At 35.1% G+C, this 59,020-nt stretch overlaps 2 protein-coding genes and 1 pseudogene across 5 annotated transcripts; all 3 read left to right on the forward strand.

The window, feature by feature from the left end:
* The first annotated feature begins 3,856 nt into the window (after positions 1-3,856).
* On the forward strand, positions 3,857-42,629 carry LOC144554078 (glucan endo-1,3-beta-glucosidase-like). Of its 4 annotated transcripts, XM_078302307.1 has the most exons (4): positions 3,857-4,066; positions 4,428-4,686; positions 4,902-5,013; positions 17,360-18,078. In XM_078302307.1, the coding sequence occupies exons 1-4, from the start codon at positions 3,988-3,990 to the stop codon at positions 17,912-17,914; spliced, it is 1,005 nt and encodes a 334-aa protein (XP_078158433.1). In that variant the 5' UTR covers positions 3,857-3,987; the 3' UTR covers positions 17,915-18,078. The 4 variants fall into 4 exon arrangements, with proteins under 4 accessions (XP_078158433.1, XP_078158432.1, XP_078158434.1 ...); XM_078302306.1 differs by lacking the exons at positions 3,857-4,066; positions 4,428-4,686; positions 4,902-5,013; positions 17,360-18,078 and adding exons at positions 15,890-16,055; positions 41,337-41,595; positions 41,814-42,629; XM_078302308.1 differs by lacking the exons at positions 3,857-4,066; positions 4,428-4,686; positions 4,902-5,013 and adding exons at positions 15,892-16,055; positions 16,418-16,673 and having other exon boundaries at positions 17,251-18,078.
* LOC144554520 (glucan endo-1,3-beta-glucosidase-like) lies at positions 33,532-35,572 on the forward strand (annotated as a pseudogene).
* Positions 42,630-48,063: 5,434 nt separating the features above from the next.
* Positions 48,064-50,233, forward strand: LOC144554280 (glucan endo-1,3-beta-glucosidase-like). The gene is made up of 3 exons (XM_078302609.1): positions 48,064-48,205; positions 48,576-48,831; positions 49,406-50,233. Exons 1-3 carry the CDS (start codon positions 48,127-48,129, stop codon positions 50,067-50,069), a joined length of 999 nt encoding a protein of 332 aa, XP_078158735.1. The 5' UTR covers positions 48,064-48,126; the 3' UTR covers positions 50,070-50,233.
* The last annotated feature ends 8,787 nt before the right edge of the window (positions 50,234-59,020 follow it).

Here is a 59,020-nt window from a genome sequence, read left to right on the forward strand (position 1 = left end):
GTGGTCAAAAACCGTCAAAAAATTTGAATTTTGACTCGATCGACGTAACAGACAAGTTTGTTTCTATGCATGGAATTCCTGCAATACAACGAGAAAATGTTAGAGAAGGGGTTTTACGTACCTTCTCACTATAAATGATCCACTATGGGTATAAAATAGACAACACTATAAGTGGTACACTACGGGTATTGAATAGACAAACCTAAGGTCAAGTACGAATTACAAAATAATTGTGGTCTAATCGTAATAGATGGGCTAGACTGGTAGTTGGGCCTTTTCATACACACGTTATATCGTGCAGATCAATTTTCTACACATTGGAAATGGGATGTAGAATTTTTGCTCACATTAATTGCATCTAAATTTGGAGCTGTACCACCTGTAATTAATGTGTAATTGTGTATGTATCTAGAGGTGCTACTTTTACCCGACTACTCGGATCTGATCCGTAACCGAACCGGATCCGATCCAAAACCGACCCGGATCCGGTGAATTTGGATAGGGTATGGTTTAGAAAATATAACCGGTTAAATTATGGGTACAGTTACAAAATTAATAATTCAATATCCGATCCGGATCCGAACCGGAACTGATATTGTAATCGATAGGATATGGGTTTGATTTGGTTATCCGACTCATAACCGAACCTGACCCGATACCCGTATAAATACCCAATAAAACATATATTAATAACTATGAAAATATAATTTTGCATATAATAAAATCAACAAAATGTCACGGCAATAATCATATTTTGCATATTAAATTTTTAAATAAAATTTATTGCTATGAATATATCCTTAAATATTTGTCTTGTATATTGTCGGCATAATTATGGAAATTTATTGTTCTCAACTTCTCATTGATATGCCCTTCGTAATAAATCTCATTGAAATCAAATATCTACCGCATATCTTTCTTGATCTCTTTGTCTACCATATCTGTCTTTTTACACAAATATTAAAATTTATTGCTCTATTCACTAATTGAAATAAATATTAATATTCTATTTATGAACAAGAATAATAGTATAATTTTTATTTTGTAGCAATTTTTAGTTTATATTATAATGATTTATTATGTGAGATGTTTAAGAAATTATAATTATATTTAAATATAAATGATTTCTCAAATGTTTGGGAGTTGTGACATATACCCGCTCCGGGTCCAGAACCGCTCCATATCTGAATCAGATCCGATAATCCACAAGCAAGTTATGGGTATCTATCTACCTGAAACTGAAAAATTGGACCCGAAATTTCAAAGGGTAGATAGGTATCCAGATCAGGACCTGATCCGATTTGAAACAAATAAGTATATGAAAATTCGGACCCTAACACTTTTAGAGTACGAGTTCAAATATAATAGTATCCGGATCCGGCCCGATCTGACCCGACCCGATAGCACCTCTAATCACCAATTAAATATTCCTCACAACATTGTATTGACAATATATATCACCAATTAATTATGCCGCTTCCTCTTGCAACATGCATGAAGTTTGTAATTCGATTTTTTTTTAGTCTAGGAATTGACCTGTGAGATGGAATTATTTTTACCATTCTCATGTGTATACCATCTCTAAAACATTTACTGCTAATAGGCACAAGAACAGATGTAAAAAATTTCTCTCCATCTCCCCTTTGATCAATTATAACCCTGGCAGCAATTCCAAGTTGAAGAAGCGCCATATATGACACTTTCTATTTTCCTTCTTCATTCCATGTCTCGGTGGCTTTGTTAGGAACAGTAAAAGTTAGGCAAAGGGATTGACCTTGCTTGTATATATGTAGGAGGTCGCCGTCTAGATTTTAATTAATTTTTGTATTTTCTGATAAATGTAACTGTGAGATACCAGGCAGACTGGTAGTTGTTCTTCTGTACTAGATCCTGTACGAGTATGACCCATAGTAGGCAAAATCGGCCGATACCGATCTGATACGACCGATCCGTATCGGCTGGCCCCGATCCGATCCTGAGCCGATCCTCACATAGCAAATCATAAAGAAAAAAAAAAAACCCGATTTTGAGCCGATCCTCCTCCGATCCCGTATCGGTATCGGCCGGGACTGATCCCGATACCGATACCGATTTTTCCTACTATGGTATGACCATTAACAAATTGTAATGTATACTATTTCCACATAAATATATGGAACATAACTTTTTTTTTTTGAGAAAAAATAGGAGTCATGCTCCCATTTCATTTCATTGATAAAAGGTTGTTACAGGGTGCCGTAACAGCAAAATGGAAAAACAATGTAGCTCATAATGATGAGCTTAAGCTAAAAAAAAGAAAAAATAAGTGCAGTAAAGAAAGTAAAACAGAAAGGGTCAAAATGGAAAAAGAAACAAGTAAAGAAAAAAAAAAAATTGAAACATAATTGCAGTGTGCACCCCCTTGTAGCGATGCAATCTTATGCATTAATTTTTATCTGTGAATATTGGTGTTGCACCGCTATTTACTCTCTCAAATCTTGCACTGTGGCTGTTGAATTTCTGAATATTCTAGCTCACCGTTCCCTCCAAATTATGAACTGTGCTATAAGAAACAGGGATCTCTCATTTTCATAGTACACGGTGCTTAATAATGCCCCAAGTGATGGCTGTCTTGTGTGAAATCTGACTTTCAATTCTTGATACAATGCCCGAGTAAATGAGCAATCATTGAGTATATGTGCACTGTTTCAGAGTCCACTTGACATAATACAAATCTGTTCGCCCCAGCGTTTTCTAATCAGATTGTCTAGTGTTAATATCTTGTTGAGTGTTGCTAGTGTTAATATTCTATTTATTGATGAACAATAAATAGATTGAACTAATGTGATGTAACTGCATTGTTTCTTATTATATGATAATCTCTCCTCCTTATTAAGGAGCTTAATGTCTAGATCCTGCAAGGGTCCTGATTTTTAATGTTTTTTTTTCGGAATGATGCTCAGCCGTTGAATTTTCAGATATCACATAAATGAATTGTCCAAATTATGAGTTTCAACACTTAAGTATGCATTGGTCGCGCCGCATATGATCCCAGTGCCCGTAGACTGCGCGCCGCACCCGTGGACCGCGCCTCTGAACCACGCATGGCACCTGCGGACCGAGCCTGTGCACCGCGCACCCTTTTTCTTTTTTTCTGCTGAAGGCGGGATTCGAACCCAGTTGGTTCTGTTGATGCCAAAATTCTTACCACTACACTAGAGTTCACATGTGTTATCTTGTAGATAAATATAGTATTTAACTATTTTTCTCTACAAATTTGATTTAAATTATCTCTCCTCCTTATTAAGGAGCTTAATGTTTTCTACTACATAATTTGCTCCCGTTGCTGTGCACGGGCACGATTAGTAGTATGCTTTTATGACAAAAAAATGTACATATAATTATCATACATATACACTATGACATCTTCTAAAGTGATGAACTCTGTTAGTTGGCTTGTGTCATATATACTTGCATGTCGTCAAATAAATTGGTATTACAAAACTAAGCAGTTGCAGTCTGATTGGGCTGCCAGATGACCTGTTTTCAGATTAATCTCAGAGAAACATTTTAGTACAGCACTCAAATTAATCAGGCTTTCAAACTAATCGACTAGCGGATCATGAGATCCAGAATGTGGTCCGATGGGCACTGAACCGAGAATCTGAAACAGCTCCATCATGAAAATAGTAATTATATTTGATCAAGTGAGACCGTGGTTACAGGAAACTATTGTTTGCAGAGGATCCATGGGACTCTTGGAAAATTGCAAATTGACAATGCTTCCAAACCTTAATTGGCGCTGGATGTGCTAACTAATTGTATTGTCCTGTACTCTTTTAGTCCAGCATTGAAATATATGGATAAAGATGAAATTATTCTTGCTCTTTCCGGGGTTGTCTATATAAGGAGTTCAGAGGAATCAATTATCCATAACAAGGTTCAAACTGATTTCCATTTTAAGAAATTGAAATAATTGAACAAGAGTGAGCTTATTGTATCTTCTCCATGGCACATAGATCAGATGTTCTTTCCATGGTGGCGGTACTCGCATTGCTTGTTAGCATCCTTGCTAGCTACCCCAGGAGTCTCTCTCCTCTTTCTTTCTTTCTCTCTTGCCCACACACACAAACTTATTGTGCCATTTAGACTTGCTAGATAGCGTATATCATCGATAGATTATTTATTACATTGTTAAATTTTGGAAAACAATATCAATTTATGAAAATATATATATATCTATAGCATCGGTTACTAGCTAGGTATTACAAAATACAAATCCTTGTACATCACACGTGAATGTCCATTTAAATTTCAAGAATCAACCAAACAGATCCTTTAATTATCTCAGTTATCACAGCTTGTCCCATATAGACTATAGAATCATCACAATGCATTGCTTGAAAACAACCAACTGAAAATTACATATATATGTCATACTTCTGCAGGTGCGCAATCAATAGGTGTATGCTACGGGGGGCTCGGTAACAACCTTCCATCGAAAGCTGATGGGGTAAAGCTGTACCAGTCCAATGGTATCACTGGAATGCGTATATATGGCGCCGAGGGTGACACTCTGACTGCACTCAAAGGCACTAATATTAATCTCATCATGGATGTCGGCCTCTCTGATGCTTCGAGCTCTTCAGCTGCTGCCACCTGGGTGAACAACAATGTCAAACCCTATTACCCTGATGTCTCTTTCAAGTACGGATCTGAGTATTTTTTTTACCATTCAAAATTAATGATACGAGAATTTTACTACAAGTTCAGTGCAAATCCTAGAAGAAAATCCTAATATTTACATCTCAGTATTTTATTAGTAATTAATATTAGCTAAAAATTCATAAAATCTATTTGTTCATCACTTCATTGCTCGTAAAATAACACAAATGTTAATATATGTAATGTTCCTTCAACAGATACATTGCAGTAGGCAACGAGATTAGCGGTAGCGACGTCTCAAAAATCCTCCCAGCAATGAAAAACATCTACAGTGCGCTATCCTCTGCCGGCCTTCAAAACTCAATCAAGGTCTCAACTGCGGTCGACTCTGGTGTATTGGGTACCTCGTACCCTCCTTCAGCGGGTGCATTCTCGTCGGATGCTTCATACATGACATCCATAGTACAGTACCTTTCTTCAATAAATTCACCCCTCCTGGCAAATATATACCCATACTTCAGTTATGCCGGCAACACAGCACAGATCAGCCTTGAATATGCATTGTTCACCTCGCCTGGCACCGTGGTGACAGACGGGTCGAACAAGTATCAGAATCTCTTTGATGCAATGGTGGATGCGCTTTACTCGGCAATGGAGAAGGTTGGAGGATCAAATGTTGGTCTTGTTATTTCAGAGAGTGGTTGGCCATCTGCTGGTGGGACCGACACAACTGTGGGTAATGCACAGACATACAACCAGAATTTGATTAATCATGTCGGTAAAGGCACACCTAAGAGACCAACAGCCTTGGAGACTTACATCTTTGCAATGTTTAATGAAAATCAGAAGGCGGCGGGAGTAGAGCAGAACTGGGGCCTGTTCTATCCTAACAAACAGCCAGTGTATTCTATTAACTTCAAGTGAGAGGATTATGATTCACCAAAATAAATACAATAACTATGTTATCATCAGGCACACCTAAGTAGTAGTGTATCAAAACCTTATGTAATATTCCAATAAGTGCTTGTATGTTGAGTTTTTACTGAATAAGAGGATATAAGTTTTTCTAAGAATGAGACAAGGATCAAAGTTCTCAAATTAATAATACCCAACTGAAAACCATTCAACTGGTTTTGGAGCTGTATCTCTCAATCCCTACGGAAAGTACTGTTTTTGCCGAATAAACTAAACCTATGATTATGAATAAAGTTGATATTTGAATTATTATTACTTCATATGAATTGCGAGGTATATATATATATATATGAGCAATTTTGGGCTACGATATTTTTATTTTTACGTAGAAGTAGAACTACATATCACAAAGAGGATTTGAGATCATCCACTAACGTGTTTACTTGTGTTACTTTGAAATTTGACAATTTAAATATGAGCAAATACTTTGTGGATATTATAAATATAACAAATAATAAAATTTGATGTAACTTTTTAATTTTTCACAAAATGATTTTAATGTGCAATAACATATTTAATGGTACTGTTTAATAAAATATGAAATTTAATAGAAAACAGATTATTTTATTAGACTAGCACTTATAACATTCCTACAAATAATTTGTTGCCGACAATTGTTGACAACCTTAAAAAAAAAAAACTTTCCTACTAATATTATCCTATTTTTTTTTAAAAAAATTTGGAGAGATTTCAATATTTTCTATTATAAACTTAATCTATTATTAATAATCCAAAATCCTCACAACAAAAAGATACAAGTACATTAGTGTTGAGAAAAGAGATTAAGAAATAATATGATTAGCCTCAGAGCCATTAGGCATTTTGTCATTATCGGCTAATTAAAAAATAATAACCCTACCTTGTAACAGAAATAGCAATGAGCCTAGTTTCAGCAGAAAGGCTACAATTTACCTTTTTTTTTTTTTAAAATAGAGCAGTTGTTGTACTAGGCAGCAGCTAGTGAGATAGGCAACGGTTAGTTTGGTGGGGCATATAAATAGGCTTGTAAAGAGGTTGCAAATATCATGTATACTAACAACATCAATTTCTCTTTTATTCATCATTTCCAGTAAAATTCAACAATTATTTCTTTGATTAAGCAAACAATGGATCCAATATTCTTCTAATGGAATGTTGGCACAAAGTAAATGCTACTTATTATGTAGTCGGTATGGCATGCATGTCCAATGCCCATTCTATAATATTCTTTCTAAGGAATCAGTATGTTCTTATATATATGGATATTAGATGAACAATTATTTCATTTACAATATTAGTTATTTTTCTTTTGCTTGCGTTGCTATAGTACATGTTGAGATTTATGTATGTTTATCGTTTATTGTATTAGAATAGTTTTGGGGGGCCTATCGGTAAATAGGCCATTAATCAATAGTCTAGGAGTTATTTGTAATAGTGCTTTGTAAGACTCTATATAAGCCCAAATCATTAATCAATAAAGTAATTTTTGGCTGAAATCTTCATGGTATCAGAGCCTTAAAAAAACCTAAACCTAACCCTAGCTGCTACAGTACCGCACCGCTACACTTGTTAGTTTGTAATAATCTAGAAGTCAATAATACGATAAATTATCATAAAGCTTTGTTCATGAATTGAATGTTTATTTATATATCATTTTGTTGCCTGAGTATTATTGAATTTATGGATCATTTCGAGTTAATGACTGAAATTGTGAAACTCCATAATATAGATGATATATACTCTTAAAAGGTCACTGACCAAGGTAATTAGCAGGAACACTAATTACCGCGATAAGGTTAGTATGTGGATTAAAAGATGATTAAGTTTTACAAACCACCTGACACAAGATGTCATTTTAATCACATAGATACATGTTCTAGGAACATGGTATTTGACAGACCCCGAATGAAACATTAAATAGAATTGTGTTCGTGTCATTTATGTTTTCATTCAGTGTCACGTTCTACAGTATAAGGTATTTATCGTTCCCATTGAAAAATATGTATGTGTGATTGTTATCCACCGCTGTCCGTAAAAAGCAGTTATAACGGTAGCTTTTCCATATGTATAGCTTAGCTGAGGAAGTGATAGTTTACCAAGAATACTATTTGTCCCTCGTATCTCTATACGAGCTATAGCATCACTGGGTCCCGTGGTAGAGTTAGATTATCTGCATGCGGTATAATTACAAGAGTAATTATATTTGATAATCTACTCAAGATCAAGAAAAGATACAGTTAGCAAGGATGACACACATCTACCTTGAAACTGATCTGATAGCTATGAGACAGAAGAACAGACACAAGTAAATTGTTTACTGGATCGTGATATTGTACAGTACAGCATCATCTGTGTAATTGGATGGTCATGATGTGTTGCCAGATGCCGCTCATGATTATAAAAGTTAAAACAGTTTTAACTCTATTTACCAACATAACGCAGATCCTATTGGGTCACACCATATAGGAGTTAATCGGAGAATCTTATTGTGATTCATTATAAATTGGTTATGATCAATAGTAAGATGGTTATAATTAATTATACGTGTTATAATTAAATTATAAATGTTATGTAAAAATAACAAGCAAAAACATTGGTTAATTTATAAACGTGTGTGACACGTTGTATAAAAGTTAACCGGTTAATTTATAAATGTGCAGGACACATTGTATAAATTACCGAAACAACAACCGCAAGAAAAATATATATAATTGTTCAGAATAATTATACAAATATTATTTGTATTCGGGCCGAGGGCATTTGGGTCTTTTCATATTCGTCCTTATCCGCATGACATGTCATCGATCCTATCCAGATGACACGTCATCGATCTTATCCACATGACATGTCATCCTTATCCATTCAATGGCATATCTTGTAAATAGGTCGAACTTGGAGGGCATTTTGGTCTTTTGGCAACCGACCCTAAACCCTATAAATAGGGTTGGAGGGGTAGAGAGAAAAATCACTAATTTACACGTATCGTTTCGTGCAGAATCAAATTGGTATTTTCTCTCTTTCTCGGTTTCTCTCCCAAATAGTGTTTCGGTTGAGAAAAGAAAGTTATACGTATTTGACGTATAATCTTACGGGTTGTTGTGGAGTATATTTACGGGATCGATGAATAGTGTTTTACCGAATTTCGCGGTATGTCAGTTTTGCATATTGATGAAACTGAGCAACCGAAAATTCGTGTTTACGGGTTTTCGTCTTTTTCCCTGTGAATAGTGTTTTTGCATAATTCCGCAGTTTACGGTATTTCTGGCAGAAGAAATAAACCGCTCTCCGGTTAGTCCTGGTGGATAACCGATAGAGGTATCACACGTGTGATACTCCGAGTCGATTCCTTCCTTGGTGAGGCTCTACTCGCTCGGTCTGCATTCCAACTGTAATTTAGAAACAAGGTATAAATATGCTATATTAATCTATTTAATTGGTAAGTAGATTAAAGTTTTAGAAATCAATCATGGAGTAGATCTGTAAAAAGGATTGAATTCGGTTTTGATGCCAAAGGAATACTGAAGGTGGACCGCCTTGGAAAGTTTCCTGATATACCCCGTTTAATCCTGAGCTTAAGTTGGCTGTAGAAATTTTTGTTCTACGGTCATTCCGCTGCTTAAGCCTAAACGGGTTTTGGTTACAGCACCGTAAACCCAACAACACTAACCGACGAAGGTACAGTACCGGGACGCTACAGTACCAGGTCGCTACAGTACCACCTCGCTCCTATCTTCTCTTTCGCCGCTCGGTCTTCTCTTCTTCTAGAGTTGGCCGACCACCAAAGATAGCCTCTTTGTGTTAATTGGCCGGCATGGGGGGCCTCTACCCCACGGTACCCGAGAAGCGGGTTTGGATTGAAGTTTGATCGGGTTTTTTGAACTCAAATCTTGATGAGATAGATCAAGATCGGGTCAAGAAGAAGAAGAAGAGAGGGGGAGATGGGGGAGATGAGGAGATGAGGTGGATCCAGGTCTTGAGGGAGCACGATCGGGTCTTTACGAGAGATACGAGTGATCAGATCAAGAAAGGAAAGGAATCGTGTGTGATCTGTCTCGACCAATACCTTGGCACCTCATGATGATGCCATTGCTGAGATGATGCAGGAGGAGAGTCGCATAAGGATGCATGCTGAGCCAAGTGGACCTCCAGGTGCGCGATCAGCTTTGGCTGCCTCGAGATCAGGTATGACAGGTGCCCAGGGGGGACTCGTAGGTGTTACAACTGCGGGGAAACAGGTCATCTGATCAAGGTTTGCCCTAAGTCACCAAATGAGAGAGATGCAGGTGGTAGGGGGCAGTCTGGGAACTGTGAACGCGGTTGTGGGGGCGGAAGAGGTGGAAGAGGAGGCAATCGGGCAAATCTGATGGTTGCAAAGGAAGAGAAAGAAGCTATTGTGAGATTATCCGAGGAGGATTTGATCATGGAGATAGTCAGGAGAGGCAAAAAGGAGCAAGTGAAGGGAAGAGTGTGGTCGCTGACACACTTGCTCTTGCCTCTAAACCCACTACTAGATCACCAGTTTGGATAGTAGACTATGGTGCATCTCGCCATGTGACTGGTGTTGTTAGGGAGTTTTTTTCCTATACTCACCTAGCAGTCCCAGATAGCATTCAGACAGCCGATGGTACTGTCCAGCACGTAGTTGGTAAGGGTACTGTGAGATGTACCGATTCAGTGACCCTGACAAATGTGTTGCATGCTCCTTCATTTCCCGTAAACCTGGTGTCCATTAGTGCTATTATTCTTGAGCATAAATGCATTGTGACCTTTGATATTCCGAAGATGGTCTTTCAGGAGAAGGGGACAGGTCGAATACTTGGAACTAGCACATGGCGTGATGAGTTGTGGTACATGGATAGAAAATGTATGGACACAGCGCTGGCATCTGTGGTCGATAGAGTGGAGGCAGGAGGATCTGGGGTGAGTGTGGAGGATGAGTTGCTTCTTATTCATCGGCGGATGGGACACTCTTCCTTCAGCCTACTGGAATGTTTATTTCCATCAAAGTATGAGAAAGCTAACAAACAGAAACTTGTGTGTGATGGATGTGAGTTTGAAAAGCATACAAGGAGTTCGTATGTAAGCTCAGGAAGTAGGAGTTCTCATGCCTTTGATCTGGTACACTCGGATGTGTGGGGGCCTTGCTCAACAACTTCGATGAATGGGTATAGATTTTTTGTGACTTTCATCGATTGTTATTCTTGTGTCACATGGTTGTACTTGATGAAGAACAAGAATGATGTACTTGCTTGCTTCAAGGATTTCCATAAGGCAACTTAGACTCAGTTTGGTGCTGTGGTGAAGGCATTGAGATCCGATAATGAGACCAAATATACAAACAAGGCATTCAAGGAGTATTTGTCAGTTCATGGGATACATTATCAGACCACGTGCCCTTACACACCAGCACAAAATGGAGTGGCAGAGAGGAAGAATAGACACTTGTTGGAGGTAGCCCGGTGCATGATGATCTCTATGAATGTTCCGAAACATTTGTGGGGACAAGCAGTCATGACAGCCGCACAATTGATCAACAGAATGCCATCTAGAGTGTTGGACTGGTAGACTCCGTGTGTGATGTTGAAAGGAGATAATGGGGGTATTATTTCTCCAAAGGTATTTGGCTGTGTGTGCTTTGTGAAAGACAACAGACCAACAGTGGGAAAGTTGGATCCTAGAGCGGTGAAATGCATCTTTGTGGGTTACTTTGGTATTCAAAAGGGTTATGTGTGCTGGAGTCAAGTAGAGAGGAGATTGTTTGTGAGTATGGATGTTACATTTCGTGAGCTCGAACCTTACTACTCCTCAGAGAGTACATCACCCTTTGGAGACTCACTCGATACAGGAGGTATGAGGCGAGAGGGGGAGAGTAGTAGTGATGGTGAGAGGAGGATGGTGAGTGTGAGTGGTATTCCTTGCCCACTGATGGATTCGACTAGGATTGAGCCGGAAAAGGAGGATTCGGCTAGGGTTGAGCCGGAAAAGGAGGATTCGACCAGGGTTGAGCCGCAAAGGGAGGATTCGGCTGTGGGTGAGCCGGAAGTTGAGAGGAATGAGCCCGAAGGTGGTAGAACTCAGGCTCAGGGGGAGTCGAGATATCGTGAGGTGTATGTGAGAAGAAATAAATAGAGTGAGGGAGCCGTGCCTACAGTGCCACCTGTGCCAAGTCCCTTGTCCCTGTCTAATCCAACTCCTGAGACACTTACACCATCCACCTCAGACTCAGAATACACAGGTGCTATGATTCCTCTCTCTACTCCTCCCACTCCTCTTTCAGTAAGAAGGACTCCTCGCGAGAATGCGGGCATTCCTCCTGACCGATATGGTTTTCCGCATGAGATTGCTCAGTTTGTCTCTTACTCACACATGTCACCGGTACATAGAGCATTCATTGCATCATTAGACACTGTCTCTATCCCTAAGTGTTGGCAGGTTGCTAAAGGAGATCCGAAGTGGAAAGCAGCCATGCTAGAAGAGCTCAGTGCCCTTTGCAAGAACAAAACCTGGGAACTTGTGTCACTACCACCAGGCAAGAAGGCTGTTGGATGCAAGTTGGTCTGCACAGTAAAACAGAATCCAGATGGTCTGGTTGAGCGCTACAAGGCTCGGCTGGTAGCGAAGGGGAACAATCAGACCTATGGCATTGACTATGATGAGGCCTTTGCACCCGTGGCGAAGATGAGCACAGTGAGGACACTGGTTTCCATGGCAGTGAATGAGGAATGACAATTACACCAACTTGATGTGAAGAATACCTTTCTTCATGGTGATTTGTTGGAGGAGGTGTACATGGAGGTTCCACCAGGGTTTGGCACAAACCAGATAGTGGGTAAGGTGTGCAGGCTCAAGAAGTTGATCTATGGGTTGATGCAATCTTCTCGGGCCTGGTTTGATAGGTTCAGGAAGGCTATGGTAGGCATAGGCTATCAGCAAATCAATGCTGACCACACGGTGTTTTCTCGACAACATGGTGGTCACATTACTATGCTGGCTGTGTATGTTGATGATATGATCATTACCGGGGATGATGAGGGGGAAATTGCACAGTTGAAAGCAAAATTAGGGAAGGAATTCGAGGTGAAGGATTTGGGACAGCTTAGGTACTTTCTTGGGATTGAGGTGACTCGCGAAGCAGAGGGATTGTTCTATCCCAAACGAAGTATGTTCTAGACTTGCTTACAGAGACATGCATGTTGGGGTGCAGGCCTGCAGTTTCTCCAATTGATGTGAAGGCCAAGATAAGTGCAGAGGTAGGAGAACAGGTTGATCGTGAGAGATACCAGAGACTGGTAGGCAGATTGATCTATTTAACACATACTCGTCCCGATATCTCATTTGCAGTGAACGTAGTGAGCCGCTACATGCATGACCCTAGGAAGGGCCATATGGACACAGTGTATCATATTCTGAGGTACCTGAAGAGTGCACCGAGGAAGGGTTTGATTTTCAGGCAGAATGGGTACATGAACATTGAGGGCTATTGTGACTCTGACAGGGCCAGTTGCCAAGATGATAGGAGGTCCACAGCTGGCTATTGCATGTTCGTAGGGGGCAACTTGGTCTCTTGGAACAGCAAGAAGCAGCCAGTTGTTGCGAGATCAACAGCAGAAGCCGAGTACAGGGCTATGACATTGGGAGTTACAGAGATGGTGTGGCTGAAAAGGTTGTTGGAAGAGCTCAAGGTGAATCATGGAGCTAAAATGAAATTGTGGTGCGATAGCAAGTCAGCGATTAACATTGCCAACAATCGTGTGCAGCATGATAGAACCAAGCATGTCGAGATCGATAGGTTTTTCATAAAGGAAAAGCTAGAAAGTGGACTATTGGAGCTGAGTCATGTAGCTACTGGAGATCAAGTAGCTGACTGCCTCACCAAATGACTTAGCTCAATAGATCTAAATAGGTTTTGTGACAAGATGGGCTTGATGGATATCTTTTGCCCATCTTGAGGGGGAGTGTTGAGATTTATGTATGTTTATCGTTTATTGTATTAGAATAGTTTTGGGGGGCCTATCGGTAAATAGGTCATTAATCAATAGTCTAGGGGTTATTTGTAATAGTGCTTTGTAAGGCTCTATATATGCCCAAATCATTAATCAATAAAGTAACTTTTGGCTGAAATCTTCAATACATGTGACATTCTTCTTCATCTCTGATAGTCTAGTAATATTGGTATGAATATTTTATGTAATTGTCATTCACATAGATAGCATACACAATATTTAACTAGTATTGTACCTATTCATTGGAACGAAGACATTATAAGATAACAAAACAAATCTCATACAAAATGAAATATTTTTATAAAAAGAATTAGACTAAATAACAAATAGTATTTCTTAAATGACATATTAAAAGATATCTACACGTACATATTTTTTTTAAAATGACATATATATTAATTTGATATATTTTGACATATAAAATGACAAATAATATTCCTTAAATGATATAAAAAATAGAAAGAAATCAGGACCAATCAGAAAGATGATACAAATTGCATGTGGTGAGTACGTGCATAAATAAATTTAAACCTTTACATGTAAAAAACATCAAAAACATTTACATATAGAATAGACATATTTGATGAGAGAGATGATATTCAATCCAAAATTTCATATTTTAATCAAAACTGTTGGCTCAGGACATCTACATACTTAATATAAGAATAAGAATGAAGATTATTTATATGCCCCAATATTATTGCATTCTTGTTCGAGTCTAATTGCATTTATTCTTGCTGACTTTATGTCTGTCCGACTTGCATTTTTTCCTTTAGATTACTGTATTTTTGACAACCCTCTCAAACTATACCCTTTTTGCCCTTTTTGCACGAGGTCAATTTCTAATTCGGTGGTCAAAAAAAGGCAAAAATCTTAAATTTTTGATTGATCAATGTAGCAGACAAGTTTGTTTTGATGTATGGAATTCCATCATCTACACTAAACATACTATACAAGTGGTCCATTATGGAGATAAAATAGACAAACCTAAGGTCAAGTATTTAGGGGAGTCACAAAATTAAGGTCCACCCGTGATAGATGGGTTAGACTGGTAGTTGGGCCTTTGCATACAGATGTCATATTGTGCATATCAAATTTCTATACATGGAATTAATGTAGAACTTAATTAACCTCCACAAAATTAAAATTCCCATTAATTGCATCTAAATGTGGAGCTGTACCACCTATAATGTCTATGTATTATTAATTCACCAACATAATTAAATCACCAATTGAATATAGCTCCTAATAATTAACATGGTATTGTCAATATATATCATCAATCAATTATGCCCTTTCCTCTTGCAACATGAAGTTTGTTATCTGATTGTTACTAGTCTAGGTGACTTTGGTGAGGTCTAATGGAAGTTAGGCACAGGAATTGACCTGTAAAACGGAGTTATTGGTACAATCTCTAAAACATTTTACTGTTAATAGGCACCGGGACAGATATAAATAATTTCTCTTCATGTCATCTTTAAATTTATTATGCCCCTGCCATCACTTCCAAGTTGAAGACTTATATAATATTATGATATACTTTCTATTTTCCTTCCTCATTCCTCGTCTCAGTAGGTTTGGACGGAATAATAAAAGTTTGGCACAGGGATTGACCTCACTTGTATATATGTAGGAGGTTGTCGTCTAGATTTTGATTAATTTTGCATTTTCTCATTAATTTCACCACGATATACGGGGTAGACCGGTAGTTGTTCTTCTGTACTAGATCATGTATGATCATGAACAAATTGTAATGTATATCAACCTAAATATTTGAAAAAACTTGATGAACAATAGATAGATTAAACTTAGGTGTTGCCACTGCCCTGCCTTTTTGTTATTTGGATAAATATGCTTTTATCATGACAAAAGAAAATGTACACATAATTATTATATATAAACTATGACATCTTCAAAATTGATACTCTGTTATTTGACCCCATCATATATATATATATATGTGTGTGTCGAAATCTTCGTCAATGTAGCATTAACTTAAAGTGGTCTGATGTAGCATTGAACTGAGATGGCTCCATCATCAGAATTGTAATCATCTAGTGCAAACAAAATTTAATGAAGTGAGACCGAGGTTACAGGAAACTAGTGTTTGTAGAGGATCCATGAGACAGCTGGAGATTGCAAATTGACAATGCTTCCAAACCTTAATTGGCGCTGGACGTGCTAACTAAGAATTGACTTGAACTCTATTAGTCAAGCATGAAATATATGGATATAGAATAAATTATTTTTGCTCTTTCTGGCGTTGTCTATATAAGGAGTTCATATGCATTGATCATCCATGACAAGTTTCGAACTGATTTCCCTTTTAAGAAACTAAAATAGTTGAATAAGAGTAAGCTTATTGCATCTTCTCCATGGCACATAGATCAAATGCTCTTTCCATGGTGGCGGTACTCACTTTGCTTGTTAGCATCCTTGCTAGCTACCCCAGAAGTATCTCTCCTTTCTTTCTATCTCTTTTGTTCACACACACACACACACACACAATAAACATCTTGTTCTGTTTAAACTTGCTAGAGAGCATATACCATCATAAGATAGCTCTTATTGATTGAATATTTAGGTTGTAGAAAGCTTTAGCCTTTAAGACACTTAATGCCTATGGAATCGGTTACTAGCTAGGTATAACAAATCCTTGTACATCACACGTGAATGTCCATTTTAGTTTTAAGAATCAACCAAACAGATCCTTTAATTCCTCAATTACCACAGTTGGTCCACCAAGACAATCAATTAATGAATGCATGTAATAAGAAACCTATTGAAAAGTACGTATGTACGTCTTCCTTTGGCAGGTGCGCAATCAATAGGCGTATGCTACGGGATGAATGGTAACAACCTTCCTTCACAAGCTGATGTGGTGAAGTTGTACCAGTCCAATGGCATCACTGGAATGCGCATATATGGCGCCGACAGTGCCACTCTGACTGCACTCAAAGGCACTAATATCAATCTCATCATGGGTGTCGACCTCTCTGAAGCTTCGAGCTCTTCAGCAGCTGACAACTGGGTGAACAACAATGTCAAACCCTACCCTGATGTCTCTTTCAAGTACGGATCTGAGTATTTTTTTTCCATTCGAAATAATGATCTGAATTTTTTTACTACAAGTTCAGTGCAAAATCCTAGAAGAAAATCCTAAAATTTACTCCCCAGGATATATTATTAGTAAGATTGAGGCTATGGTACTACTTGCGTGGCACGGCTTGGTCTATACTAGGGATCAATTTCTCTGTTTTGAAAGATCAAAGAGTCAATCTGAACTATTCATAATATGATCTCCATTTGAAAATGTAGTTGTATATCAAAATTTACTATTTTTTTAGAAAGGTAGAAAATCACTTGATCTAAAAATTCTAGACCATTAAAAAGTAGTGATTTTATAAGTAACTATAAAAAAAGTAAAAAAAATTCTAAAAAATATTTCAAATTTGGTCTGCAGGTACATTTTTGTATGAAGATTATGTTTGAAATTGAACATATTGATCCATAGTACGGACCAATCTGTGCTATGGATATCACTATATAGCGTCACTCTTATTAGTATTTAATATTAGCCAACAATTCATATAACTTATTTGCTTGTAACATAACACAAATCACAATAAAATTGATGTTCATTTAACAGATACATTGCAGTAGGCAATGAGGTAAGTGGTGGTGACGTGTCAAATATCCTCCCAGCAATGCAGAACATCTACAACTCGCTCTCCTCTGCCGGCCTTAACTCAATCCAGGTCTCGACTTCGGTCTCCTTTGGTGTAGTGGGTACCTCGTACCCTCCTTCAGCTGGTGAATTCTCTTCGGATGCTTCATACATGTCATCCATAGTTCAGTACCTTGCATCAATAAATGCCCCCCTCCTGGCAAATATATACCCCTACTTGAGTTATGCCAGCAACACAGGACAGATCAGCCTTGACTATGCATTGTTCACCGCACCTGGCACCGTGGTGACAGACGGATCGAACAATTATCAGAATCTCTTTGATGCACAGGTGGATGCGCTTTACTCGGCAATGGAGAAGGTTGGAGGATCAAATGTTGGTCTTGTTATTTCAGAGAGTGGTTGGCCATCTGCTGGTGGGACCGACACAACTGTGGGTAATGCACAGACATACAACCAGAATTTGATTAATCATGTCGGCAAAGGCACACCTAAGAGACCAACAGCCTTGGAGACTTACATCTTTGCAATGTTTAATGAAAATGAGAAGTCGGCGGGTATAGAGCAGAACTGGGGGCTGTTCAATCCTGACCAATCGCCAGTGTACCCCATTACCTTCAACTGAGAATATTACGATTCTTAAGAGCCACAGAGTACTATATATGCTGTTGATGGGCACACACAAAATACTTGATTCCAATTCTATGTAATAATTCAATAATTGTACGCAAGCATGCATGTTTTATTCTTTCGGAGGAAGTTAATAAAATTTGGATATTTTTGTTGCAATTTGCGTCCCTATGCCTATGATAAAAGTTTGTGTTGTCATGTTGTGCCGTGGCTCGGCTAATTAAAAATGGTAATTATAATTTCCCCCACCTATCCATCCCCCATTTCATTCCCCAACTAACTTTCTATTTTAACTATAACTATAACTACTATTTCTAACAATTTTTATTTCTTTCCTCTTTCTCCCTTTCTCTTTCACCTCTATTTTCTTTTTTCACCTTCATCTTCTTCTCTCACCTCCACCTCCACTTCCGCCTCCCTCTCCCACCTCCGCCTCCCACCTCCCTCTCTCACCTTCACCTCCCACATCTCACCTCACCTCCGCCTCTACCTCCCTCTCCCACCTCCGCATCCCACCTCCTCCTCCGCCTCCGTTTTTCCATTGATAAGCTCCCCTCCCTCTCCTACCTCCCACCCTCTCCCACCTCGAAATGATAAATACAATAAGCTCCCTCCCTCTTACACTTTCGCCTCGATTTTTTTTCCCTCTATGCCTGTTGCTCCCGCTCCAGCGAACGTTCTGCCGGAGATCATCCGTCACTCCATCCCAATCAAGCATGCGTGCCAGAAATGAATACTTCAACGTGTATAAATGAATACTTCAATGTGTATGAATGAATACTAGAGCACGTCTCTACCGGGTCAGATCCGTCACTGTCGATAGTATGAAAATAATTTTGTATATGTATATGCAATTAATCATTTTCATGTTTATGTTCCCCTTCCTCATGAAGTAACGAGTTTTGCAAAGAACAAAACTTTATTAATGGTGAATTAGGCCACTCCTTATTAAATAAATGACATAAAAATAAATTTTGAAAAAAAAAATAGAGATATATGAATGAATATTTGATGTCTTAGAGATGAATACTTCAATATGCTTAAATGAATACTTAATATCTTAGGGTGAATACTTGCGTGACAAGATATTAATACTTGTGCAACAGACAACTCGAAAGTATGTCATCATGGATCTCATTTGAAAGATAAAATTGTGTAGAAAACGTTCTTGATTTTAGATTTGCAAAATTCTTCACAGATCGTCAGAAATATTGGTTAGATTGAATAGAGAAAAAAAAAACCACTTCTAAAAACGTGTAAAAAATAGATGAGTGATGTGTCCAGTTTTTATATTTCCACTTACACAATGGGGATTAATACTTTCTCGATAAGAGATGAATACTTGTGCAACGGACAACTCGAAAGTATGTCATCATGGATCTCATTTGAAATATAAAATTGTGTAGAAAACGTTCGTGGTTTTAGATTTGCAAAATTTCTCATAGATCATCAGAAATATTGGTTAGATTGAACGGAGAAAAAAACTCATCTCTAAAAACGTGTAAAAGATGGATAAGTAATGTGTCTAGTTTTTATATTTGCACTTGCACGACGAGGATGAATACTTTCTTGATAAGGATGAATACTTGTACAACGAACAACTCAAAAGTTTATCATCATGGATCTCAGTTTAAAGATAAAATTATGTAAAAAACATTCGTGGTTTTAGATTTACAAAATTCATCACCGATCGTCAGACATATTGATTAGATCGAACGAAGAAAAAAAATCCCACCTCTAAAAACGTGTCCAGTTTTTTTTTAAATACTTGATATGTTAGGTATGAATACTTGATGTATTATAGATGAATACTTGATGCATTACAAATGAATACTTGCGCGCGCCAGTTGTAAAATCTTTCAAATATTATGTGGTCCCCAAATAGTAAGTGGTCCCCCTAGGTAGTTAGTAGTTATTAAAGTAGTTAATGACTGGGGGATGAAATGGGGGATTGTTACGGGGGGATAGCTAGATGCTCCCAATTAAAAAATAATAACCGTACATATTATATACATGTTTTGTCCGTATACAGCTTAAAGATCAAGCACTGGACAATGATGTTCTAGATTCATCTCTCATGATACACTTAATTAACATTTCATATTTTCTTTGTATCTTTCACTTTAATTTTTGTATATCCTTCAAATTAAAACAATTGGAATTAATACTGGCCATGCGCTTCTCAGACGGGCTTCATGTCTAGTTTCTGTTGGTGCTTATTAGTAACTACTATTTAAAATATTTTTTAAATTTGGTTAACATGCACGCACATTTTAATATGGAGAACATGTTAAACACTTCTGATCGACTATTTGAACTTTACAAATCTAAAAAACGAATTGGTAGATACCAAGGTCTTGGTCATACCACTATGATCTTAGCCAATCTCTCTCTCTTTATATATATAAATATATATAGGTTGGCTACTTTACTCCCATAAGCATATTATGATATATATTTATAAGTCATTTTTGCATTTTCAATGTCTAAATGGTTGATCTAAAGTGCTCAACATGTTCTCCATATTAATATGTGTTTGAAAATCAAATTTTACATTTTTTAGATTTTTTTTTACTATTTTTAAAAAAACTTTCAAAACAGTTATAAAAAATATTAAAAATAATAATAAAAAAAATGAAAAACCTTGTTTCACAAAATTCTGAAAGTAAAAAAAAATGTAAAATTTGGTTTCCAAACACATTAATATGGAAAACATGTTGAGCACTTGAGATCAATCATTTGAATATCGAAAACGCAAAAATAACTTATAAAAATGTCCTCATATGCTTATGGAAGTAGAGTAGCCAACTTCTATATAGGATATATATTATTTTTCATCTCTTCAAAAATATTATTTTACAATATACTCTTTGCTTGTTTTGTACTCTGAATCCATTCTGCAAATTAAGATAGACTCATATCAGTAATATATTATAATAGATTAAAATTTGTATTAAAATCATAATTCTGGTAACCAAATTCATTTCTTAGAGACTCATGACATTTAGACCAGTAGGATAGTCACACGCTACTAGAATCTATTTTTTCTTCGTGGGTTTATATATAAAGAGCTTTTTCAGTTGTGGATGTACCATTGGAAAAAACATCCTCGTGCGTAAGGTGCCATTAGTTCCGAGGCATCAAGGACATGCGTAGTTGTCTTTGGGCAGCAATTCCAAAAATGTTGATAGAAACACAAATATACAAGAATGAACCATTTGCAAAGGCGCTGCATGTGGCGAGCGCATAGATCTGGGCGTAGAGGATTGGAGCTGACGCGTTTTTTCCGTTCTTAGAGTGTGCCACAATTTTTTACTAGAAATAGTCAAATAATTAGGAAGATTGATTCGAAGGATTGGACTTAAGATAGGGTTAGCCATTCTAAAATAAAGAGGTACATCAGAAAAATTAAGCTTCCATGCTAACTCGTTGTTCTCTAGATAAAAAGGGGATTTAGTTAGTTGTAGAGTTAGGTGGAGTGAACCCAGAAGAAGAGCAAGGAGGGGGGGACCACCCACTACTTCAACTACTGCTTTTGATTGTCTTCCTTTAACTGCTAAATGGAAAGAGTGACAAGCCCATTTCATTGATGTGACGCGGGCTGGGCAATCCACCAAGGAATGGAACTGAACTGAAATGAAAGCATAGACTTCAGCCGAAGCTGCAACCAAAGATGAGTGGCTGTTCCCCGGACACCGAACTATTGGCTGGCTTGAGCGACCCAATCAATGTCTGTAGATGAAAATGCCAGTTCATCACATTTTATATTTCTGCCCTACTATCTAATTAAATTTTCTGATTCTGCTTCCTGTGTCCGAACAACTTATTTAGTACACCTTACACAGATGTCAATCACAAATATCAATTTTGAACGCAAGGCATGGTATAACCATGGGAAATAAATATGCTATAATCCTAAGGGAATGTAGGGTCCTACGATTCTAAATCCAACCTTTTATTTTTTTTGAGTTGTACAAATCTCTGTAGTTGTTTTTATGCACGAATCTCAAAACAAATAAAAGGTTGGATTTAGAATCGTAGTACCCTACGATCCCCATTAGAATCATAGCAAATTTATTTCCATAATCATGTGGTAGTCCTTTGTTCAAAGCTTGATGTGACGAGCTAACAAATAAAAGATGCATTCCTTACTGGTACTAGATACCATCTTGGAGGTGCAGCAGTGACGAAGCACATTTTGAGATATGATATAACTGAAGACTCTTCTGTGGCTTCAAATCAAATGGCTTTATTTAGGGAGAAATTCTTGTAATAAATTGTATTTTCTTTACTTCTAGCTTAGAGACCGGGGTGTGGTTGTAAATAATCTTGTAAATACTTTTTTAATCAATTAAAATGCTAGTGACCTTCAAAAAAGAAACCCCGTCTCTTGCCCCTTGAACTAGTAAATGGTACAGTCGGTACCATTTTAATATGAGTACTGGTAAATGGTACAGTCGGTACAATTTAAGAAGAGAAATACGTATTGGGTAAATATGATGAATTTTTATAATTTTAAAGGATAAATATGTAATTATCGATTTTGGAGGGAAAAATACGTAATATTGAAACTTTTGAGGGAGATAGATGAAATTCTCCCTAATAAAAATAGCTGGTTTAGAAAAAAAAATCCAATTACGGAAATGTAATTGTAGCACGAGCCTTGTAAGCATAAAAAAAAATTACATTTAGTTCTTTTTTCCATTTTATAATAAATTTGTGTCTTTAATTTATAAATGCAATATACTATGGCAAACAATGAATCAACTACTGTTATCAATAATGTTATATAACAATCTAGGATGAGGGTATATTGGTCTTTGTCTCTTGTTATATAATAAAATAGACTTTTTTTTATATATAATTCTTCTTTTATCTTAATCTTTCTCTTGCCGAACATGAACTCCTTAGCGCTCCTTAAGCTCTTAATCCTTCACCGCTTAATCCATGTTGCCGAACGGGACCCATGAGTTCTAGCTGGGCTTTGAAATTTATTTTAATAAAATACACGTAAGTATGGGAGAATTTGAGAAAACAGAAAAAAAAAAAAGGAGAACAGATCGAGATTGAGAGAAAAATAAAATAAAAGAGATGCACAGAAAGTGAGAGAGGGAGCGAAGAGAGATAGATACAGCGGAGAGAAAGAGAGAGAGAGAGAGCGGAGATTAGGGGAAGCATGCAAATTGATTTTTCAAAAAGCAATTTGGTTTGGTAGCTTCTACCAACAGTGTCAAAAAAAAAGATTTTTCAAAAAGCAAAAGAGAAGTCCGTAGATCGAGAGAGAACCAATACAGATCTAAAGAGGAAAATAAACTGGACCAACTAAAGAAAACCAAACCAATTGAAGAAAACTAAGTAGTTCGGTCAGTTCGGTTCAGTCAGTTTTGAAAAGTTATAAACCGAATTAACCAATTAAAGAAACCCAAACTATATCAAAAATTGAACCGAACCGGTCCATTTAAACCGAAAAACCGAACCAATTAGTCCAAAGTTTTTTGATTCGGTTAAAAACCAAATAAACCGGATCCAATGAACACCCCTAACTATATTGATGTCATAATGGAAGGGGAGGTGTAGTTGCTTCAACATGCAGATAAAGCAAAGGCTTTCTTCAACCATTTTGTGGGTCTCATAGGCACACAACACAGATAGGAGATGCAGTTTGATTATACTGTGTTATATGACAGTCAGGCAAAGAGGCCTTCCCATCTCACACAGAGGCTTACCTAGGAGGAGCTATTGCAGACAATAAATGGATTGCCAGCAAACAAAGCACCAGGGCTTGATGGATACACAAATGAATTCTATAAGAAGTTTAGATAATTGAATTTGGATTCCTTTTGGACTAGTTGGAGTCGATTTGGACTTAATTGCAAAGAAATATGGCAAAAAAGGACTGAAAATGGCTCTTTGTAAAATTTTTGTACTTTTAGGGACCTATTTGCAAGTTTTCAGGGACTTGAGGCTGTAATTTGAGCTTTTTACAGAGTAGGAGTGTAAATTGAGCTTTCAAGGGCTTGTTTGAAAGGATTTTATGCTGCCAGGGACTGATTTGTAAAGTTCCAACGGCTTCTCTGCAAGTTTTATATCAACAAAGGGGTTTTCATGCAAAAAGGATTTATTTAATTATTTCTAGCCTTTAATTTGTGCTGGGCCTTCAAGATTTGGATCTTGGGCCTTTGAGATGTGCATTGGGCCTTAGATTTAAATTATTGTGCTTTGAGATTAGTGCAGACATGATTTGGTTGAACGGGCATTGAGATGAGACACCTAGGCTCGGGTTAATCCATTTAACTCATTTTAATCACTGATAGAGAGGGCCCCATGTTGTCAGTGAACCGTTGATTTCATTGGTTTGAATATAGACCATCAGATTCATTCCCTTGCTTTGAGATATACATGCTTTGAAATTCATGCTTAAGCTAATATCGGGCTAGGGTTCATATCTGACAAACTAAATCCGGCCGACTCCGGCCATGGCAGCGCTGACCAAAGGCACCATTGAGGTTGTCTTAACGTTAAGATTCCATTCGACCTACTATCGGCGGCCGGCGGCCTCGGCTTCTATAGTGTCTATCGGTACCAACAAGTTCTTGACTCGATTTTGATCGATTCCCTTGTGGTTTTCTTCAATCAAACAACCATTTGAAGTTACATGGAGACACAAAGGACGTTAGAAGCATCAGTTCGAAGTTTGATTAACATTTGAGCTCGGATTGAGTACTTTGCATCATGAACAGGTACCAGAATGGTACCGATGACTGGTACAGGAGCTTTGAGTTTAATTCAAGTACTGGATAGAGACAATTAGACCATCCTGAAGGGATTGGGACAAGACAGGAGTCTCAATTTGGTTTGAATCAGAATTTGGGTCACATAGGAGCATGAAAACATATATTCAGCATATATTCAGCCCCTTTTTGATCCATTTCCTCATGAATTTTGTACATGAGTTGTAGTTTTTGTTTTACAGGATCAAAGATATATATATCAAGAACTTGTATACCAATTTTTATGATTTTAGAGAATTTATTTATATTTCTAAGGATTTTGTTTCTGAAGAGGGGTAGAAATGTCCTTGTGCTGCTGTATTTTTATATTTTTTATTTGATTAACTTTGAAATTAAATTCAGAGCTGAATACAAACTCAATTAATTTAAATTTGGTGTCTATCCTGCTTGGTTTGAAGTCTAGTTTCTGAATATGCAATTTATTTAATATTTCAACCCTTTTAGGGGTCTCAAACTGGCAATGCAGCTGTCAGGGGTCAAATGTCCATTTTTCTGACAAATGGTTCAGCAGCATTTTTCTGAACAGCTAAAATTTGGAGATTAATTCCCGTCAATTGACTACACCAAATTTTATGTTATTCACATGAAAATCTTCCTTGAGTCATGATCTGTATGCACATAAAACAGTTTTGTAAAAATCAATCCAGAGCTATATGAAACATTTGTTTTTGTACAGGGGAATTTGCTGGTAAATGGTTGTTGTTACCATGCTGGTAACCAACTTTAAAAATTAATTAGAAGAGTTCTGCTAAGCCAAATTTCGTATTCTTTATATGAAAATTCTCAGGATAGAGTGCTCTATATTATGGTAAAATTTCATAAATTTTGGAGCTACCTAGCTGGACCAGACAGAAGGTTAAACAAAAGGGCAGACATGGAACATCACTGTTATTTTTGCTGGTTTTATATTTCAAAGGCTGAATTTCAGAAAATCATAACTAATTGTAAAAAAATCCAAAAAATATGAAATTAGTGTCCATTTCATGTATTTTTGAATCCTCTATCTAGCTGTGAAGTCCATTTTTCAATTTGGCCCCTGTACTGATCTACACTAATCATTCTGTCAACAGGGATCATTTTATGCATTCAAAGTATTTCATTGTACCAGTTAGGTTTATATGGCCATTTGGTACTGAGTCCTTGCTTGGTTTGGCACCAGGGACTCTTTCAAACATCTGAATCATGATAGAGAGGTATAGTATATGGTTTAAACACATTTTAACAGCCTTAAGTCACTGTTTTTTTACCAGCAACAAGGGAAATGAAGATCAAAAGGCTTAAAATTCATCAAATCATCTTTTTAACATATTTGAAACATGTCAGAACTTTGAAATTTATAGGAAAGTCCCTGGTTGTTTGAAAATCATGTTTTTATACCTTCTCACTTGATTTCAAAGGACAAGATCATTGAAACTTCATAGGCAAAGGATGTAAATGGCATATGATAGTTATAGCTGCTGCATTTTTACATCTTGAACCTCAGTTTCTCATTATTTGCAAATAAACCCTCCAAAACAGTAAAATTAGCCATTTTGGCAGTATAATCTCACTGTTTTGCTTTCTTTATTTGCAAATAAGTCGTTCCAAGTGGTCATTAGATTGAGAATTCCAAAGGATGTTAGCTGACTCAACTTTAAACAGTCTTTGTGTGTTTATATTTTGATTAAGTCACTTTTTCCCTTTTATTAATCATTTTTATAAAGAGATCATGAGAGTCTGATGACCAAGGATGCCAGCTGGCTCCCTACACTCATCTTTACCTCTAATCAAGTTATAAAAATAATCGGGGGAGGGAGAAAAGAAAAGATCAAAAGAAAAGAAAAGAATAAAAGATGAAATTCATATAATTTTTTGAAGAACGTGCTTATATTACATTTTTCTTGAATTGGACCAGCAAAGAGAAAAAACTTATTATATTTCTTTTTATAACAAAGAAAAAAGAGAGAAAAGACATCTTTATGCATTTTGGACTTATTTTTATATGCACAATCATTTTACTGTTGCATTGATTGCTACAGAAAAAGATTGATGCTTTTGTTGAAGGATTGATGCTTTTGTTATTTTTTTTATGAAGAGTCCATCAAACCTGCTCCATTTAATTGGTCAATGGTCATCTCCATTTCTTCTTATTTTAGCCATTTTTATTTATTTCTAAATGACAACTTTTTCGGGTACAACAGTCCACAACTAATTATCCATAGTTTTTTAAAAAAAAATTGTCATTTAACTTGCGTGAATCCTGTAAATTTTCAATTATGTACTGTAATCTCATATAATGAATCATATATAAAACACCCTTTAAAATTCTAACATCAAACGGAACCACTTTGTGTTCTTGCAACTTGCACAACTTGTCAAACTAACTGTATTTGCTGCGAGACCACTTGGTGTACTTCTCTAACTTACAATTAATGACATATTTAAAACTTTCTAGAACATTTTAAAACCGGACCACTCAAACTTGCAGTTTTTTCAATATAATCCCGGAAATTATGCAAAATTAGTTTTTTTGCATCAAATTTTTTTTTTAATCAAATTTTTTTCCGAAATTAAAATTAGTTTTAATTTTTTCTTCAATTATTAATATTTATATATACATCTATATCCTATAAATTAACACTATAGATACTGTAAAACATACATATGCAAACTATAGAACTTCAATACTATAAAATTCTCAAATATAAACTATAAAACTAACAGATGTAAACTATGAAACTATAAATCTAAAATCTAAAAAACACTATAAAATTGAGATAAATACACTGCAAACTTCAATACTATAAATTTAAAATATATAAACAATAAAACTAACAGATGCAAACTATAAAACATTAATAAATCAACTATTAACAACTACATTGTTAAACATTAGTAACTGTTCACAAGCATAAACTGTTACTATTGAAAACATCACTGTTAAATACTAACAAAAACAAACAATAACATTCTAAATACAAATTCATACATTCCACACAAGCATACTATTCAACATACAAAAACTTTTACTTCATAACCCTTTGTTTAGTATTGTTTGGATGAGTTAGAAGCCTCATCACTCGAACAATGCATTCTTTAGAAATATCATCATGCAAAAAAATAAAAATAAAAAAGGTTATAAAACTGTGAACTATTATATAAAACAATCTACATATCATGTAAAACTGTAAACTATATTCTGTAAAATTATGAACTATATAATGTAAACCTTTAAACATCAATAGTAATAGATATTGTAAAATAATGCATATATCATGTAAAACTATGAATTATACCCAGTAAAATACTCTACATAACCTTTAAACCTGAGTTATATATCATGTAAAATACTGTATAGATCCTGTAAATCTATTAGAAAAATACTGAAAATTTAAATAAATATTAGAAATAATTGCAATTTTTTTGTAAAACTATTTCAAGAATCATGTATAACTAGTGCAAGAATCTTATAAAACAATTACAAGAATCCTGTAAAACAATTGCAACAGCTATAATACTAACTCAACAAGATGCATGAATTGATCAAGATATGTAAAATAAAGATATGAAAACAAATAAAGATATGAAAACTAGTGCATAGATCTTGTAAACTATTGCATAATAAAGATTAATTAAGATCACAATAGATATGATCCTCGATTTAATTCATATAACATGTAAAAAAATGATATAAATAGATGTAAATAGAAGAAAATAAATAGATATAAATAGAAGAAAATAAATAGATGTAAAAGAACGATCTAGACATATCTAAATAGAAAGAAACAACTAGAAGAAACAACATACCTAATCTGATCGGACGTCGCAATAGCGTTGGAGAGGTGGTGTGGGGGATAGGGAAGTGGTAAGCTTTGACGAATACTATAAAACAACAAGATTAATACTCCATATCGCCTCTATGTCATCTCTCTTCTCCAGATCGTCTCCTCTTATCTTCTCCAGATCACCTCTCCATCATCTCTTACATCCAGATTTTCACAAGATCAATACTGTAAAATCACAAGATTCATATTGTAAAACTACAAGGTGAATACTGTAAATGACCAATACTCTAGATCGCCTCACTTTCATCTTTCCTCTATATCGCATCTCTCAGATCGTCTCCTCATATCTCCTCCCTATCGCCTCGCTCTTATCTCTCTCGTCCAGATTGCCACAAGATGCATATTCTAAAACCACAAAGTGAATACTGTAAAACAACCCAATAATGCTCCAAATCGCCTCCGCCCTTATCTCTCTCCTCTAGATCACCTCTCTTAGATGATCTCTTCATATCTACGTGGTTAGAGCAATGATTGGGCCGACAATTGTTGCGGATTCCAACGGCTCGCGCAGCTTGAAAGGACACACATGACACGAGGAATAGATGGAGAAGAGGAAGAGGTGGAGAAGAGGTGGAGGGACAGAGATGGGAGGCGGAGGGATGGAGGTGGGTGGCGGAGGCGGCCGAAAAGAAAGCAACGTGAGAGGTGGAGTTCTCAATCTAAAAAGGGTTTTGTTTTTGTGTGGGTGAGAGAGAGAGAAACAGAGTCGGTCCTGAAGATTTTGAGGCCCGGGGCAAAAAAAAAATTTGGCCCTTATATACACAATTTTTTTTATTAATATGCCAATAGATTATTAAATTTGTAAACTAATAGTTAAAAAGTTCTAAATGAATCAATAGAAAGTTAACATCCAATATGAAAAAATAAAAGCACTTTTCCTATCGTCATACTAAAACGTTGCAACTTGCATCACATATTTTTTTTCATAATTCAGATGCAAATTTTTTATATATAGAAATTATTAAATTCAGTAGTATGAAAATAGAAAGAGTATCTCGTTTTCAATAAATATAGAAAGATCAGATTTATTGAATCCGATCCAATGATATGGAGATGACTCAATAGTTTCTATTCATAACACGATCAAATGTGGCGCACCTTGATATTGTTGCCTTATGCCATTAACAACCCCCACATTAAATATATATAAAATGTAGTATGGTAGCTAGAGTGGAAAAAATAGCACAGCGGAGCCGGCTCCATCACGGAACGGCACGGTTACGGCATGAAACGACATGGAACGTGTTTCTGTTCCGTGCCGTGACCATTCGCGCATCGTGACCAGCTTGTAGAAAATTTGACACGGCACATCACGTGAAAGATCCGGTCGCAGCTAGCACAGCACGGCACATAATCACGCGAGTCACGTGTAATTAGGACCGTTAGGTCTTAATCAAATGGTGAATCTTGAATAAACTAACTTAAATTATGAAAAAATAGTTAAACGTGAGAAACGTGACCAGTTACGTTTGGACACGGTACACGAATAGTCACGGCACGGCACGGGTCGCTGTTCACTTGGTTACGGTATGACATGGCATGAGACCAAAATCACAGCGTGTTAGTAATGTGACGGCGCACGACACGTTTTTTCCACTCTACAGGTAGCCACAGCCTCTATGTATATATTGCTCAGTATAACAAATTTCTCTTTTGCCTTTTCGGGTTTCTACGACTTTCACACGGAGAGAAAATATCAATTATTTACTTAATTATTTCATGTAAAATAAGTCAAATAAACTTTCTTACTTCTATTGTTCAGAATAGATTATATGCAGGATATACTATAATTTTACATAACATTGTTAATATGATATTAAAAAAATTAAATATCATGAACGATAAATGACAAGTATACAAATCGACATCATGAACATAATCAAAGCTTCTTATGTATATATTGTACTGATTTCAATTCTTTAAATCTATTTCGTTGTGGGAATAAAATATCTTCATCATAAGCTTATTTATGAAGATTTTTTTAGCCAAAAAACTTGGTGATTTTAATCAAGCGAGAATAAAGAAGTTTATTCTTATCACGAATTATTCCGTGCATGTATATGTGTAGTCTTTTGTGTGCGGAGGCTCCAAGTTGATTTCTATTTTTCTGATTTGTCTGATGTGGCTGCATGAGTACATCTTTTGTATGAGTTGAGAGGGATCCATCGATTACATCGATCATGGCTGCATGACTACATCTTTTGATTCACGCGCCTGACGCAATCTATGACAATTCTAGCTGTACTAGCTATTGGATAATTAGAGGAGGGTTCAAATGCACTCAAATTTTTGTGCACCCAAATGCACCATATATTTCAAATCCTTTTTCTCCGTTTTCAAAGTCCGAATGGTCAATCCGAACCATTAGATGCGATTTATATATTAAGATGTGCTTGGAGACCAAATTTTACATTTTTTGGAATTTTTTTACTATTTATTAAGCCACTTTGAAAATCGCTGATTTTACATTTTCTGGACCATTGGATTAGCGATTTTTCAAAGTGGCTTAATAAATAGTAAAAAAATTTCAAAAAAATTAAAATTTGGTCTCCAAGCACATCTTAATATATAGATCGCATCTAACGGTTCGGATTGACTATTCGGACTTTGAAAACGGAGAAAAAGGATAGGGTGCATTTGGGTGCACAAAAATTTGGGTGCATTTGAACCCTCCTCGGATAAGTAATATGTCAATAGATGTTATACTATTTTGGCCCTTATATACAACTAATATTCTTTCTGGGCCTCCTTGAATTTTGAGATGTTATATTATTTTGAACTCTTATATACAACTAATTTCTATTTTGGGTCCTCTTGAATTTTGAGGTCCGGAGCCATCGCCCTGGGTATCCTGGACTAGGGTCGGGCCTGGAGAGAAATATGAGAAAAGGAGAGAAAATAGAGAAAGTTACTTACAAGATTGTTATGAAACATTATTCAAATATTTGTGAAAAAAGTGTGGACAAAAGGTTGTGGATAGAAATATTTTCTCTAATATTTTATAATTGATTACAATTTGTACAAAAATAGTTTGTATGGGAACCAAATGTAGTCCTTAGGGACTCTTGATGTATATACTAGTATTACAGCGAACAGTACCATAATTAATCTTTTTTTAAGTCATTTGTTTAAAAGTTATGTCCTTACAACTTAGTAACCATGTGATCAAGGATTGGACTTATATTGCCAAAACTCTTGATTATGATCTAATTTGGACCAGAATTTCATACAAACTAGTTGTATTACATCCAACATATGAAAAAGGAGTTCCTATGTGATCCATGACATGATGCCTCTTTGTTAAATGTCTCCAACATATTGCATCTCCAATAAAAATACATTTGATCAACATATATATATGTGGATACATAATAGAGAATAAAATTTTCCTTTAAAATTTTTGTCAAAAAATTATTATAAAATATTTATGCATAAAATTAATTGAATCTGTATATTTTTTATACGAACCATTGAAAATCAATTTTGTAAAAAAAAATTATTGCATCTTATATGAATTTACGTTTGCTCTGATACACAACTACAACTACAACTATTTTCAAAACAAAAAATCAAAACAAAACAAAATATGCTAATTCTGAAAAAAAAAAACTGGGTGGTTGCTTCCCCTAGTTTGGCTTGTCCGCTCTGCCTAGATGCAGCCTTGTCAAAATTCAAAATTCTGCAAAATTGTGGTATTTTGGTTTATTCATTTTTGGGGTATGGTATTTTTAAAATTTTCAGCTCTTGGTGAACTCAAGTCAAAAACCCGTCAAATCGACTTTAAATGACAAATCCGTACAGTTGAAACCCGCCTACCTTACAAGTGATGCATCTACATGTGAAAATTTTTAATTTTGAAATTAATTTTGCAGAGTCAAGTGATAAAAAAATGTTCAAAAAATGAATGTATTAAAATTAATTTATTAACCTTCTAATTTTGACCGCTTCACTTTATGCTAAATTAATTCGAATATTTAAAATTTTCATATGTAGACGCATCACTTGTAAGGTAGTCGGGTTTCAACATTTCGGATTCGTCATTTAAAACCGATTTGATAAGTTTTAGACTTGATAAACTTAATAATACCCTAGTTCTACGCTATTTTTATGTACTTTCAACAAAAGTATTATGCACATACGCTGATACGCATTTGGTGAGTGCTGAGAGATTTTGAATATATATTGTATATGTTGTCCTCAAATTTCGTACCTCCAACAAAAATTTAATGTTAAATTTGTGATTACCAGCAGCTATATATATATATATATATATATATATATATATATATCCGGTTCTTATATTTCAAGTTATATGGAATAATGCAATGTTTTGGTGTGAATTGTGAAATGAAAATTTTGAGTTAAATTTTATGAGATGTTAGATATGTGATTTTTTTATGATATACAATTGGTGATAATTTGTGCATTAATTATTATTTTATGTGGAGATGGGCTATGGTGCTTCTAGAAGTAAAATGAGTATTTTACTTCACACTCATATTTTGTGATTTTAAAGTTCAAAATGTCGATTCAAACCATTCAAGTTGATATCCATATTAAATTGTGTTTGGAGATCAAATTTTACATTTTTTGGAAATCTTTTACTATTTTTTAGAATTTTTGAAAATCTCTGTTTTTGATGGTCTAGAATTCTCTGAAAAACAGTGATTTTCGAAAATTCTAAACAACATAGTAAAAAATTGTAAAATTTGGTCTCCAAGTACAATTTAATATGAAGATCAACTTAAACGGTTTTGATCAACGTTTTGAACTTTAGAATTGAAAATATATATGTGAAGTAAAACACTCGCTTTACTTCGCGAAAGAAAGTAACCCAACTCATTTTATGTGATGTACGTAATATAATTACATTTATGAGAAGTTGAAAATAATTTATGCGATAACAATGTATAAAATTACTATATTAATTTGGGCAGTCCTCATATTTTTTTTTTTGTAATGATAAGCGAGGTAAGACGCTTCGAAATGAGGTTAACACCTTTACACAACACGTACAGATGCTTCAACATTGCGTATTATTATATTATCCTCATATTTTTCTTTTTGGGTAAACTTTGCATGTTGACATTCCTTTTAAAAGTAAATCATGATCGGCTAGTTGCATTTTATTTTTATTTTTTTTCATTTCAACTAAAACAAAATATTAAGTATTACTTTATTTCTTTTAAATTTACATACATAGTCTAAAAAAAATGTTTATTTTGTTGGTATCGATGGATGACTTATTATTTGTATTATTGATGCTTCCGCTGTTGATTTTATTCATTTAGCTTTTCGAGTTTAGGAAAGTTCGTAACCATGTGGCGGGGATTAATCACGCCTAAATCGTAATTCTAGTTCTGGTGTGACACTAACTATCTCCAAATGAAGTAAAAGATTTTAGATATTTCTTATAATATACTTGTTAACCTGGCACTTGCCAGTTAACCATCAAAAAAAAAAAAAAAGATTTTAGATAATAATGGAAGCATGAACACAATCATGATAACATACATAAATATACAACATCAATTGCATTTTATTAATCCTTTTAATTTCAATTTCAAGAAAAATAGATCCTTAAATTCCTCAATTATCACAGCCGGTGGGCAATCGATAGGCGTATGCTATGGGATGCTTGGCAACAACCTTCCTTTGCAAGCTGATGTGGTGAAGCTGTACCAGTCCAATGGCATCACTGGTCTGCGTATATACGGCCCCGACAGTGCCACTCTAATCGCACTCAAAGGCACCAATATCAAGCTCATCATGGATGTCGCCAACTCCGACCTCGCATCCATTGCTTCAAGCGCTTCCACTGCTGCATCATGAGTGATGAAGAATGTCCATTGCTTCAAGCGCTTCAAGTCGGTAACATTATTTGTATTAGCTGTATCTTATATTAATGCATAATTAATCTAAAATATTTTACGGATTGGTCATTGGCTTGATAATTTGCAACATGAAACAATTCAGTTTGCTAAAAAATTAATGGATGGAATTCCACTATATAGGAGAATCTATCACTTGAACGCTAAATACTAAACTTTACAAAACCACAACTGCATAACCAAGAAGAAGATGCTCAATTTCCTATATTTCATGATCGATATCAATCATTACTAATATGTGCCTGTCGCTCATAACAGATACATTGCAGTAGGCAACGAGGTAAGCGGGAGTGATGTCTCAAAAATTCTCCCAGCAATGAAAAACATCTACAGTGCACTCTCCTCTGCCGGCCTTCAAAACTCAATCAAGGTCTCGACTTCGATCTCCTTTGGTGAAGTGGGTACCTCGTATCCTCCTTCACATGGTGCATTCTCTCCAAGTGCCTCATCATATATGGCATCCGTGGTACAATACCTTGCAACAATAAATGCAGCACTCCTGGCAAATATATACCCCTAGCTACATCAGTCATGTCGACAGCCAAGGATCGATCAGCCTTGAATATGCATTGTTCACCTCGCCTGGCACCGTGGTGACTGATGGGTCGAACAAGTACCAGAATCTTTTTGATGCAATGGTGGATGCGCTTTACTCAGCAATGGAGAAGGTTGACGGGTCGAATGTTGGTATTGTTATTTCTGAGAGCGGTTGGCCATCAGCTGGCAGGACCGCTGTGACAGTAAGCAATGCGCAGAAATACAATCAGAATTTGATTAATCATGTCAGTAAGGGTACGCCTAAGAAACCGATGGCTTTGGAGACTTACATCTTTGCAATGTTTAATGAAAATCAGAAGCCAGCGGGAGTAGAACAGAACTGGGGCCTGTTTTATCCAAGCAAACAGCCGGTATACTCTATTAGCTTCAATTGAGAGGATTATGATTCATCAAAAGAAAGAAGAACTATGTTACTATTTGGCACACTGGAAATAAAAGATTAAATAAATAAAAGAGGATAGAAGAAAAAAATATTAAGGCTCTTGTGGAGATATTGAATATTATATTAGTATGATGATTTTATGGAAAAATTGGATATTTAAAAAAAAAAAGTGAGGCTATGTTACTATACATAGCGCGGATTGGTCCGTACTACGGATCAATATTTTTGTTTTGAAATTCTAACAGTCGATCCGAACTGTTCAACATGGTCTCTATTTTAATATGTATTTGTTAACTAAAATTTACATTTTTTAGAATTTTTTACTATTTGTTTAGATGGGAAAAAAAATCACTGTTGTTGGATCGATGGTCCGGAATTTTCATATCAAGTGATTTTCTACCTATCTAAAAAAAATAGCAAAAAAATTCTTTACAAGTACATATTCATATGAATATTATGTTGAATGATTTGGATCGACCGTTAGGATTTTCAAACCAAAGATTTGAATTCATAGCGTGGGCCAATATGCCCCAAATTATAACATATCAAATATATGTAATAATTAGTTCGGATTTCAGTGTACCATAGCCTAACTCTTTTAAAAATTTATATGAGCACACTGGAATTAATTATCCCTAATTACATATATATGCTTGACAAAAACACAGTTCTTGCTCTCAGTCTAATTACATATATATATTTGTATTTTTTTAGGTTTACTGTATGTTTGACAACCCCACAAACGGCAGTATGGGTATTGTTGTTATCCGTATATTCCCTTCTTCTTGCACGGAAAGCTGATAACAGTATCTACGCTACGTACAATACTTGCACTGTACTCACAGGAGACCATCAAAAATTAAATGTGGAAAAATAACTTTTTGTGGGGATCGCAAAAACTCCACAATTCGAATTTTTTTTCTTCTGAAGTATTAATATCTATGCACATAAGCATTTATACATATATACGGAAGTATTTATAGCTATGAGGTGAACAATTATTTATTGTGCGGGTACTGTAGCACGGAGATAATAGTACCCTCAGCACTGTACCCACACTATACCCACGGGGGGACCACCGAAAATTAAATGAAGAAAATTAACTTCTTGCAGGGGCTGCAAAATCTCCACAATTTTATGTTTTTTCCAAATTATTAACACCTACGTAATTTTTTCTTTCAAATGAAATCCATGATGATGTACTTTTCGACTCATCATCCCGCAAGTATTTATACTTCGCTGTACAAGTCTTTATACCTATACTTGCAAGTATTCTTTACATATGACACTGAAAGTATTAATATCTAGGTATTGAAATTATTTATACTTATACATTGAAATATTTTTGTTAGAGGAAGGGTGACGCGAGGATAATTGGAGAACTCGAAAATGAATAATCATAATAAGTCATGCATCAAAGTATTTATAACTACGAAAATATACATATCTAAGTATTTTTTACATATGACACTGAAAGTATTAATATCTAAGTACTAAAAGTATTTATATCTATGCTTTGAAGTATTTATTTCTATGAAGTAAACTTTTTTTGTTAGAGAAAGATTGATGCGAGAACGAGTGCGAGGATTGTAAAAGGTAAACTATATAATTAGTGGGGACTAGAGAAATGATGCTGCTCAGATTTTAAAATAATAATTAGTTGAGACTATATACAACAAGAATGAGACACCTTTCGCGAGGATAAAAAAGTGACTTTTTGCGACGGACTACTCTCATTCTTCAGCTTTTTCTTTTTGCGACGGTACTTTTCGCGAGGGAGTACCGTCATAAATTTACTTTTTCTCTCGCAAAAAGTATCTACATTGTTGTAGTGATATATATATATATAATTAGTGGGAACCATAATACATTATTTCTCTAAGTGTGAATACTGTAGCACGAGTACTGTGCGGGTACTGTAGCACTAAAATAATTATTCTTCTGCACGAGGTCAAGTCTATAGCCATAAAATAGTGCGTCATATTCTTGTTTCCTAATATCTAATTCGGTGGTCAAAAACCATCAAAATTTTTGAATTTTGACTCGATCGACCTAACATACAAGTTTGTTTCTATGCATGGAATTTCTGCAAAACAACGAGAGAATGTTAGAGAAGGGGTTCTACCTTCTAACTAGAAGTGATCCACTATGGTTATAAAATAGACAACACTACAAGTGGTACACTATGGATATAAAATAGACAAGCCTAAGGTCAAGTACGGATTACAAAATTGTGGTCCAATCGTAATAGATGGGCTAGACTGGTAGTTGGGCCTCTTCATACACACGTTATATCGTGCAGATCAAGTTTCTATACATGTGAAATGGGATGTAGAATTTTTGCTCACATTAATTGCATCTAAATTTGGAGCTGTACCACCTGTAATTAATGTGTAATTGTGTATGTATTGTTAATTCACCAACATATATCACCAAGTAAATATTCCTCACAACATTGTATTGACAATATAGAGTAGAACTAGGGTGTTCTTAAGTTCACCAAGCTCCTTAGTGAACTCAAGTCTAAAACCAATCAAATCGGCTTCAAATGACGAATCCGAACTGTTAAAACTCGCCTATCTTACGAGTAATGTGTCTACATGTGAAAATTTTAAACATTTGAATTAATTTAGTATAAAAACAAGCGGTCAAAAAACGTTCAAAAAATGAATGTATTAAAATTAATTTATTAACCTTCTAATTTTGACTGCTTGACTTTATATTAAATTAATTTGAATGTTTAAAATTATCACATGTAGACGCATCACTCTTAAAGTAGGCGGGCTGCAATGGTTCAGATTCATCATTTGAAACCGATTTGATGGATTTTAGACTTGAGTTCACCAAAGGGTTGGGTGAACTTAAGAACACCCTAGTTCTACTCGACAATATAATCACCCATTAATTATGCCCCTTTCTAGTTTGTAATTTGAATTTTTTTAGTCTAGGAATTGACCTGTGAAATGGAATTATGTTTACCATTCTCATGTGTATACCATATGCATCTTTAAAACATTTATTGCTAATAGGCACAAGAACAAATGTAAAAATTTCTCTTCATATCATCTTTTGATCAATTATGCACCTGCCAGCACTTCCATGTTGAAGAAGCGCCACATATGATACTTTCTATTTTCCTTCTTCATTCCATGTCTCGGTGGCTTTGTTAGGAACAGTAAAAGTTAGGCAAAGGGATTGACCTTGCTTGTATATATGTAGGAGGTCGCCGTCTAGATTTTAATTAGTTTTTGTATTTTCTGATAAATCTAACTGTGATATACCAGGCAGACTGGTAGTTGTTCTTCTGTACTAGATCCTGTACATGTATGAGAGTGACCTTCAACAACAAATTGTAATGTATACTATTTACACATAAATATATGGAACATAACTTTTTTTTTTTGAGAAAAAATAGGAGTCATGCTCCCATTTAATTGATAAAAAGGTTGTTACAGGGTGCCGTAAGAAAAATGGAAAAACAATGTAGCTCATGATGATGAGCTTAAGCTAAAAAAGAAAAGAAAAAAGAGGTGCAGTAAGTAAAGTAAAACAGAAAGGGTCAAAATGGAAAAATAAAGAAATAAAGAAAGAAAAAAAGAAAAATTGAAACAGAATTGCAGTGTGCACCTCCTTGCTTGTAGCGATGCAATCTCATGCATTAATTTTTATCTGTGGATATTGATGTTGCACCGCTATTTACTCCCTCAAATCTCGCACTGTGGCTGTTGAATTTCTGAATATTCTAGCTCACCGTTCCCTCCAAATTATGAACTGTGCTATAAGAAACAGGGATCTCTCATTTTCATAGTACACGGTGCTTAATAATGCCCCAAGTGATGGCTGTCTTGTGTGAAATCTGACTTTCAATTCTTGATACAATGCCCGAGTAAATGAGCAATCATTGAGTATATGTGCACTGTTTCAGAGTCTACTTGACATAATACAAATCTGTTCGCCCCAGCCTTTTCTAATCAGATTGTCTAGTGTTAATATCCTGTTGAGTGTTGCTAGTGTTAATATTCTATTTATTGATGAACAATAAATAGATTGAACTAATGTGATGTAACTGCCCTGTTTCTTATTATATGATAATATGCTTTTATGACAAAAAAATGTACACATAATTATCATACATATACACTATGACATCTTCTAAAGTGATGAACTCTGTTAGTTGGCTTGTGTCATATATACTTGCATGTCATCAAATAAATTGGTATTACAAAACTAAGCAGTTGCAGTCTGATTGGGCTGCCAGATGACCTGTTTTCAGATTAATCTCAGAGAAACATTTTAGTACAGCACTCAAATTAATCAGTCTTTCAAACTAATTGACTAGCGGCTCATGAGATCCAAAATGTGGTCCGATGAGCACTGAACCGAGAATCTGAAACAGCTCCATCATGAAAATCAAGGTTCTAAATAGCGATTATAGCGGCATAGCGGAGAGACAAAAAAAAAAAAGCTATTGTGAATAGCGTAGCTATAGCAGAAGCTATCATACATAGCGATTTTCCCTTTTCAAATTTTATATTCTATATTTCTACTAATTATCAACATAATTAATATTAGATAATTGATATAACAACTAAATGACAACTAATCTAAGTCTATACTTTTTATCAATTATCCAAATAAGAAGAAAAAAATAAAATAAAAAAAGTAATATTATTTAATAGTTCATACTTCATAGTATTACATATTATAGACAAAGAGCGATTAATTTTATAAGGTAAATGAAGTCAATATACATATTTAAACATTTTATATATTATAATAATAATCAAAATCAACTTTCAATTGAAACAAATGATAATAATTTTATAAAGGAATACTATGTGAAGAGCAATCAAAATGAAGCTAGAATTAATATTTGAATATTTCTCAATACAGAATGAGAGAATAAATCACAAATAAACAAAAACACATAGTTTGGTTTAGCATACTTATTATAAAAGACCATGTAGCATTAGAAATAAGAATAGAAGTATAGAAGTCCGTATAAATTGTAAAAAAAAGATCATGTAACATAGCGGTAGCTATAGCGGGTCACATATAGCGGTAATAGCAATCAGCTATTATAGCTATAGCGGTCGTAGCTGAGTTAGCGCACTTTTATCTCATAGCTTAGCGTTTATGGTCCGAAAAAGCTATAGCGTAGCTATAGCGATGCTATAGCTAGCTATTTAGAACCTTGATGAAAATAGTAATTATATTTGATCAAGTGAGACCGTGGTTACAGGAAACTAGTGTTTGTAGAGGATCCATGGGACTCTTGGAAAATTGCAAATTGACAATGCTTCCAAACCTTAATTGGCGCTGGATGTGCTAACTAAGTATTGTCCTATACTCTTTTAGTCCAGCATTGAAATATATGGATAAAGATGAAATTATTCTTGCTCTTTCCAGGGTTGTCTATATAAGGAGTTCAGACGAATCGATTATCCATAACAAGGATCAAACTGATTTCCATTTTAAGAAATTGAAATAATTGAACAAGAGTGAGCTTATTGTATCTTCTCCATGGCACATAGATCAGATGCTCTTTCCATGGTGGCGGTACTCGCATTGCTTGTTAGCATCCTTGCTAGCTACCCCAGGAGTCTCTCTCCTCTTTCTTTCTTTCTCTATTGCTCACACACACACACAAACTTATTGTGCCATCTAGACTTGCTAGAGAGCGTATATCATCGATAGATTATTGATTACATAGTTAAATTTTGGAAAACAATATCAATTTATGAAATATATATATATATATATATATATCTATAGCATCGGTTCCTAGCTTGGTATTACAAATCCTTGTACATCAGACGTGAATGTCCATTTAAATTTCAAGAATCAACCAAACAGATCCTTTAATTAGCTCAGTTATCACAGCTTGTCCCATATAGACTATAGAATCATCACAATGCATTGCTTGAAAACAACCTACTGAAAATTACATATATACGTCATACTTCTGCAGGTGCGCAATCAATAGGTGTATGCAACGGGATGCTCGGTAACAACCTTCCATCAAAATCTGATGTGGTAAAGATGTACCAGTCCTATGGTATCTCTGGAATGCGTATCTACAACGCCGACAGTGCCACTCTGAATGCACTCAAAGGCACCAAAATCAATCTCATCATGGATGTCGGCCTCTCTGATGCTTCGAGCTCTTCAGCTGCTTCCACCTGGGTGAACAACAATGTCAAACCCTATTACCCTGATGTCTCTTTTAAGTACGGATCTGAGTATTTTTTTTTCCATTCAAAATTAATAATATGAGTATTTTACTACAAGTTCAGTGCAAATCCTAGAAGAAAATCCTAAAATTTAGATCTCAGAATATTTTATTAGTAATTAATATTAGCTAAAAATTCATAAAAAATTATTTGTTCATCACTTCATTGCTCGTAAAATAACACAAATGTTAATATATGTAATGTTCCTTCAACAGATACATTGCAGTAGGCAACGAGATTAGTGGTAGCGACGTCTCAAAAATCCTCCCAGCAATGAAAAACATCTACAGTGCGCTATCCTCTGCCGGCCTTCAAAACTCAATCAAGGTCTCGACTTCAGTCGCGACTAGTGTATTGGGTACCTCGTACCCTCCTTCAGCGGGTGCATTCTCTTCGGATGCTTCATACATGACATCAATAGTACAGTACCTTGCTTCAATAAATTCACCCCTCCTAGCAAATGTATACCCATACTTCAGTTATGCCGGCAACACAGCACAGATTAGCCTTGACTATGCATTGTTCACCTCGTCTGGCACCGTGGTGACAGATGGGTCGAACAAGTATCAGAATCTCTTTGATGCAATGGTGGATGCGCTTTACTCGGCAATGGAGAAGGTTGGAGGATCAAAAGTTGGTCTTGTTATTTCAGAGAGTGGTTGGCCATCGGCTGGTGGAACTGGCACGACAGTAAGCAATGCGCAGAAATACAACCAGAATTTGATTAATCATGTCGGTAAAGGCACACCTAAGAGACCAACAGCCTTGGAGACTTACATCTTTGCAATGTTTAATGAAAATCAGAAGGCGGCGGGAGTAGAGCAGAACTGGGGCCTGTTCTATCCTAACAAACAGCCAGTGTATTCTATTAACTTCAAGTGAGAGGATTATGATTCACCAAAATAAATACAATAACTATGTTATCATCAGGCACACCTAAGTAGTAGTGTATCAAAACCTTATGTAATATTCCAATAAGTGCTTGTATCTTGAGTTTTTACTGAATAAGAGGATATAAGTTTTTCTAAGAATGAGAGAAGGATCAAAGTTCTCAAATTAATAATACCCGACTGAAAACCATTGAACTGGTTTTGGAGCTGTATCTCTCAATCCCTACGGAAAGTACTGTTTTTGCCGAATAAACTAAACCTATGATTATGAATAAAGTTGATATTTGAATTATTATTACTTCATATGAATTGCGAGGTATATATATGAGCAATTTTGGGCTACGATATTTTTATTTGTACGTACATTACAACAAAGTAGACACTTTTTGCAAGAGAAAACGCATTTATGACAGTCGTGCTTTGCAAAAAGAAAAAAACTGAACAATAAGGGTTGTCCGTCGCAAAAAGTCATTTTTTTGTCATCGCGAAAAGTGTCTCATTCTTGTTGTGAATATAGAACTACATATCACAAAGAGGATTTGAGATCATCCACTAACGTGTTTACTTGTGTTACTTTGAAATTTGACAATTTAAATATGAGCAAATACTTTGTGGATATTATAAATATAACAAATAATAAAATTTGATGTAACTTTTTAATTTTTCACAAAAAGATTTTAATCTGCAATAACATATTTAATGGTACTGTTTAATAAAATATGAAATTTAATAGAAAACAGATTATTTTATTAGACTAGCACTTATAACATTCCTACACATAATTTGTTGCCGACAATTGTTGGCAACCTTCAAAAAAAAAAAAAAACTTTCCTACCAATATTATCCTATTTTTTTTAAAAACTTTTTGGACAGATTTCAATATTTTCTATTATAAACTTAATCTATTATTAATAATCCAAATCCTCACAACAAAAAGATACAAGTACATTAGTGTTGAGAAAAGAGATTAAGAAATAATATGATTAGCCTCAGAGCCATTAGGCATTTTGTCATTATCGGCTAATTAAAAAATAATAACCCTACCTTGTAACAGAAATAGCAATGAGCCTAGTTTCAGCAGAAAGGCTACAATTTACCTTTTTTTTTTTTGGAAATAGAGCAGTTGTTGTACACTAGGCAGCAGCTAGTGAGATAGGCAACGGTTAGTTTGGTGGGGCATATAAATAGGCTTGTAAAGAGGTTGCAAATATCATGTATACTAACAACATCAATTTCTCTTTTATTCATCATTTCCAGTAAAATTCAACAATTATTTCTTTGATTAAGCAAACAATGGATCCAATATTCTTCTAATGGAATGTTGGCCGATTTTTTTATTTATATCCAAAAAAAAAAATATAAATTTAAAAAACTAACCAAACTGCCTGTTAATTTTCAAATCTATCCAAACCGGAAATTTTTTTTCCGGTATCAATACCAATTTCCGGAAATTGGATCCTAAATCCGGAATAATTTTTTCCGGATTTAGGATTTCTTTTTTTTTTCTAAATCCGGAATAATTTTTTCCGGAATTAGGATTTTTTTTTTCATTTTTCAGTTTTTATTTATAATTTATTTATTTATTGTATTGAAGTATTACAAATATTTAATATATTTTTAAAAAAATAGATGAAATACTATATAATTTGATTTATTCGAATGACTGCTACAAATAATCCGGATCAACATTTTTCATGCCGGATTTTTTACGGCCGTAAGAAAAAATAATATAATATAATATATGTATATGTATATGTATATATAATATAATATATTTATATATATGTATATATAATATAAGAGGAGGGTTCCAATGCCTCATTTTTTTCATACCTCATCATACCTCATATTTTATATTTTCATTTTCAAAGTCCAAATTGTCGATCCGAACCGTTCAATAAAATATTTATACTAAAATATGCATGGAGATGAAATTTTATATTTTTTGGATTTTTTTTGCTATTTTAAAATATTTATACTAAAATATGCACATTTTAAAATATACATATAATATAATATATGTATATGTATATATAATATAATATATTTTTTAAGATGGGTAGAAAATCACTGTTTTATGAACGGTTCAAAAACAGTGATTTTGTACCTATCTTAAAAAATAGCAAAAAAAATCCAAAAAATATAAAATTTCATCTCCATGCATATTTTAGTATAAATATTTTATTGAACGGTTTGGATCGACAATTTGGACTTTGAAAACGAAAATATAAAATATGAGGTATGATGAGGTATGAAAAAAAAGAGTAAAGCTAGGGTGTGATGTGCTCACCAAGAGAGTTTGGTGAGCACAACTCCAAAAGTTCGTCGGATCGAATTCAAATGCCGAATCCAAACCGTTGAAATTCACGTGCTTCATGAGTGATGCATGTGCATGCAAAATTTTGAAAGTTTCGAGTTCATTTGCTACATGGTCAAGCGGTCAAAGAAATGAACATTTTATTAAGTTAATTTATAAGTTGTTTTATATAGTCAATTTTTATTATTTCTTTGACCGCTTGACCGTGTAGCAAATAAACTCAAAACATTCAAAATTTTGCATGCACATGCATCACTCATGAAGCACATGGATTTCAACGGTTTGGATTTTGCGTTTGAAGTCGATCCGATGAACTTTTGGAGTTGTGCTGACCAAACTCTCTTGGTGAGCACGTCACACCCTAGTTTTACTCTGAAAAAAATGAGGCATTGGAACCCTCCTCTTATATTATATATACATATATATACATATATATACATATATATACATATACATATACATATATTATATTATATTATATTATTTTTTCTTACGGCCGTAAAAAATCCGGCATGAAAAATGTTGATCCGGATTATTTGTAGTAGTCGTTCGAATAAATCAAATTATATAGTATTCCATCTATTTTTTAAAAAATATATTAAATATTTGTAATACTTCAATACAATAAATAAATAAATTATAAATAAAAATTGAAAAATGAAAAAAAAAATTTGGAAAAAAAAAATTTCCTAAAAAAAAAAAAAATCCTAATTCCGGAAAAAATTATTCCGGATTTAGGAAAAAAAAAGAAATCCTAAATCCGGAAAAAATTATTCCGGATTTAGGATCCAATTTCCAGAAATTTTTTTTCCGGAAATTGGTATTGAAACCGGAAATTTTTTTTCCGGTTTGGGTAGATTTGGAAATTAACAGGGAGTTTGGTTAGTTTTTTAAATTTATATATTTTTTTGGATATAAATAAAAAAATCGGGAATGTTGGCACTAAGTAAATGCTACTTATTATGTATAGTTGGTATGGCATGCATGTCCAATGCCCATTCTATAATATTCTTTCTAAGGAATCTGTATGTTCTTATATATATGGATATTAGATGATGAACAATTATTTCATTTACAATATTAGTTATTTTTCTTTTGCTTCCGTTGCTATATAGTACATGTGACATTCTTCTTCATCTCTGATAGTCTAGTAATATTGGTATGAATTTTCTATGTAATTGTCATTTACATAGACAGCATACACAATATTTAACTAGTATTGTACCTATGCGTTGCAATAAAGACATATTATAAGATAACAAAACAAATCTCATATTTATATAAAAATAATTAGACTAAATAACAAATAGTATTTCTTAAATGACATATTAAAAGATATCTACACGTAAATATATATTTTTTTTAAATGACATATATATTAATTTGATAATTTTTGACATATAAAACGACAAATAATATTCCTTAAATGAAATAAAAAATAGAAAGAAATCAGGACCAATCAGAAAGATGATACAAATTGCATGTGGCGAGTACGTGTGGCGGGTACGTGTATAAATAAATTAAAACCTTTACACGTAAAAAACATCAAAAACATTTACATATAGAATAGAAATATTTGATGAGAGAGATGATATTCAATTCAAAATTTCATATTTTAATCAAAACTGTTCGCTCAAGACATCTACATGCTTAATATAAGAATAAGAATGAAGATTATTTATATGCCCCAAAATTATTACATTCTTGTTCGAGTCTAATTGCATTTATTCTTGCTGACTTTATGTCTGTCCGACTTGCATTTTTTCCTTTAGATTACTGTATTTTTGACAACCCTCTCAAACTATACCCTTTTTGCCCTTTTTGCACGAGGTCAATTTCTAATTCGGTGGTCAAAAAAAGGAAAAATCTTAAATTTTTGATTGATCAATGTAGCAGACAAGTTTGTTTTGATGTATGGAATTCCATCATCTACACTAAACATACTATACAAGTGGTCCATTATGGAGATAAAATAGACAAACCTAAGGTCAAGTATACAGGAGTCACAAAATTAAGGTCCACCCGTGATAGATATGGGTTAGACTGGTAGTTGGGCCTTTGCATACAGATGTCATATTGTGCATATCAAATTTCTATACATGGAAGTAATGTAGAACTTAATTAACCTCCACAAAATTAAAATTCCCATTAATTGCATCTAAATGTGGAGCTGTACCACCTATAATGTCTATGTATTATTAATTCACCAACATAATTAAATCACCAATTGAATATAGCTCCTAATAATTAACATGGTATTGTCAATATATATCATCAATTAATTATGCCCTTTCCTCTTGCAACATGAAGTTTGTTATCTGATTGTTACTAGTCTAGGTGACTTTGGTGAGGTCTAATGGAAGTTAGGCACAGGAATTGACCTGTAAAACGGAGTTATTGGTACAATCTCTAAAACATTTTATTAATAGGCACCGGGACAGATATAAAGAATTTCTCTTCATGTCATCTTTAAATTTATTATGCCCCTGCCATCACTTCCAAGTTGAAGACTTATATAATATTATGATATACTTTCTATTTTCCTTCCTCATTCCTCGTCTCAGTAGGTTTGGACGGAATAATAAAAGTTTGGCACAGGGATTGACCTCACTTGTATATATGTAGGAGGTTGTCGTCTAGATTTTGATTAATTTTGCATTTTCTCATTAATTTCACCGCGATATACGGGGTAGACCGGTAGTTGTTCTTCTGTACTAGATCATGTATGATCATGAACAAATTGTAATGTATATCAACCTAAATATTTGAAAAAACTTGATGAACAATAGATAGATTGAACTTAGGTGTTGCCACTGCCCTGCCTTTTTGTTATTTGGATAAATATGCTTTTATCATGACAAAAGAAAATGTACACATAATTATTATATATAAACTATGACATCTTCAAAATTGATACTCTGTTATTTGACCCCATCATATATATATATATGTGTGTGTGTCGAAATCTTCGTCAATGTAGCATTAACTTAAAGTGGTCTGATGTAGCATTGAACTGAGATGGCTCCATCATCAGAATTGTAATCATCTAGTGTTTGTAGAGGATCCATGAGACAGCTGGAGATTGCAAATTGACAATGCTTCCAAACCTTAATTGGCGCTGGACGTGCTAACTAAGAATTGACTTGAACTCTATTAGTCAAGCATGAAATATAGGGATATAGAATAAATTATTTTTTCTCTTTCTGGCGTTGTCTATATAAGGAGTTCATATGCATTGATCATCCATGACAAGTTTGGAACTGATTTCCCTTTTAAGAAACTAAAATAGTTGAATAAGAGTAAGCTTATTGCATCTTCTCTATGGCACATAGATCAAATGCTCTTTCCATGGTGGCGGTACTCACTTTGCTTGTTAGCATCCTTGCTAGCTACCCCAGAAGTATCTCTCCTTTCTTTCTATCTCTTTTGTTCACACACACACACACACACACACACACACAATAAACATCTTGTTCTGTTTAAACTTGCTAGAGAGCATATACCATCATAAGATAGCTCTTATTGATTGAATATTTAGGTTGTAGAAAGCTTTAGCCTTTAAGACACTTAATGCCTATGGAATCAGTTACTAGCTAGGTATTGCAAATCCTTGTACATCACACGTGAATGTCCATTTTAGTTTTAAGAATCAACCAAAGAGATCCTTTAATTCCTCAATTACCACAGTTGGTCCACCAAGACAATCAATTAATGAATGCATGTAATAAGAAACCTATTGAAAAGTACGTATGTACGTCTTCCTTTGGCAGGTGCGCAATCAATAGGCGTATGCTACGGGATGAATGGTAACAACCTTCCTTCACAAGCTGATGTGGTGAAGTTGTACCAGTCCAATGGCATCACTGGAATGCGTATATATGGCGCCGACAGTGCCACTCTGACTGCACTCAAAGGCACTAATATCAATCTCATCATGGGTGTCGACCTCTCTGAAGCTTCGAGCTCTTCAGCAGCTGACAACTGGGTGAACAACAATGTCAAACCCTACCCTGATGTCTCTTTCAAGTACGGATCTGAGTATTTTTTTTCCATTCGAAATAATGATCTGAATTTTTTTACTACAAGTTCAGTGCAAAATCCTAGAAGAAAATCCTAAAATTTACTCCCCAGGATATATTATTAGTAAGATTGAGGCTATGGTACTACTTGCGTGGCACGGCTTGGTCTATACTAGGGATCAATTTCTTTGTTTTGAAAGATCAAAGAGTCAATCTGAACTATTCATAATATGATCTCCATTTGAAAATGTAGTTGTATATCAAAATTTACTGTTTTTTTAGAAAGGTAGAAAATCACTTGATCTAAAAATTCTAGACCATTAAAAAGTAGTGATTTTATACCTATAAAAAAAAGTAAAAAAAATTCTAAAAAATATTTCAAATTTGGTCTGCAAGTACATTTTTGTATGAAGATTATGTTTGAAATTGAACATATTGATCCATAGTATGGACCAATCTGTGCTATGGATATCACTATATAGCCTCACTCTTATTAGTATTTAATATTAGCCAACAATTCACATAACTTATTTGCTTGTAACATAACACAAATCACAATAAAATTGATGTTCCTTTAACAGATACATTGCAGTAGGCAATGAGGTAAGTGGTGGTGACGTGTCAAATATCCTCCCAGCAATGCAGAACATCTACAACTCGCTCTCCTCTGCCGGCCTTAACTCAATCCAGGTCTCGACTTCGGTCTCCTTTGGTGTAGTGGGTACCTCGTACCCTCCTTCAGCGGGTGCATTCTCTTCGGATGCTTCATACATGACATCCATAGTTCAGTACCTTGCATCAATAAATGCCCCCCTCCTGGCAAATATATACCCCTACTTGAGTTATGCCAGCAACACAGGACAGATCAGCCTTGACTATGCATTGTTCACCGCACCTGACACCGTGGTGACAGATGGATCGAACAATTATCAGAATCTCTTTGATGCACAGGTGGATGCGCTTTACTCGGCAATGGAGAAGGTTGGAGGATCAAATGTTGGTCTTGTTATTTCAGAGAGTGGTTGGCCATCTGCTGGTGGGACCGACACAACTGTGGGTAATGCACAGACATACAACCAGAATTTGATTAATCATGTCGGCAAAGGCACACCTAAGAGACCAACAGCCTTGGAGACTTACATCTTTGCAATGTTTAATGAAAATGAGAAGTCGGCGGGTATAGAGCAGAACTGGGGGCTGTTCAATCCTGACCAATCGCCAGTGTACCCCATTACCTTCAACTGAGAATATTACGATTCTTAAGAGCCACAGAGTACTATATATGCTGTTGATGGGCACACACAAAATACTTGATTCCAATTCTATGTAATAATTCAATAATTGTACGCAAGCATGCATGTTTTATTCTTTCCGAGGAAGTTAATAAAATTTGGATATTTTTGTTGCAATTTGCGTCCCTATGCCTATGATAAAAGTTTGTGTTGTCATGTTGTGCCGTGGCTCGGCTAATTAAAAAGGGTAATTATAATTTTCCCCACCTATCTATCCCCCATTTCATCCCCCAACTAACTTTCTATTTTAACTATAACTATAACTACTATTTCTAACAACTTTTATTTCTTTCCTCTTTCTCCCTTTCTCTTCCACCTCTATTTTCTTTTTTCACCTTCATCTTCTTCTCCCACCTCCACCTCCGCCTCCCTCTCCCACCTCCGCCTCCCACCTCCCTCTCTCACCTTCACCTCCCACATCTCACCTCACCTCCGCCTCTACCTCCCTCTCCCACCTCCGCATCCCACCTCCTCCTCCGCCTCCGTTTTTCCATCGATAAGCTCCCCTCCCTCTCCTACCTCCCACCCTCTCCCACCTCGAAATGATAAATACAATAAGCTCTCTCCCTCTTACACTTTCGCGATTTTTTTTCCCTCTATGCCTGTTGCTCCCGCTCCAGCGAACGTTCTGCCGGATATCATCCGTCACTCCATCCCAATCAAACATGCGTGCCAGAAATGAATACTTCAACGTGTATAAATGAATACTTCAATGTGTATGAATGAATACTAGAGCACGTCTCTACCGGGTCAGATCCGTCACTGTCGATAGTATCAAAATAATTTTGTATATGTATATGCAATTAATCATTTTCATGTTTATGTTCCCCTTCCTCATGAAGTAACGAGTTTTGCAAAGAACAAAACTTTATTAATGGTGAATTAGGCCACTCCTTATTAAATAAATGACATAAAAATAAATTTTGAAAAAAAAATAGAGATATATGAATGAATATTTGATGTCTTAGAGATGAATACTTCAATATGCTTAAATGAATACTTAATATCTTAGGGTGAATACTTGCGTGACAAGATATTAATACTTGTGCAACAGACAACTCGAAAGTATGTCATCATGGATCTCATTTGAAAGATAAAATTGTGTAGAAAACGTTCGTGATTTTAGATTTGCAAAATTCTTCACAGATCGTCAGAAATATTGGTTATATTGAATAGAGAAAAAAAAACCACTTCTAAAAACGTGTAAAAACTAGATGAGTGATGTGTCCAGTTTTTATATTTACACTTACACAATGAGGATTAATATTTTCTCGATAAGAGATGAATACTTGTGCAACGGACAACTCGAAAGTATGTCATCATGGATCTCATTTGAAATATAAAATTGTGTAGAAAACGTTCGTGGTTTTAGATTTGCAAAATTTCTCATAGATCATCAGAAATATTGGTTAGATTGAACGGAGAAAAAAACCCACCTCTAAAAACGTGTAAAAGATGGATAAGTGATGTGTCTAGTTTTTATATTTGCACTTGCACGACGAGGATGAATACTTTCTTGATAAGGATTAATACTTGTACAACGAACAACTCAAAAGTATATCATCATGGATCTCATTTTAAAGATAAAATTATGTAAAAAACATTCGTGGTTTTAGATTTACAAAATTTATCATCGATTGTCAGACATATTGATTAGATTGAACGAAGAAAAAAAATCCCACCTCTAAAAACGTGTCCAGTTTTTTTTTAAATACTTGATATGTTAGGTATGAATACTTGATGTGTTATAGATGAATACTTGATGCATTACAGATGAATACTTGCGCGCGCCAGTTGTAAAATCTTTCAAATATTATGTGGTTCCCAAATAGTAAGTGGTCCCCCTAGGTAGTTAGTAGTTATTGAAGTAGTTAATGACTGGGGGATGAAATGGGGGATTGTTACGGGGGATAGCTAGATGCTCCCAATTAAAAAATAATAACCGTACATATTATATACATGTTTTGTCCGTATACAGCTTAAAGATCACTACAGCAGAAAAGGCTTTCAGAGACCGGTTTTCCGGTCTCTGATAGTCACGTCGCCGGTCGCAGATAGTTATTCCGGTCTCAGAAAGTTAATTCCGGTCGCTGATACCCCGGTCGCTGAAAGTATTGTCGCAGATACTCAATCGATGACGTCACCGGTCGCTGAATGACGTTATCCGGTCGCTGATACTTTTTCTGCGACCTATTTTTTTTGTCGCTGTTGTTTTTTTGCTGACGTCACGAAGAGGTATCTGCGACCAAAAAACGGTCTCTGAAAATCAAAACCCGGTCGCTGATACTATTATGTCAGTTTTTTTTTGTTATTTACTTTTCTGTTAGTTTTTTGGATTTTTTTTTCATTTTACTTTTCTCAAAACATACACAATAGATCGATTCAAATGTAACATCAAATATCATACAAAATTACGATTTTTATTTGAGATACAACGGTAACAATATCAACACAACAATTCTAATTTTGTCATAGCATCAATTACAATATCCTCAAAATTCTCAAGTCATGAAATATAAAAAAAAAAGCACATATCCCTCACAATTCTCAATTCTCAAGTCATGAAATATAAAGAAATTGTATCCATGCTCCTGTTAAGCAAGGTAATTATTTGGAACGATTGTTATGCCAAAGGACCCAATAACAACATGTATAGCACCAAATTGTTACACATTAGTTTATTTTTTACCAGTAACTAAGCTTTACATATGTACTAAAAGAAAAAATACTATAACCACTAATCAACACCGCTTCTTTGAGTAATCTTGAATCGATACTGTTACATGCCCAAAACAGATGTTGTCAGACAAAATGACTTAACTCCCGTAAAACCACTAATCACATCTCGAGCAACAATCAATCAAGAAAAAGGGAGGTGCTTGAAATTACCCGAGAAAGCACGCCACAGCAAGCACGCCGCAGCAAATTCAGCACGTCTCCGGCTGTCAGAAAATTCAGCAAGCACGCCGCAGCAAGAGTCGGCTGGCACCAAGGTGCTCGCCTCGTTTCCGGCTGTCAGAAAATTCAGCAAGCACCAGTACAGCACAGGGCAATTGCTTATAAAGTATCAAATCCAAAATGGTCAAATTGCTAATACAAAATCAGAATTAAAATTTGCAATATGTCACATGCATGAGAAGTTTAATTTGCAAACAAATTTCAGTAATTAATCTCAACTAAGCATAAACAATAAATTTTTTTGTTACTTCATGGACGTAGCCTTAAAGAGACCCAAACACAGTCTATGCCGAAAGGTTCAAACCATATATTATAACAAAAATTCACAAACAGATTATTTTGACATAATTAAGAAGAAAGGTTCAAACCACACACAATTAATTCTAAGCAAAATATTTATTTCACTAAGAAAAAGATTTGTTTCACAAAGGGGTATTTACCGAAATCGACCGTTCCTCTTTATATGGCCGGTACTAAGGTCTTCACCTCGCTTCACGGCCGTCCGAATCAACAAGCAGTCATGCTAAGTTTGCACCTAACAATTGGGGCAGTTTGTTTAAACCCAAGATTAGACATTACTTCTTATTAATTTTAGTTAAGACTACTAATGGGGCAGTTCATTTGAACCCAAGAATCCATTCCTCCAATTTGCAACAGCAGCTTTAATTGTTCCTATGCCAAGGTTACCAGTTAAATTAATCATTGCCCCCATTAATATCATAAAAATTTAATGATGGTTTGAACCTAAATTAATCATTGCCCCCATTAACACCAACAATTTATCTCAAACACGGGGACTGAAATATCAACGAATTAAAAAAAAAAAAATCCTAAAATAGGACTAATATCCCCAGTCACAATCAAATACTGGAATACACTGATGCATGACCTAGCTACCAAAGCAACAATAGTAACAACTAACCACCCTTGTTGTATTGTTTGACTGCAATTTTATACAAATTTAAGCCTTACTCATATAAATCCCATATTGAAGCAATCAGAAGACACATAAACAGAAAATTTTAAAAAAAAAGGGAAAGAAATAATAACCTGAAGAAATTGGCACCAGTGCTCAACCAATGGCCAGTGTTTCTCAGAAAACAGTAGCCGCCACATACCGAGTGCTGTGTCCAGTGCTAGCGATTTTTGACCCTACAAAGTTGCCAAATACTGCCCAATAGCCTCAGAAATAACGGAAATTGACCAAACCAGGAAAGACAAACCTTGTATAGTTCGATTTGGCGAGTGGAGGCGGAGACGGTCTGACAGTCGGAGGCAGAGGCGATCCTTCTGCTCGTTTTTCGCGTTTCGCAGAGAGGAAGGGAAGGCAATGGGAGAGATGGGTTTAGGCAAGAGAATGGCACAGGGCGGCGGTGATGATTTCCGATGGCGAGAGATGGAGCCGTTCGGAGAGAGGAAGGGAACGGCACCGGGTATTAGGTTTGGAGATGGGAGAGACGAAGAAAGGTTTGGCGGAGAGAGGGTTTTGGGGCTGAGAAATAGCGTCTGGCGCGCGAATAAGGTTTCGGGGGCGAGAATTTTCGCATAAAAAATTCGGCGCTAAAAAAAAAAAAAAAAAAAAAAAAAATTCAGCGACCGGAAATAGCACCGGTCTCTGATACCGGTCGCAGAAAATTCTGACCTCATCTGATTTTTTATTTTTGATTTTTTGAAAGGAAAAATCAACTTTCTGCGACCGGCGTCAGCACCGGTCTCTAATACCGGTCACAGAAAATCAAATTTGTTGTAGTGGATCAAGCACTGGACAATGATGTTCTAGATTCATCTCTCATGATACACTTAATTAACATTTCATATTTTCTTTGTATCTTTCACTTTAATTTTTGTATATCCTTCAAATTAAAACAATTGGAATTAATACTGGCCATGCGCTTCTCAGACGGGCTTCATGTCTAGTTTCTGTTGGTGCTTATTAGTAACTACTATTTAAAATATTTTTTAAATTTGGTTAACACGCACATTTTAATATGGAGGACATGTTAAACACTTCTGATTGACTATTTGAACTTTACAAATCTCAAAAATGAATTGGTTGATACCAAGGTCTTGGTCATACCACTATGATCTTAGCCAATCTCTCTCTCTTTATATATATAAATATATATAGGTTGGCTACTTTACTCCCATAAGCATATTAGGATATATATTTATAAGTCATTTTTGCATTTTCAATGTCTAAATGGTTGATCTAAAGTGCTCAACATGTTCTCCATATTAATATGTGTTTGAAAATCAAATTTTACATTTTTTAGATTTTTTTTTACTATTTTTAAAAAAACTTTCAAAACAGTTATAAAAAATATTAAAAATAATAATAAAAAAAATGAAAAACCTTGTTTCACAAAATTCTGAAAGTAAAAAAAAATGTAAAATTTGGTTTCCAAACACATTAATATGGAAAACATGTTGAGCACTTGAGATCAATCATTTGAATATCGAAAACGCAAAAATGACTTATAAAAATGCCCTCATATGCTTATGGAAGTAGAGTAGCCAACTTCTATATAGGATATATATTATTTTTCATCTCTTCAAAAATATTATTTTACAATATACTCTTTGCTTGTTTTGTACTCTGAATCCATTCTGCAAATTAAGAGAGACTCATATCAGTAATATATTATAATAGATTAAAATTTGTATTAAAATCATAATTCTGGTAACCAAATTCATTTCTTAGAAACTCATGACATTTAGACCAGTAGGATAGTCACACGCTACTAGAATCTATTTTTTCTTCGTGGGTTTATATATAAAGAGCTTTTTCAGTTGTGGATGTACCATCGGAAAAAACATCCTCGTGCGTAAGGTGCCATTAGTTCCGAGGCATCAAGGACATGCGTAGTTGTCTTTGGGCAGCAATTCCAAAAATGTTGATAGAAACACAAATATACAAGAATGAACCATTTGCAAAGGCGCTGCATGTGGCGAGCGCATAGATCTGGGCGTAGAGGATTGGAGCTGACGCGTTTTTTCCGTTCTTAGAGTGTGCCACAATTTTTTACTAGAAATAGTCAAATAATTAGGAAGATTGATTCGAAGGATTGGACTTAAGATAGGGTTAGCCATTCTAAAATAAAGAGGTACATCAGAAAAATTAAGCTTCCATGCTAACTCGTTGTTCTCTAGATAAAAAAGGGGATTTAGTTAGTTGTAGAGTTAGGTGGAGTGAACCCAGAAGAAGAGCAAGGAGGGGGGGACCACCCACTACTTCAACTACTGCTTTTGATTGTCTTCCTTTAACTGCTAAATGGAAAGAGTGACAAGCCCATTTCATTGATGTGACGCGGGCTGGGCAATCCACCAAGGAATGGAACTGAACTGAAATGAAAGCATAGGCTTCAGCCGAAGCTGCAACCAAAGATGAGTGGCTGTTCCCCGGACACCGAACTATTGGCTGGCTTGAGCGACCCAATCAATGTCTGTAGATGAAAATGCCAGTTCATCACATTTTATATTTCTGCCCTACTATCTAATTAAATTTTCTGATTCTGCTTCCTGTGTCCGAACAACTTATTTAGTACACCTTACACAGATGTCAATCACAAATATCAATTTTGAACGCAAGGCATGGTGTATAATCATGGGAAATAAATATGCTATGATCCTAAGGGAATGTAGGGTCCTACGATTCTAAATCCAACATTTTATTTTTTTTGAGTTGTACAAATCTCTGTAGTTGTTTTTATGCACGAATCTCAAAACAAATTAAAGGTTGGATTTAGAATCGTAGTACCCTACGATCCCCATTAGAATCATAGCAAATTTATTTCCATAATCATGTGGTAGTCCTTTGTTCAAAGCTTGATGTGACGAGCTAACAAATAAAAGATGCATTCCTTACTGGTACTAGATACCATCTTGGAGGTGCAGCAGTGACGAAGCACATTTTGAGATATGATATAACTGAAGACTCTTCTGTGGCTTCAAATCAAATGGCTTTATTTAGGGAGAAATTCTTGTAATAAATTGTATTTTCTTTACTTCTAGCTTAGAGACCGGGGTGTGGTTGTAAATAATCTTGTAAATACTTTTTTAATCAATTAAAATGCTAGTGACCTTCAAAAAAGAAACCCCGTCTCTTGCCCCTTGAACTAGTAAATGGTACAGTCGGTACCATTTTAATATGAGTACTGGTAAATGGTACAGTCGGTACAATTTAAGAAGAGAAATACGTATTGGGTAAATATGATGAATTTTTATAATTTTAAAGGATAAATATGTAATTATCGATTTTGGAGGGAAAAATACGTAATATTGAAACTTTTGAGGGGGATAGATGAAATTCTCCCTAATAAAAATAGCTGGTTTAGAAAAAAAAATCCAATTACGAAAATGTAATTGTAGCACGAGCCTTGTAAGCATAAAAAAAAAATACATTTAGTTCTTTTTTCCATTTTATAATAAATTTGTGTCTTTAATTTATAAATGCAATATACTATGGCAAACAATGAATCAACTACTGTTATCAATAATGTTATATAACAATCTAGGATGAGGGTATATTGGTCTTTGTCTCTTGTTATATAATAAAATAGACTTTTTTTTATATATAATTCTTCTTTTATCTTAATCTTTCTCTTGCCGAACATGAACTCCTTAGCGCTCCTTAAGCTCTTAATCCTTCACCGCTTAATCCATGTTGCCGAACGGGACCCATGAGTTCTAGCTGGGCTTTGAAATTTATTTTAATAAAATACACGCAAGTATGGGAGAATTTGAGAAAACAGAAAAAAAAAAGGAGAACAGATCGAGATTGAGAGAAAAATAAAATAAAAGAGATGCACAGAAAGTGAGAGAGGGAGCGAAGAGAGATAGATACAGCGGAGAGAAAGAGAGAGAGAGAGAGCGGAGATTAGGGGAAGCATGCAAATTGATTTTTCAAAAAGCAATTTGGTTTGGTAGCTTCTACCAACAGTGTCAAAAAAAAAGATTTTTCAAAAAGCAAAAGAGAAGTCCGTAGATCGAGAGAGAACCAATACAGATCTAAAGAGGAAAATAAACTGGACCAACTAAAGAAAACCAAACCAATTGAAGAAAACTAAGTAGTTCGGTCAGTTCGGTTCAGTCAGTTTTGAAAAGTTATAAACCAAATTAACCAATTAAAGAAACCCAAACTATATCAAAAATTGAACCGAACCGGTCCATTTAAACCGAAAAACCGAACCAATTAGTCCAAAGTTTTTTTATTCGGTTAAAAACCAAATAAACCGGATCCAATGAACACCCCTAACTATATTGATGTCATAATGGAAGGGGAGGTGTAGTTGCTTCAACATGCAGATAAAGCAAAGGCTTTCTTCAACCATTTTGTGCGTCTCATAGGCACACAACACAGATAGGAGATGCAGTTTGATTATACTGTGTTATATGACAGTCAGGCAAAGAGGCTTTCCCATCTCACACAGAGGCTTACCTAGGAGGAGCTATTGCAGACAATAAATGGATTGCCAGCAAACAAAGCACCAGGGCTTGATGGATACGCAAATGAATTCTATAAGAAGTTTAGATAATTGAATTTGGATTCCTTTTGGACTAGTTGGAGTCGATTTGGACTTAATTGCAAAGAAATATGGCAAAAAAGGACTGAAAATGGCTCTTTGTAAATTTTTTGTACTTTTAGGGATCTATTTGCAAGTTTTCAGGGACTTGAGGCTGTAATTTGAGCTTTTTACAGAGTAGGAGTGTAAATTGAGCTTTCAAGGGCTTGTTTGAAAGGATTTTATGCTGCCAGGAACTGATTTGTAAAGTTCCAACGGCTTCTCTGCAAGTTTTATATCAACAAAGGGGTTTTCATGCAAAAAGGATTTATTTAATTATTTCTAGCCTTTAATTTGTGCTGGGCCTTCAAGATTTGGATCTTGGGCCTTTGAGATGTGCATTGGGCCTTAGATTTAAATTATTGGGCTTTGAGATTAGTGCAGA

Source organism: Carex rostrata, chromosome 5 (genome assembly GCF_964058835.1).
Source record: "Carex rostrata chromosome 5, lpCarRost1.2, whole genome shotgun sequence".
Taxonomy (NCBI): domain Eukaryota; kingdom Viridiplantae; phylum Streptophyta; class Magnoliopsida; order Poales; family Cyperaceae; genus Carex; species Carex rostrata.

Excerpts from the sequence above, each read along its gene's own strand:
- LOC144554078 (XM_078302307.1), top strand. The coding sequence starts at position 3,988 with ATGGCACATAGATCAGATGTTCTTTCCATGGTGGCGGTACTCGCATTG. Across the intron at positions 4,067-4,427 it reads CCTTGCTAGCTACCCCAGGA|GTGCGCAATCAATAGGTGTA; the intron begins GTCTCTCTCCTC and ends ATACTTCTGCAG. Across the intron at positions 4,687-4,901 it reads TACCCTGATGTCTCTTTCAA|ATACATTGCAGTAGGCAACG; the intron begins GTACGGATCTGA and ends TTCCTTCAACAG.
- LOC144554280 (XM_078302609.1), top strand. The coding sequence starts at position 48,127 with ATGGCACATAGATCAAATGCTCTTTCCATGGTGGCGGTACTCACTTTG. Across the intron at positions 48,206-48,575 it reads CCTTGCTAGCTACCCCAGAA|GTGCGCAATCAATAGGCGTA; the intron begins GTATCTCTCCTT and ends TTCCTTTGGCAG. Across the intron at positions 48,832-49,405 it reads TACCCTGATGTCTCTTTCAA|ATACATTGCAGTAGGCAATG; the intron begins GTACGGATCTGA and ends TTCCTTTAACAG.